This window comes from Heptranchias perlo, chromosome 36, assembly GCF_035084215.1.
Source record: "Heptranchias perlo isolate sHepPer1 chromosome 36, sHepPer1.hap1, whole genome shotgun sequence".
NCBI classification, from domain to species: Eukaryota; Metazoa; Chordata; class Chondrichthyes; order Hexanchiformes; family Hexanchidae; genus Heptranchias; species Heptranchias perlo.
The window spans coordinates 17,833,171-17,905,259 of record NC_090360.1 but is presented as its reverse complement, the minus strand read 5'-3'; the positions used below and the strand labels follow the sequence as shown (position 1 = coordinate 17,905,259).

Genomic DNA, 72,089 nt, shown 5'->3' with positions numbered 1-72,089 from the left:
CATCTGACCAGTCCATTGATATCTTCCTGCAGTCTACAGCTTTCTTCCTCACTATCAACCACACAGCCTATCTTTGTGTCATCTGCAAATTTCTTAATCATGCCCCTTACGTTTAAGTCCAAATCGTTAATGTATACCACAAAAAGCAAAGGACCTAGTACTGAGCCCTGCGGCACTCCACTGGAAACAGCCTTCCAGTCGCAAAAACACCCATCGACCATTACCCTTTACTTCCTGCCACTGAGCCAATTTTGGATCCAATTTGCCACTTTCCCTTGGATCCATGGGCCTTTACTTTTTTGACCAATCTGCCGTGTGGGACCTTGTCAAAAGCCTTGGTAAAATCCATCTAGACTACATCAATTGCGCTACCCTCATCGATCCTCCATGTCACCACCTCGAAAAATTCAATCAAGTTAGTCAGACACAACCTCCCCTTAACAAATGCATGCTGACAGTCCTTGATTAGTCCATGCCTTTCTAAGTGACAGTTCATCCTGTCCCTCAGAATTGATTCCAATAATTTGCCCACCACCGAGGTTAGGCTGACTGGCCTATAATTACTTGGTCTATCCTTTGCTCCCTTTTAAACAGTACAATGTTAGCAGTCCTCCAATCCTCCGGCACTACGCCTGTATCCAGTGAAGTTTGGAAAATGATTGTTAAAGCCTCTGCTATTTCCTCCTTGGCTTCTTATAACAGCCTGGGATACATTTCATCGGGCCCTGGTGATTTATCCACTTTCAAAGATGCTAATCCCCTTAATACTTCCTCTCTTACTATGTTTATCCCATCCAATATTTCACACTCCTCCTCCTTAACTTCAACCCCTGCATCATCCCTCTCCTTTGTGAAGACAGATGCAAAGTATTCATTTAGAACCATACCCACATCTTCCACCTCCACACGTAGTTTACCTTTTTGGTCTCTAATAGGCCCTACTATTTCCTTAGTTATCCTCTTGCTCTTAATGTATTTATCAAACATCTTTGGGTTTTCTTTGATTTTATCTGCTAATATTTTTTCATGCCCTCTCTTTGCTTTCCTAATTTCCTTTTTAACTTTACCCCTGCACTTTGTATACTCTTCTAAGCTTTCTGTAGCATTGCGTTCCTGGTGTCTATCATAGGCTTAGGCTTATCATAGGAAAGCAAATGGTATGTTAGCTTTATTGGAAGGGGGTTGGAGTACAAGAGTAAGGAAGTCTTGCTGCAATTGTACAGGGCTTTGGCGAGACCACACCTAGACTACTGTGTATAGTTTTGGTCTCCTTACCTAAGGAAGGATATACTTGCCTTAGAGAGGGTGCAACTAGATTGATTCCTGGGATGAGAGGGTTGTCCTATGAGGAGAGATTGAGTAGAATGGGCCTATACTCTCTGGAGTTTAGAAGAATGAGAGATGATCTCGTTGAAACATGTAGAATTCTTAGAGGGCTTGACAGGGTAGATGCAGAGAGGCTGTTTCCCCTAAATGAAGAGTCCAGAACTAGGATAAGGGGTCGGCCACTTAGGACAGAGATGAGGAAAAATTTATTCACTCAGAGGGCTGTGAATCTTTGGAATTGTCTACCCCAGTGGGCTGTGGATGCTCGGTCATTGAGTATACTCAAAACTGAGATCGATAGATTTTTGGACACTAAGGGAATCAAGGGATATGGGGATAGGGTGGGAAAGTGGAGTTGAGGTCGAAGATCAGCCATTATCTTATTGAACGGCGGAGCAGGCTCAAGGGACCGTACAGCCTACTCCTGCTCCTATTTCTTATGGTTCTTATGTTCACCCTCTCCTCATAACTCAGATGCTTTAAGTTCGGTATCAGTTTGCTTGTCCTTCTCATCACTGCCTCCAGTGCCCGGATATGCTTGCTGTAGAACGCCAACCAGAATTGTAGCCAATACTCCAGGTGTGGCTGTCCCAGCCCCTTGTATGGTGGCTAAGGCAAACGTAGGTCCCTTAGAGGATGAGACCGGGAAATTAATGGTGGGAAACATGGAGATGGCAAAAATGCTGAACAAATATTTTGTTTCAGTCTTTACGGTAGAGGACACTAAGAATATCCCAACACTGGACAAACAGGGGCTCTAGGGGGGGGAGGAGCTAAATAGGATTAAAATCACTAAGGAATTGGTACTCAGTAAATTAATGGGACTCAAGGCGGATAAATCCCCTGGACCTGATGGCTTACATCCTAGGGTCTTGAGGGAAGTGGCAGTAGGGATTGTGGACGCTTTGGTAATAATTTTCCAAAATTCTCTGCACTCGGCAAAGGTCCCGGCAGATTGGAAAACTGCTAATGTAACACCCTTATTTAAAAAGGGTAGTAGGCAGAAGGCTGGAAATTATAGACCAGTTAGCCTAACATCTGTGGTGGGTAAAATTTTGGAGTCTCTTATTAAGGAGACAGTAGCGGAACATTTGGATAAACATAATTTAATAGGACAAAGTCAGCATGGCTTTACGAAGGGGAAGTCATGTCTGACAAATTTGCTTGAGTTCTTTGAGGACATAACGTACAGGGTGGATAAAGGGGAACCAGTGGACGTAGTGTATTTGGACTTCCAGAAGGCATTCGACAAGGTGCCACATAAAAGATTATTGCTCAAGATAAAGAATCACTGGATTGGGGGTAATATTCTGGCATGGGTGGAGGATTGGTTATCCAACAGGAAGCAGAGAGTTGGGATAAATGGTTCATTCTCGGACTGGCAACCAGTAGCCAGTGGTGTTCTGCAGGGGTCGGTGCTGGGTCCCCAACTCTTTACAATCTATATTAATGATTTGGAGGAGGGGACTGAGTGTAACATATCAAAGTTTGCAGATGATACAAAGATGGAAGGGAAAGTAGAGAGTGAGGAGGACATAAAAAACCTACAAGGGGATATAGACAGGCTGGGTGAGTGGGCGGAGATTTGGCAGATGCAATACAATATTGGAAAATGTGAGGTTATGCACTTTGGCAGGAAAAATCAGAGAGCAAGTTATTATCTTAATGGCGAGAAACTGGAAAGTACTGCAGTACAAAGGGATCTGGGGGTCCTAGTGCAAGAAAATCAAAAAGTTAGTATGCAGGTGCAGCAGGTGATCAAGAAAGGCAACGGAATGTTGGTGTTTATTGCTAGGGGGTTAGAATATAAAAACAGGGCGGTATTGCTGCAGTTATATAAGGTATTGGTGAGACCGCACCTGGAATACTGCATACAGTTTTGGTCTCCATACTTAAGAAAAGACATACTTGCTCTCGAGGCAGTATAAAGAAGGTTCACTCAGTTAATCCCGGGGATGAGGGGGCGGACATATGAGGAGAGGTTGAGTAGATTGGGACTCTACTCATTGGAGTTCAGAAGAATGAGAGGCGATCTTATTGAAACATAAGATTGTGAAGGGGCTTGATCGGGTGGATGCGGTAAGGATGTTCCCAAGGATGGGTGAAACTAGAACTAGGGGGCATAATCTTAGAATAAGGGGCTGCTCTTTCAAAACTGAGATGAGGAGAAACTTCTTCGCTCAGAGGGTGGTAGGTCTGTGGAATTTGCTGCCCCAGGAAGCTGTGGAAGCTACATCATTAAATAAATTTAAAACAGAAATAGACAGTTTTCTAGAAGTAAAGGGAATTAGGGGTTACGGGGAGCGGGCAGGAAATTGGACATGAATTTAGATTTGAGGTTAGGATCAGATCAGCCATGATCTTATTGAATGGCGGAGCAGGCTCGAGGGGCCGATTGGCCTACTCCTGCTCCGAATTCTTATGTTCTTATGTTCTCATTGTCACTGCCTGGAATTTGTGGTCTATCCCTCTGGCTGTGCATCCCAAGATCTGGTTAGTTTCTTCGCCATTGCTGCACACTTTGTGAATATAAAATACCCCCCACACCAGATCCCTCTCCTGAATTGACTCCACAGAAACTTTTGTCTATATTAATAAAGGTTTTACGTCTGTAAGTAATATGTATGGCACTTGCACATTGTTACCTGAAAACTAGCAATTACATGTCTCTAATATTCCTTTGTTATTCTTTGACGGGAATGTTCTAGAGTGATGACTCTTGTATAGGTATCAACCCTGGTTTGGATCTTCATGAATATCCTCTGCCCAGGGCTGAAGAGTTGCTCACCAATCTCAGTGGCGGCCAACAATTTTCTCAATTAGATCTTTCCCAGGCTTACTTGCGATTGGAGCTTGCTGAAGGAAGTCGGAATTTGACAATGATAAACAAACACACCGAGGGCTTTATCGTTACAAGAAGGCTGAAGTTCGGTATTGCATCTGCACCAGCCATGTTTTAAAAAACCGTGGAGACAATTTTAGCCGGTCTCCAAGGAACTCAATGTATCTTGGATGATCTCCTATTTATTGGAAGATCAGAGGAAGAACATTTGTGAAATCTCAAAGCAGTTTTCAAGCGTTTATATCAATATGATCCCCGACCAAGAAAGTCCAATTGGTCGTTGGCTCAAGACTCCGTGGAGTCTTTTCCTTCCATCATTAACAAGTTTGGTCCTCAATCATCAAAGAAGAAGATTGAAGCAATGACTGCTGCACCTGCTCCAACGAGCGTGGAAGAGTTGCAGTCATTTCTGGGTCTAGTCAATTATTACTGTGACTTGGTTCCAAACATGTTGATGGTCACATACCCGTTGAGTAAACTCCTTCATAAGAACATAAAGTGGGAGCGGTCGAAAGACCGTAAGAGTAGTTTTGAATGGCTGAAGACTTTAATAACAAGTGCACCTTTATTGGGATATTATGACCTTAATTTGCCATCCGCCCAGGTAATTTCCTCTGGGCTTCCCATTTATACACTTCCAGCCTTCCCAGTCCTAAGGGCTCTGATGTGGAAATGCATCTAAAAGGCCTATCTGAAGACATTGCTGTCTTTTAAGGCTGTTTTTCCAGCTGATTTGTGAATTTTCTTCCTTTTTTCCCGCTTGACAGCATTTAGCTGCTCAGGAGGGTTTGTGCCAAGTGTTTCGACACTCCTGTTTTCTGGAATACCCCCATTATTGGCACAATGGGTTGTCCTACGGAGATGCCCCTTATGAAGGAAGAAGAGGAGGAGCAACGGAGGGATACCAGCCAGGTCAGGCTGCACAGAGGCACACTGCACCCACCCAGTGGTACCCTCACACACCCACATGAGGGCACAGGAACCTACCGGAATCTCCTGTAGCTCTACCCGCAGAGACTCAGAGTCAATGGGAGAGGAAGGGACAGAGCTGTGTGTCACCTGCTGCAAGGGCAACAGCAGCTAACAATGTACCGCAGGCTGGCACTGCCAGCGGTTATAACGATAGTAGCTCTGTCCTCAGGTTTTCTGCAACCCCCTCCTTCCAAGCATGCTGGAATGCTGTCCTGGGGGGAGAGTAAATAGAGGCACTCTCCGGGTTTTCGACTCATGCTGCACCACTTTCACTTCGCCAGCTACCAAATTGGGGTTCAAGAGCTGTGCCAGCCCATCACCTCCACATTTACTGTGCCAGCTGCTGAGTTTTGGCAGCTAATTTTGTCCCCAAAAAGTGAAGGCTGAGAACTACATTACAATTGTTTGGAAAGGCTAGCAACATTTTTGTCTTCATATGTAGTCAACCACCTTTAATTGGCCGCATCCCTTTAATTTTAACCCTCAAGAACGTCTTACAGGTGATTTTCCCAAACTCCCAACACGAGACCCAGTATGGGCCAGGGACTCGCACCACGTTATGCAAATGAGGTGGATCCCGCCAAACCAAGTGGGGTCTGCACACTAGCAATTGGGGGCAATGCCCGCCTAAGCCCAATCAGAGGCCTGACCACAAATTCTGCCCCAATGCTTCAGTGTAAAGCCAGCGGGGCCCTGTTAAGCTGGTTGTAAACTGAAATTCTACCTGTTTTAGAAAGACCTCTGATTTACTGCTCGCTGAGACACTCTAGAGGCATAGAGCGGGTACTGCACTGGGATTCTTTGGGTGGCCTGTCTTCAGTTACAGACGAGCCCTGGCCTAAGATGTTTTATATCTGAATTATGATCATGCTTCCCTTAAGACTTCTTTAAATCGGTGCAAAGCTCCAAAGCTAACTGCACAATCTGCATCTTATCAATGCAGGTGTCTCACAATCTCCTGCATGTGTGTGTCTGTGAGGTTGGTTTATATCAGACAGGAGGAGATTTGTCTCAGTGTCTGTGAGGTTGGTTTATATCAATTAGTGTTAATTAATATAAATCACATGGATACACTTAACAGTGTGGACTGTGTAATTCTACAGGCCTGACAGATTCACTACCACTGTGAATGAAAGTGAGAGAAATCAGCAGCGCCTGCAGATCCAAGCTGGAAAGACAAGAAAAGGAGGATAAGAAAGAGGAGAGAAGAACATAGTGGCCCAGATTTTGCTGTAGCAGAGCATCTAATGGCATTTGCCGCTAGTTAAACGTGCCTCTGCACCCTTCAACTCAAAACATTTTTGCCCACTAAGTTGCTGAGAGTGCGAGCAGATAACGTCACAGCGAGAGAAACCGGGCATCGGGGACCTGAGTCAACAGGGCAAGCAACTGTGAGGGATTGTGAATTTTAACAGCGCAAGGACTGAGAAGGGAGTGTAAATTAGAGTGGGTGAATTCAATGTCGAATCAGGTACAGGAAGAGAAATAAAGAAAGGGAAAGAAAGATTGGATGAAGAGAGAGAGAAAAGAAAAAGAGACAGGCGAGTTTAGTTCATATTTACCGCGCAGATACAGCAACTTCACGCCTTTCAGTGCATTTCAGTGGTGAGGCAGGCAGCGAGATGCCGTTTTCTTGAAGCTAACGGTGGAGCGGGGCAACTCGGACAGCAGCTTTTGGAAATTGTCATTTGACCGCGCATCTGCTCCTCGCCTGAAGTTGCTGCACCATTTACGCATGAATAACGGGGAGCGCCATTAGCCTGACCATTACCTTGACAGCAAAATCTGACCTATTACATAGAATTACACAGAATTTTACAGCACAGAAACAGGCCATTCGGCCCAACTGATCTACGCCGGTGTTTATGCTCCGCACGAGCCTCCTCCCTCTCTACTTCATCTCATCCTATCAGCATATCCTTCCCTTCCTTTCATCCTCATGTATTTGTCTAGCTTCCCCTTAAATGCATCGATGTTGTTCACCTCAACTTCTCCTTGTGATAGTGAGTTCCACATTCTAACCATTCTCTGGGTAAAGAAATTTTTCCTGAATTCTCGATTGAATTTATTAGTGACTATCTTTTATTTATGACCCCTATTATTTTTAACTCACGAAAGCCTAAATCTGCCAAGTAAATTATATAAAAGGGAGGAAGAGCCTTTCCCAAGGCACCGAACTGGCCACCAAAATGGTGATGCATGTCAGTTATATACTGTGCATCCAATGGTTTTGTAGATTCCCTTTCGCAGATAATGACTCCTTTCTGTGACACGGAGGTTGCAGCAGGGATTTTTTTTAATCAGAAGGAGTCACCCTGTAGGTTGCTCCTAGAGGCCTAGGAGTGGATTACCTGCCTTCACCACTAAGGCGTGACCTCTGAGACACAGAATAATCTAGAGAGAAGGAGCTGGGTGAAAATTGTTTCTGAAACGGATTATCTGGTCATTATCTCATTGCTCCTTGTGGGAGCTTGCTGTCGCATTTTTTTTCGTTGATGGGATGTGGGCGTCGCTGGCGAGGCCAGCATTTATTGCCCATCCCTAATTGCCCTTGAGAAAGTGGTGGTGAGCCGCCTTCTTGAACCGCTGCAGTCCGTGTGGTGAAGGTTCTCCCACAGTGCTGTTAGGAAGGGAGTTCCAGGATTTTGACCCAGTGACGATGAAGGAACGGCGATATATTTCCAAGTCGGGATGGTGTGTGACTTGGAGGGGAACGTGCAGGTGGTGTTGTTCCCATGTGCCTGCTGCTCTTGTCCTTCTAGGTGGTAGAGGTCGCGGGTTTGGGAGGTGCTGTCAAAGAAGCCTTGGCGAGTTGCTGCAGTGCATCCTGTGGATGGTACACACTGCAGCCACAGTGCGTCGGTGAAGGGAGTGAATGTTTAGGGTGGTGGATGGGGTGCCAATCAATCCAGCTGCTTTGTCCTGGACGGTGTCAAGCATCTTGAGTGTTGTTGGAGCTGCACTCATCCAGGCAAGTGAGAGTATTCCATCACACTCCTGACTTGTGCCTTGTAGATGGTGGAAAGGCTTTGGGGAGTCAGGAGGTGAGTCACTCGCCACAGAATACCCAGCCTCTGACCTGCTCTTGTAGCCACAGTATTTATATGGCTGGTCCAGTTAAGTTTCTGGTCAATGGTGACCCCCAAGGGGGATTCAGCGATGGTAATACCGTTGAATGTCAAGGGGAGGTGGTTAGACTCTCTCTTGTTGGAGATGATCATTGCCTGGCACTTGTCTGGCGGGAACATTACTTGCCACTTATGAGCCCAAGCCTGGATGTTGTCCAGGTCTTGCTGCATGCGGGCACGGACTGCTTCATTATCTGAGGGGTTGCGAATGTTACAACAGTGACTACACTTCAAAAAGTACTTCATTGGCTGTAAAGCGCTTTGACACATCCTGAGGTCCTAGAAGGCGCTATTTAAGTGCAAGTCTTTCTTACATTAAAACTCTTTAAGCAGGCAACCCACCTGAAATTAATGCTAGCAAGCAATCTGCTTTCTTAAAGTGCACTCATTAAGCAATAAAAACACAGGAATCAAATCTAGAACCGCTTACCTTTGTCAACGGCCTGGCTAAACGCTACATAATTTATTTCTCCAGTCGCTGGGTCCTCAAATTTCTTGCACAGTAGCCGGAAGTCCATTGGCAGCACACTTAGCCCCAGGTAATCCATTGTCCTCTCAAACTGTGACTTAGTCAGGAGTCGTCTGTACGCAACGTTCTGTTGAATTGAATAGATCCATAATTTAATTGTCGAGGCCCTAGAAATGATACTTCAGGGCTCTGTCGGATGTGGATGTGAGCTGGAGGACTGGAGAGTGGCCAGTGTAGTGCCCATTGTTAAAAAGGGAGAAAGAGCTAATCTGGGTAATTACAGACCAGTTGGCTCAACGTCTGAAGTAGGGAATGTTTGGTTAAGGATGAAAGTATCATGTATCTAGATAAAGAGGAAATAGTTAGAAGTAGCCAGCACGGATTTCAAAAGGGAAGTCTGTGGCAGTCAAATGTGAAGGAATGGGGAATAGTCAAATTGACACAAGTCATTAGAAGCTAGTTCTCAGGTGCAAAAGTGACCACACATGCTAATGGAATGCTAGGTTTCATCACAAGAAGTACATGTTGTAAAAACGAGTTACACCGAGTGCAGGTCAAATCTCATTTGGAATATTCTAGACTTTCTGCCCATTGACTATGAATCATTGGAAATCGAACCCAAAGTCGTAAAATAAAAGCAGAAAATGCTGGAAATACTCAGCGAGTCAGGCAGCATCTGTGAAGAAAGAAACAGAGATAACGTTTCAGGTCGATGACCTTTCGTCAGAACTGGAAAAAGTTAAAGATTTGACCATTTTTGAGCACGTACAGAGCCAGGCAAAGAGTCGGGGGTGGGGGAGGGATGCTGTGTACAGTTTTGCGTGTCCCACCTTAGGACGGATATACTGGCCATGGAGAAAGTTCAGTGGTGATTCACCAGGATGATGCCTGGGATGAAGGGACATAGCAATGATGAGAAGCTGGGTAAACTTTTGTTCTATTTCCTGGAGGTTAAGGGTGATCTGATTGTGGTATTTAAGATAATGAAGGGTTCGATACTGTATTTGGGGAGAACTCTTCCCTTTAGGATGGGGAATCTGGAACAAGAGGCTACAATCTCAGCCCGTCTCTATGGAAATTCATAGCTTTGACAGCTCTGAAAGCCTTTCTGAGCCAAGCAGTATGCCCTCACCTCATCATAGTCTTTGAAGAATGGGTTTACCAATAGCTGTCTCTTCTCCACTTGCTCAGAAAGCTCTCTGAGCACAATCTCCAGACGTTTCTCTTCTGCATCCGTTAGCTTTGCCCCAAGCTGTGGGACAAAAATAAAAACAATACAGTGTGAGTGATCCTGTGAGAGATATCTCCTTGATGTTCATTTTTTGGCTAACGCACAACTTCCAGTGAATATAAATCCAGTTGACTGGCAGCACTGATCGCTTTCAAAAGACGGGCCGCACTTAGTTCTAACATGATGCCTATCTGAATGTGTTCTAGAGACAAGGCTGCAGAAAGGACCGTTCCCTAACTAGATGTGGTGTTTTCATTTTTTAAATAGAAACTACCCTCCATATACCACAGACCACAAGACCAGGGGATAAATTTTAACCCCACGAACGGATGGGTGGGAAGGTAAAAAGTAAAACCCGACCCCAACCCGCCCATTTCCGGTTTTAGCAGAGGCGGGTCAAGGGGCGGGCGACCAACCCGCTCTCAGGAGGCCGATCGGTCAGTGAAATCTTTTAGGGAGACTCCGGGCCTCCATTTTGACAGGTATTTTTATTTTTAACTCCTGGGGGCCAGGATTCCCGGGACTTCTGCTTCACGCCACGTAAGAGGAGGCGAGAAGGCCCGTTTCAACTGGTGAGTGTCTTTATTGCACTGCTTGTGGGCCAGGAGGAGCAGGAGTGTTTCCTTCAGGCCCAACTAGCTTACCTGCCGCGATCCCACACACACGATCAGCCAACCATGCCCCCACGATCTCCGACCCCCCCCCATGATCTCCGAAACCCCTGATGTCCAACCCCACCTCCGATGACCGACCCCCCGGTGACCCCAGACCCCCCTCTGATGACTCAACCCCAATGACCCCCAACCCCTCTCCAATGACCGACCCCCCCCACGATGACCGACCCCCCAATGATCCCTGAACCCCGATGACCGACTCCCTGATGATCCCTGACCCCTGACCCTCCGCCCCCACCCCGTGTCCAAGACAGAGGCTGAGAGGTTGTTTCCCCTGGCTGGAGAGTCTAGAACTAGAGGGCATACTTGCAGGATAAAAGGTCGGCCATTTAAGACTGAGATGAGGAGGAATTTCTTCAATCAGAGGGTTGTGAACCTTTGGAATTCTCTACCCCTGAGGGCTGTGGATGCTCAGTTATTGAGTATGCTCAAGGCTGAGATCAATAGATTTTTGGACTCTAGGGGAATCAAGGAATATGGGGATCGGGCGGGAAAGTGGAGTTGAGGTTGAAGATCAGCCATGATCTTATTGAATGGCGGAGCAGGCTCGAGGGGCCGTATGGCCAACTCCTGCTCCTATTTCTTATGTTCTTATGAATATTTCTACACTGTGAAACCGTTTTGTTTGCAAAACACTCGGAGTTGCAATGGGCACTCCGCATGGTGCAGTCCCAGCGAAGGGATTCCAATTTTCTCCACCCCTCTCCTGAAGCCCCTTACTCGGGCTGGTGGATGGTGCCTGCAGCCCGCTGATGCCCTGCCTATGATCCATGTGTTAGCCTGGACAGTGAGTGTCAACGGGCTATCCGATGGCGGGGGGCATCACAATTCTATCCCCTTCCGACCTCCACACACGCACGCAATTCCCAGCAGGGGTCAATGGACAGCAATCAGGAGCAGGGATCGTGGCCGGATTTTTTTCCCTCCATAGTGCAGGGGTACTGAGGCCAAATGTAGCCACATTTTCTCATGACTACGCAATTGAAGGGGTTTGATTAACAATTTTTTTCATTTAGTGGGGGCGTGGGATCGGTGAAATAATGATGTCATCAACGAGAGAACAGCCCTGCGATCCCAGTTAACAAACTTGGTGAAATATCTTGTGTAACATATTGCCAAGATGATAATTCCCCTTTAACAATGACTATTAAAGGCAGGGCATCTTTATCCACTTCAAAGCGGATTAAAGGACATTCTCATGGGGGAGACAACAGTTCCAATGATGCAATGTAGCATTAGATCCTAGTCACTTAGCTTCACAGTGTAACAGTGCGGTGTACCACCTGCTTCTGACAGTAACTGTGCCACCTCTACGTTAGGCTCTTGAGACCCGAGAATGTGTCCCTGACGTTTGAAAGCTCACCTTGAACAGAGTTCCTCTTGGTGGCCTGCACACCTCCGCTGTTGGATTTTTTTCCAAGTGAGGGATGTTAAATGCTGAGAAAAGAAATGTTTTGTGATAGCACCTTGGCAGTGCCTGCAGTTCCACACACAAAATAAAAACATTCAGGTATATTTAACTCAAACGGAGATTACAAAGGCCTTGTTCGATTACTTATTGTGTTCTAAATAAATTACACCTCCAACAGGAACTGGCCCTCGAACCTGCTGTAAAACAACCACTAAAGTGCTCCTCCCATACAAGAACAGCTTGACAAAGTGGGAAGGTGAACAGCATGCAGAAAAGGGAAGAATATTGGGTGGGGGGTGGATTTTTGGAGAATTTTAAAGGTAAGGAGGGGGACAAAGAGGTTTTGGGAGAGAATTCTGGAAGGCAGAGATTGTAGCGATCGAATGATTGGTTTGTGTTTGTGAAGCACAGGGAGCAAGAAGCAAATATGTGCAGTAAACGAACAACATTTCACCTCCAAGCAACAGCATCTACATCCTGAGTGTTTCTGTTTGTGCCTTTACCTTAAACAGTTTCCCAATTGGAAGAGAACATTATATCTGATTTAGATCACGGGAACTTTGTGCTGTGTGGATAGAGGTTTTCCTATTTTCATTCCTCGATAACTAACTACTGGAATGTCTTGTCAAAATTTCACACATCTATCTATCTAATAAAAACTGGTGTACACACTAATCTCATTCGGGCACTCTGGTCATGTAAATTTTCCAATTCAGTGATACTTTCTATCAATCTGATTGGCTAAAAGGCACAATGTTGCCATTCTCCTCGTCTCTTTCTAGCCATCACATTGGCTGCAGCTAATCACGTGACTGTACGGGTTGTCTTATGATTGATTGGTTTCCATCGCTCTTCCCCTGAGGCCCGATTGAGAGAATCCCTGGCGCAAATCAATAGGGGCGTTATCATTTTATTTCCCTCTTCTGGAACTATGGACATTTAGAGCGTAAACTCGATGGTAATGGAGAAGGCCCCTCACCATGTTCCATCACATCACAGAAATCACGATAGCGAACTTTGCCATCTGGTGCGCCAAAGCATTTGAGAAGCGTCTGAATGTCTTGCTCTGTTAAGATGCCTTCCTTTCCACAAGTCAAGTTCAGGCCTCGAATAAACTGTGAAAAAAATATTAGTGATAAATCACACAATTACCATTCTGTGATAACGGCTCCGCACTCTGCTCCATTAACTGATCTGCTTTCAATTACATGCATAGTTGCCATAGCTGCTAAATGCTACCAGTATTAATTTTCATCCTATTTACCCATCAGATTCTCCATTTAAACACAAAAGCAGGGTCCACATATACCTTAGAATTAGAGCTAGGCCGATCAGAAGTGATGTCAGGAAGCACTTCTTCACACAAAGGGAGAGTGGAAATCTGGAACTCTCTCCCCCAAGAAGCTGTTGAGGCTGGGGGTCAATTAAAAATTTCAAAACTAAGATTGATAGATTTTTATTAGATAAGGGTATTAAGAGATACGGAACTAAGGGAGGTAAATGGAGTTAAGATACAGATCAGCCATGACCTAACTGAATGGCAGAACAGGCTCGAGGGGCTGAATGGCCTACTCCTGTTCCTATATTCTAATTGTGTTCTATTTTGGGCCTACTTTAAGTATGTATCCTTACCTAGAAAGCTGGCAAAAGCTGGTGGCCAGCTTCAAATTAACTGACAACTCTACACACTATCTGCTTTTTATGCAGACACCCAGCATTTAGGGCCCCAGTTCATGCTGTCTGCACTTATGGCCCAGAATCAGTAAACAGCACAAACTCCTCCCCCGCCCAATCCCACTATCTCTGGTTTTGACAGTGAGCCCCTTCAGACCCGGTAGCCATCGACCTGCCTCCGTTAGCCCCTGGAGGCACTCCTGATCCGGAGAAAATTAGCCTCTTTGCCTCCAGAGATATGGCCAGAAAAGTGTTCTGGCTTTTGACTATCCACCCTTGGCTGGGAACAAGTGGGAGTGAGGGGACAGCAGATGGAGGGTTAAGGGTGAGGAGAGGGAGAGTGAAGGTGGAGTAAACGGGAGGATACGGAGGTTAGGTGGATAGTTCAAAGTGGAAGCAATAGGGGTAGCAAGTGAATAGGGGTAGTAATCGGAATGAGGAGTGGTATGAAGAGGAGAGAGTCTTGCGAGGGCAATGGGGTAAGGGACACAATGGGAGTGTGGGGGTAGGGGAAGCATTGGGAGGAGGAAAATGCAGCTCTTTTCCCTGCCACACCATGCCACCCACCTCGTACCGGAAAGGAAAGGAAAGGAGAGAAAGCGATCGACAGGGAAGCAGAAGAGGAGAGAAAGAGCGAAACAGCAAGGCAAAGACGAGAGAGAAGGTAAGGGAGAGAACACATTCTCCGACTGGCGGTGAGCAATGCCACTCGTATCTGTCCATTCCCTACGACCATCACATCAGCCTCACTGATACTGCGGCCCTCTGCATGGGGAAGCTTTACGTTCTACGCACTGGCTGCTGGTTCGCTCCACTTTTCAGTAGCTTGACTTGGTTGCACAAAGTGCTTTGCTCACCTGACTTTCTGTGATAAGCCCACTCCGCAGTCTATCGTAATCCTTGAAGAATTCTGGAGTTCGAATCCCCTTGATGAAAACGATTCTTCGGATTTTGTCGAACACCTCTAGAATCTCAGGTGATCTGGGTAACTGCAAATATTTTCCAAATCCAAATCAGTTTGTGTCTTCAGTCGCTGCCATTGTTAATATATATATTTTTTAATTTGCTTTTTTGGGTGCTATTTTAGGGTCAGAAGTGAGGAATGCCTGTGGTCTAAAGGGAACATTTTCTATTTTAACACCCAGTGCCAGCATCGAGTAATCACAGGTCAGTTATTACATAGTTTAGCTACAGAGTCAAGGCTCCTTCTACACTGTCCCATCAAGAAGCACCAGATAAGGTCTACACTGTCCCATCAAGAAGCACCAGATAAGGTCTACACTGTCCCATCAAGAAGCACCAGATAAGGTCTACACTATCCCATCAAGAAGCACCAGATAAGGTCTACACTGTCCCATCAAGAAGCACCAGATAAGGTCTACACTGTCCCATCAAGAAGCACCAGATAAGGTCTACACTGTCCCATCAAGAAGTACCAGATAAGGTCTACACTGTCCCATCAAGAAGCACCAGATAAGGTCTACACTGTCCCATCAAGAAGTACCAGATAAGGTCTACACTGTCCCATCAAGTGCTCCCAGATCAGGCAGAGAACATGTTAGATGCAGGTCAAAGCCCACTCTACATGTCCCACAGTGCACTCCTGGGGTCCGATGTGGCACTGGTTAGGTGCAGTGTGAAGATCCCTCTACGCGCTCCATCAAGATGTCCCAGATTGGGTATAATCCTGGTTAAATGTGGTGTATAGCTCCCATCAAGCAGTTCCAAACTGGGTAAAATACAGAGTAAAGCTCCCTCTGTACTGAGCTATGAAGCAGACCCAGGACAATGATAACACTTGCTGGATGCAGAGTAAATAATGGGATATGAAAAGCAACTTGGACCTTGGTGAATACTGCACCTGGAACTCGTCCTCCCTTATCCTCCTTGCCATTGTGTTTGTTTAATCATGCACTCCTGTCGGAAAATATACAAAAAGAACCTACACATTTCTAATCCAGAAAAGGAACAATATGCATCGATCCTGCCAGACTCCACGATGGAATAAATCAAACCCGCGACTGACAGAGCCCTGGGTGTGTAGTAATTAATGACCATTCTGGGAGCTCTCAGAAGGCAGCCAGTCACGTCTCATGAGAGTTTGAAAGCAGCCGATAGGACAGAGTGGAATTGGTAAACCTGATTTGCACTAAATAATTGAGAAATGGGGTATGGAGAGTTCACAAAGGGAATGGTATAGCTCAAGGTTCTCCCAAATAGTTTGCCCACATTAACTACAGAGATTGCAACACTTTAAATCAGTACGACAGATCCCTTTCACGGCAGCCATCTTTGAGACACTCCATTATGCACCTTGGCGCATCGCACTAATCAATGGATGCGACTGGTTCTAGTAAACAACTCTTCAAATCAAAGCTTTGGTAACAGAGTTGGCTGCCAGTAGGAAACAGGGAGCTGGAAACCTGTAGGATATGTCAGCAGTTTTAACCCTCCCCATGTGTTAGGCTTTGTCGTGGCATGTACCATTTGTTAGCTGAGATGGATGGCACAACTAACCAACTGTGAGCCCTCTGTCAACACTGGCCTGTAGGCTAGAGTTGCCAACCCTCCAGGATTGTCCTGGAGCCTCTAGAAATTAAAGATTAATCTCTAGGACACTGATGCAAGCAACTTGGGAGAAAAATCATAGGGGCATTTAAAAAAAAAACATCTTCTTTAAACACTTATGTTTATTAGTTCAGAAAATATTGGAGATGGGGGTAAAAAGACTGTTTGACTGACAGTCATGATTCATCCAAAGTCTATTCGCTGTCCAATTGGTGTGGGAAGATGGTACATCGCGAGGATGGATATATCGGCCAACCAACGGAGGGAGTGTAGGGGCGGGGCAGTTGGAGGCAGGAGGTCATATGATGAAAACTCCAAGAATACGTCCAATCAGATTTGGCAGCCCTGCATGAGGTTGGCTCAGGATCACTCCCTCCACTAAGTTTGACACTTTTAATGGCTGCTTTGTATTTTGCTCTGACAGAACATGCAAGATTGGGGATTTTCCACCTTGGGGGTTACAGGCACCAATCCTTATCCTTCCATTCTGGGGCATATACCAACAGGCTACGCCACTGCTCTCTACCGATTGTTAGGCTTCCCTTTATTGTGGTTAAACTGATCCCCCTTTCCCACCACAGCTAATCAAGGAACATTAAAATCACTGGTTATATACCATAACTCTGATAAAACTTTAACAATGCTTCTGCTTTTACCAACTCTTTCTTAGAAATGACAATTTTTATCACACGGAAAACTACAGGTCCCAATCCCATGTCCTCTTTCCCTGGATCTCTGGTACTGGGCCCGTTGCTGAGGTGAACATCTGACACAACCAATCATCACCCTGTCCCTGTGACAATCACCAAACACATTGAGGACAAACTATTTCACCTTTGTAAAAAACTAAACAAAAATGGGAAACACCTGAAAAAAATCTGGACTTTTATATAAACAAAAAATGGCTGAAACAAAGACCGATCCAAAACCAAACACCAGAAACCAAAACATCAAAAACCAGAAACCAAACACCTAAAAACAAACACCAAAAACCAAACACCAAAAACCAGAAACCAAACACCAAAAACCAAACACCAAAAACCAAACACCAAACCCAAAGAAACACCAAACCCAAACGAGCAATGAAACGAAACACCGAAACCCAACACCGAAACCCTCTGCAGTTTTACACCACATACCTCGGGCGGCCAGTAGCCGTAGGGAATTTCTGGTCTAGTAGGGTGCTCTGTGCTCATGGCCTTGATCCTGGTGAGAATGTCATTATAAAAGTTAAGGTAGTTGGAGAAGCCAGGCTTCCCTGGGACTGCATAGTGAGAGGCAATTACTGTCACCATCTCGTCTGACAGACCGACAGGACGTACTATGGCGCGGTGAAACTGCAGGAGAGATGGAAGAGATATCTCAGGTGATATACCAATAGCAAGATTACCTTACAGCAATTACACAAAATCAATGCTGGTGTCATTTCTGCCACTGTGTGCATGACTTGTCTATGTAACAGTGACTGTGCACCAAAAGTAATTCATAGGATGTTCTGAGCATACGATAATCAGATACATAAATGCAAGTTCTTTCTTTCATAATCTATAGGATAAAAAGGAACAAGTTATCTTTGTCCGCGTGACAGCTCTTATAGATGCCTGCTACATCAAACATAGAATTACATAGAATTTTACAGTACAGAAACAGGCCATTCGGCCCAACAGGTCTATGTCGGTGTTTATGCTCCACATGAGCTTCCTCCCCATCTTACTCCGTCTCACCCTATCAACATACCCTTCTTTTTCTTTCTCCTTCGTGTACTTATCCAGCTTCCCCTTAAATGCATCTATGTTAATCGTCTCAACCACTCCCTGTGGCAGCGAGTTCCACATTCTAACTATTCTCTGGGTAAAGAAGTTTCTCCTGATTTCCTTGATGGGTTTATTAGTGATTATCTTATATTCATGGCCCTTAGTTTTGGACTCCCCATAAGTGGAAACACCTTCTCTAGGTCTACCCTATCAAACCCCTTCATAATTTTAAAGACCTCTATTACGTCAATTCTTTATTAATATAAATTCTCCTGCCAAACAGGAATAGTTTCACTAACATCAGCAAACAGAGGAAAATAAACCCTAGATTGAATAAAGCTTTGTTACTCAACACACTCTCGGATGGATTAAAGGGTAGAAGATTGTCAGCAATGCACAGCTATTATCACCGGCCCTCTCCTATACACATCAACAATTACTTCAGACCTACAAGAAGTCTCTACCTGCCTCCCGCATAGCCAAATTGCACTTACTATGTGAATACAGCAACTCCTTCTGACAGTGGGCCACGGAAACTACAATTATAGCCTACTGATTTCATTATGCTGTGATCTGCACACACAGCATGAGATGCAGACCTGTGAAAACTTTCAGCAAAATAAGAGCATTTTAACTTATTGTACAGAAGAAGCAATACTTTTATTACAGTTTAAATCATTTTGAATTAGGCTCTGGGTGGTTTAGTCAGTGCACAACACTGTCCTCTCACCTCTGGGACCCTGAGTTCAAATTTGGCCGATGCATATTTGTCTTATTTTTATTTGTTCTTGAGATATGGGTGATACTGGCAACTATTTATTGCCCATCCCAAGTTGCCCTGAGGGCATTGAGTCAATCACAGAATGTGGGACTGCAGTCACGTGGGCCAGAACAGGTAAGATGGGCAGGTTCCCTTCCCTAAAGGATATTAGTGAGCCAATCCAGCAGCTTTTATGGTCATTTTCTGGTGCCAACCCATAAATTACCAGATTTATCCAATTCAACTTCAGAATTTTCCAAGATAGGATTGGAACTAATGGGTTGCTAGTTCCCATACCATAACCTCTTGGATACCACCAAGGACAAAAGGATTTTCTCCGCTCCAAGTTGGGCATTTGCCATGGGGTATTGGCCAGGTGCACCAACTACTTGTTAGGGCAAGACGTTTTGGACCAAATTGATTTCTCCTCCTTTTTATTCGTTGAAGTATCAAGAACAGAGAACCTGGCCCAGCGACCTTATTTGAACTTCTTGTTCCATGTCTTGGGGAAAGGCGATAGCTGCCAATTCTTTGTGCAGGAAGGCTAATATTTTTCTTCTTGATGGCATTATCCGAATCATGGCTTTTCAGACGGGGCCCTTGCTATAATTGGAAGTCAATATCTATTGGTCCCTGTGGTGCCAGTTTTCCTCACTCTCACTCTCCTGCTAGGCCATGGCTTCTGGATTCTGCTGTTTTTCCTCCATCCTGAGGCATATTTGAAGAGAAAAGTTACGTAGTGGGCAGCAGACAAATGCCTAACATGCTAGAGGATTATACTGTAAGGCCCCTGATCAGTCCAAACATCTGATGCTCTGTTTCAGGATCTCAGTTATATGTTTGGTGATAATCCTTGGACTGGCATTAGCCCCACTGTACCCACATTCTGCATCTGTCGATGGGTAGTACAAAGACGCCATTATCTACGGGCCCAATGGCTATCCAAACTTTCCCTGTAGTCAACCTTCCAATCTTCCTTCCCCTTCAAGTAATATGGGCTTAATTTGGCCTTAAAATGTACAAATTCGCTGGGAAACTAGCATTTATCTGAGTGATTGCATATTGGTGACTATGAGCGCCAAAACAACGGGTGCCTCACGGCCTTTCTGACATCCAAGATGGTGTCTTGGATGCGCACGCATGTTTCCTGCGTGACATGTGCCAGACGCCATCTTGGTATAGGAGTTAGCGCAGGCGCAGATAAGAAACGTGGAATCATGTAAAGTAGGGAGAAAATGGCTTCAATCAGTGTGATAGACACTATTTTGGGACTTAACCCTCAACTCAACGCACAGTCTTAACCCCAGTCATCTGAACATGTCTTAGAGTGCCTGGAGGACCTCCCCCCACCGGCGCTATTTAAAGGGACCATGCAGGATTTACAGGTTAGTGGCTGGATTATTGCCTCTGGCTGCCGAGACATTTGTAAACATTTTTGGAGGTCTCCAAGACTTCAATACTAGGATGCGGGGATATAGCCTAACATTTAGAACCAGGACGTGCAGGAGTGAAGTTAGGAAATGCTTCTACACGCAAAGGGTGGGAGATGTTTGGAACACTCTTCTACAGACGGCAGTTGATGCTACCTCACTTGTGAATGTTAAATCTGAGATTGATAGATCTCTGTGAACCAAGCGTATTAAGGCATATGGGGCTAAGGTGGGTATATGGAGTTAGGTCACAGGTCCACCATGATCTCACTGAATGGTGGAACAGGCTCAAGGGGCTAAATGCCACTGCCACTTGCTGCCTCTTGATATGCGCCACCTTCTCCTGCAAGAAAGCGAGGCGTGTGCCTGGGTGATGTGCCTGTCATGGTTGAATAGCTGCCAGTGTGTGTGGCCTGTGAGTTGTGGGGGGGGCGGCTTGAAGCAGTGGTAATGTGTAAGGGCGGGAGGAAGCATCTGGTTGGAAGAGCTGAGTACTGATGGAAGGAGTTTGTTGGTATGTGGGTGATGGGGGTGTAGTGCATGGTGCAGTTGGTCGGAGACGCCACTCGACAGTTGACCTCACTCACCTTGACCACTCATGTCAAAGCATTGAACTTCTTCCTGCACTGCATCCATGTTCATGGTGCTGTGCGCCTGGCATTGACTTCGTCCCCCACTGCCTCCCACTGCCTTTTGAGTATACGTCTGGAGGGTCTCTTCCCAACACCCCCCCACCCCCAGTGCGGATATAGGATGTCCCTCCTTCTGACCACCTCTTGCACCCAAGGTCTCTAGTGCACCAGCAGAGAACCCTGGTGCACGCACTCTCGCAGGCCTGGTACCAACTCAGATCAGCAGATTGGTGAGATCTGGTGTGCAGATTGGAGGATGTGGGATTTAGCAATGCGCAACCTTTATTCAATGTTTTAACATAACTCATCAGTGTGTAAACATAGGGATGGGACCTGCATCTGTGTTTTACATGTGCGATGTCTGATCTCTGTTGAAACTCCATGCAGACAGCAGACTGTTATTTTCAGCACACAACAGGTACAAGCTACCTTTAAAAGATTTCGAAGAAACATTTTCCTTTTAAGAGATGGAGCTCCCTCTGGTGGTGGAAAGTGCTCGGCCTGGAAAGGTACACAGATTGCAGTAAGTGTTCCCTTGGGACCAAATTTGCGTCTTGCCTGCCCAGAGTCCGTCGGGCGCGGGGTGTTAGCACAACATCGCCCGGAACAGACCCTTAACCAATTTTTCCCCCTACACGTTTACCAAGTTAAAAACCCTTGTGATTCAGCAGGAACATTACATTGTGCACAGGACCCAATTGGCAACATGCTGCAGTCAATGGGCTTGGGCTCATAAGTGGCAAGTAACATTCGCGCCAGACAAGTGCCAGGCAATGACCGTCTCCAACAAGAGAGAGTCTAACCACCTCCCCTTGACATTCAACGGCATTACCATCGCCGAATCCCCCACCATCAACATCCTGGGGGTCACCATTGACCAGAAACTTAACTGGACCAGCCATATAAATACTGTGGCTACGAGAGCAGGTCAGAGGCTGGGTATTCTGCAGCAACTCACCTCCTGACTCCCCAAAGCCTTTCCACCATCTACAAGGCACAAGTCAGGAGTGTGATGGAATACTCTCCACTTGCTTGGATGAGTGCAGCTCCAACAACACTCAAGAAGCTCGACACCATCCAAGATAAAGCAGCCCGCTTGATTGGCACCCCATCCACCACCCTAAACATTCACTCCCTTCACCACCGGCGCACTGTGGCTGCAGTGTGTACCATCCACAGGATGCACTGCAGCAACTCTAGTGCATCAGCAGAGAACCTTGGTGCGTGCACTCTCGCAGGCCTGGTACCAACTCAGATCGGCAGATTGGTGAGATCTGGTGTGCAGATTTCGAAATAGTGCCACGGGATCTTTTACATCCACCTGAGAGGTTTAATGTCTCATCTGAAGGACGGCACCTCCGACAGTGCAGCACTCCCTCAGTACTGCACTGAAGTGTCAGCCTAGATTATGTGCTTAAGTCTTGGAGTGGGACACGAACCTACAACCTTCTGACCCAGAATCGAGAGGGCTACTACTGAGCCAAGGCTGACAACTGTGGAGCTGTTGGCAAAACAGAACAAGACATCTGTTTCCTCGGTGATGGATCTGGGGACAGAAAACCGGCTGACACTACATATGTCACCAATGCTCACCGGGATCAATATTACGGGATAGAAATTCAGGACTATGGTGATTTTAACCTCATTACCATTGCCATATTGAATCTAAATCAACAGACGGCAGAGTTTGATCGCCCATCCTGAGGCACTATTACTCTATAATTCCCAGGTACCGCTGCCTAGGCCGGTACACCTGGTGCATGGGATACTGGTGGCATCTCAGTGATTGCCTTCTGTGATATCTCTAGGCTGACACTTCAGTGCAGTACTGAGGGAGTGCTGCACTGTCAGGGATGCCGTCCTTCGCGTGAGACGGTAAACCGAGGCCCCGTCTGCCCTCTCATGTGGACGTAAAAGATCCTGTGGCACTATTTCGAAGAAGAGCCGGGAAGTTCGCCCCAGTGTCCTGGCCAATATTTATCCCTCAACCAACATCTCTAACAAGAGATTATCTGGTCATTATCACATCCCTGTTTGTGGGATCTTGCTGTGCGCAAATTGGCTGCCGCGTTTCCTACATTTATAACAGTAACTACAATTCAAAAGTATTTCATTGGCTGTAAAATGCTTTGGGACGTCCTGAGGTTGTAAAAAGCACTATATAAATGCAAGTTCTTTATTTCTTTTTCACCTCGCAGGCTGCCATCGTCTGTTCTCACCTGGTCCTCCTCAGCTAAATGTTCTGAAGCTGAGGACTGCACTATCAGAGTTAGTGACTGAAGCAGAGGCCGTGTAAATATTTAAGAATAGGTCAGATAGACGGTTGAAGGAAAAGGGAATAAGTTTACAGGAATGGGGGAACAGATGGGATTAGGACTCCTGTTCCCGTGGAGGAGAAACACCAACACAGAATGGTTGGCCCAACGAGCTGTTTCCGTTTTGTAATTTCCATGTAATTCCGTTGATGTAAAACCCATTCGGTCCTCAGCACAGTCAAAGTACGTCCTCATTTGTGTTGCTGATCTCCAGTGAGTAAACTACAGCAGTCCGTTACAATATAAATCAGCATTCTGAACACTCACTGAAATATTGTGCAAATATTGGATTTAAATACCAACAACACTCATGCACAACATACAATGTTTAACGCTGAGCAGCCACTTCAAGCGAGGAGTAATTTTGTTATGTACAATAGAGCTGAACAAAATGCGACACTCATGAAATTACTCACCCATAAAAGTACACTTGGTTCAGGAAATAAGCGTAACTCCCAAAGTAACTTCCATCAAACAGTTGCAAAGTAACAAAACCAACGCTCCAAAAAGAAAATCAGGCCTAGAACTGATGGAGTGAATTCATTGTGTGTGTCTCTCTCTCTCTGGTTGTCTGTCTCTCTCTCTCTCTCTCTGTCTCTTTGTATGGATATCATACCAATGAGACTGGGCAGTCTCAACCCTGTTTCCAATGGGTGTGGCTTCCAGAACCCAGTTTAATTTCCCAACTCGACAGAATTTATCAACAAAAATTCAAACGCGTAATTAGATTACACTAAAAATCTAAACTCTATAATAATGACACTTTAGCAATATGACAAAATGGCATGGAATCACTATGCATTTTAATTGTGCTGGCATAGTGCCACAGTGGCATTGAATTGCTGTGCATAATTGGCACTGAATCACTGCACAGTTTATAGGTTGGCATGGTACCCAAGTGGCACAAATTTGCTACATATAATTATCTTGCTCTGTGTAACGATGTATGTTCGCACAGAATTAATGTAAATAAACATATATGTTGGCATGACAACCAAGTGACACAGAGCCACTGCTGTTAACAGAAGACTGCGGGGTCGGATTGTCGACATGCTAAAAACATGAGGGAGTTTTCAAAACATGCACGGGATCTTGGGGGTGTTGTGTGAACACTTATAACCAACATCCTATTGTGTGCGAGATTGTTTACACCAAGATTTCACCTTCATAAGGATCCAATTTCCGTTTGCCCTCTCCAGAGCAGACCACCCACCTTTGATATCTGCCGTTTTTCCTGCCAAAGAACCAATGTGATGGACTAAAAGGCCAATCATCGATGATGTTAGAATGTCAGGCCCACCTCCATTAAACCTTCTCATTCTACCTCAGTGACCACCTCATCCCGATTGATCTCACTTTTACCATTATTAGTAACCGGGCATTTTGTGATATTGGAACTCCTGACAGATCATCAATCGAACCTGGGATCTTTGGCCAAGCCAACAGCTACTCATACAGCTGCTTCCCCTTGTCATCTGGAAATCTGTCTACAATGAGCTTCCCTATTCCTCTCACCACACCATTGGACATTACCTTTTTGCATACCTTGAAATCTTGTACATCGTTTATGGTTGTCTCACTGGTGGAGAGGCATGTAAAATACAATGGCTCAATAGTGAGAAATGTAATATTACAGAATGCTAAAATTACAATGCATTTAAACCTGGGAAAAGGAAATAATAACCTGACTGAAGGGACTGCTTACTGCTCTTAATGATCCAATTAACAATTGTTTAGTTACCTGAAGTTGAGATAGAGTAGGTAATGGAGGAAGCTAAGGAATTGCTATTGCTCATTGCTATCTTCAGTTAATTAGCTCTTTTACTTCTGAACATAATGACTTCCTCCACATCATGAAGATAGACCTTAAAACAAAGGTTAGTCAATGCGGGTATTGCACTGGTCTAAGAGGTAGGTTTTAAGAAGCATCTTAAAAGGAGAAGGAAGAGTTGGAGAGATAGAGAGGTTTGGGGAGGAAATTCCAGAGCTTAGGACCTAGATGGCTGAATGCACGGCCACCAATGGTGGGGTGAAGGAAGTGGGGAATGCAAAAGAGCCCAGAGTTGGAGTAATGCAGAGTTCTCGGAGGGTTGTAGGGCTGAAGGAGGTTACAGAGATGGAGGAGCGAGGCGTTGGAGGGATGAGAATTTTAAAATCGAGGCATTGGTGGACCAGGAGCCAATGTAGGTCAGCGAGCACAGGGGTGATGGGTGAATGGGACTTGGTATGAGTTAAGATACGGGCAGCAGAGTTTTGGATGAGCTTAGGTTTATGGAGGGTGGAAGATGGGAGGCCAGCCAGGAGGCACAATGTGCCTGTATATTCGACTGCAGCCAGTATAATTGCTCTCCAGTACATCTGTGTAATCTCCACCTATAACATATGGCATTATGGATACAATAGTGTGTAGTGCCATCAGTGCTAGCGCAGTCTGTGCCTTCACACAAATGAGCTTAATGTAACTATAAGCGTGGTAAACTATCCCTCCTCATCCTTCTCGACCTGTCTGCAGCCTTTGACATGGTTGACCACACCATCCTCCTCCAATGCCTCTCCTCCTTTGTCTAGCTGGGTGGGACTGCGCTCATCTGGTTCCATTCTTATCTGTCCAGTTGCAGCTAGAGAATCACCTGCAATGGCTTCTCTTCCCACTCCCGCACCATTATCTCTGGAGTACCCCAGGGATCTATCCTTGGCCCCCTCCTATTTCTCATCTACATGCTGCCCCTCGGTGATATCATCCGAAAACACAACGTCAGATTCCACATGTACGCTGACTCTGCTGCCCGTATCCTAACTTGCACCAAGTCCCGTTCTTCCATCACCCCTGTGCTTGCTGATCTACATCAGCTCCCAGACCGGGAACACCTCGAATTTAAAATTCTTATCCTTGTTTTCAAATCCCTCCATGGCCTCACCCCTCCTTATCTCTGTAACCTCCTCCAGCCTTACAACCCACCGGGATCACTGCGCTCCTCCAGTTCTTGCCTCTTGCGCGTCCCCGATTTTAATCGCTCCTCCATTGGTGGCCGTGCCGTCAGCTGCCTGGGCCTTAAGCTCTGGAATTCCCTCCCTAAACCTCTCCACCTCTCTCTCCTCTTTTAAGACGCTCCTTAAAACCTACCTCTTTGACCAAGATTTTGGTCACCTGTCCTAATATCTCCTTATGTGGCTCTGTGTCAAATTTTGTTTGAAAATACTCCTGTGAAGCACCTTGGGATGTTTTACTATGTTAAAGGCACTATATAAATGAAAGTAGTTGTTGTTGTTTAATGCAGGATTAGACGATTTGTACAATTGTGTGGTGCTCTGCGCGTCTCTCAATAAGTACTTGGAATGCCAGGGTCACAATGCCAGGAACCAGCAGCTAAAGAAGGACTGCTGGGTGCCAATTATATGCCGGTCATTATTCCAGGGAGGATTGTCAGACATCTGGCCAGGGGTGTGGGGGGCAGGGGTTCCAGGGTGGAGTGGGGGGGGGTGGGGCGAAGAGGGCTCTGGAAACCATTCTCACCCCTTCAGCACCAGTTACAAATAGGCGCTGCCCAGCTGAAGCTCTGTTGGGAAGCTCCAGTCACAGGATGGGGCAGCTGCCACATTTAAAATGAAACTTTGCGGGTTCTAATGAACACAGGGCTTGTGTACAGACTCCCAGCCCCTTTTCACTCTCTGCTAGCACTGAGGCAGACTGGCCATCTTAGGCACATTACAGGCCTTAGCAATTTGTGCCTAATCATTCACGGAGCGAGCACCAGAAATGTTGTCTGTGCTAATCTTTGATGTAAGATACAGCCTGTTGTAATATCTCTATCCTGTACTGTGCTGCCTGTGATAATCTCTCTATAACACACAGTGTTGTCCGTGATAGACTCCCTATAACACACTGTGTTACCTGTGATAATCTCTCTATAACACGCTGTGTTGTCTGTGATAATCTCTCTATAACACACTGTGTTACCTGTGATAATCTCTCTATAACACGCTGTGTTGTCTGTGATAATCTCTCTATAACACACTGTGTTGCCTGTGATAATCTCTCTACAACACACTGTGTTGTCTGTGATAATCTCTCTATAACACGCTGTGTTGTCTGTGATAATCTCTCTATAACACACTGTGTTACCTGTGATAATCTCTCTATAACACGCTGTGTTGTCTGTGATAATCTCTCTATAACACGCTGTGTTGTCTGTAATAATCTCTCTATAACACGCTGTGTTGTCTGTGATAATCTCTCTATAACACACTGTGTTACCTGTGATAATCTCTCTATAACACACTGTGTTGTCTGTGATAATCTCTCTATAACACACTGTGTTACCTGTGATAATCTCTCTATAACACACTGTGTTACCTGTGATAATCTCTCTATAACACGCTGTGTTGTCTGTGATAATCTCTCTATAACACACTGTGTTGCCTGTGATAATCTCTCTACAACACACTGTGTTGTCTGTGATAATCTCTCTATAACACACTGTGTTGTCTGTGATAATCTCTCTATAACACACTGTGTTGCCTGTGATAATCTCTCTATAACACACTGTGTTACCTGTGATAATCTCTCTATAACATACTGTGTTACCTGTGATAATCTCTCTATAACACACTGTGTTACCTGTGATAATCTCTCTATAACACACTGTGTTGCCTGTGATAATCTCTCCATAACACACTGTGTTACCTGTGATAATCTCTCTATAACACACTGTGTTGCCTGTGATAATCTCTCTATAACACACTGTGTTACCTGTGATAATCTCTCTATAACATACTGTGTTACCTGTGATAATCTCTCTATAACACACTGTGTTGCCTGTGATAATCTCTCTATAACATACTGTGTTACCTGTGATAATCTCTCTATAACATACTGTGTTACCTGTGATAATCTCTCTATAACACACTGTGTTGCCTGTGATAATCTCTCTATAACATACTGTGTTACCTGTGATAATCTCTCTATAACACACTGTGTTACCTGTGATAATCTCTCTATAACATACTGTGTTACCTGTGATAATCTCTCTACAACACACTGTGTTACCTGTGATAATCTCTCTATAACACACTGTGTTGTCTGTGATAATCTCCCTATAACATACTGTGTTACCTGTGATAATCTCTCCATAACACACTGTGTTACCTGTGATAATCTCTCTATAACACACTGTGTTGCCTGTGATAATCTCTCTATAACATGCTGTGTTGTCTGTGATAATCTCTCTATAACACGCTGTGTTACCTGTGATAATCTCTCTATAACACGCTGTGTTGCCTGTGATAATCTCCCTATAACACACTGTGTTGCCTGTGATAATCTCTCTATAACACGCTGTGTTGTCTGTGATAATCTCTCCATAACACGCTGTGTTACCTGTGATAATCTCTCTATAACACGCTGTGTTGTCTGTGATAATCTCTCTATAACACGCTGTGTTGCCTGTGATAATCTCCCTATAACATACTGTGTTACCTGTGATAATCTCTCTATAACACACTGTGTTGTCTGTGATAATCTCTCTATAACATACTGTGTTGTCTGTGATAATCTCTCTATAACACACTGTGTTGTCTGTGATAATCTCTCTATAACACACTGTGTTACCTGTGATAATCTCTCTAAAACATTCTGTGTTGCCTATGATAATCTCTCTATAACACGCTGTGTTGCCTTTATGATTCTGTTCCAGGACCTTTGGCTGTTCCTGTTTTATAGAAGAATTGTCATCCAACTACTGTTCTGCTTCTTCATCCTACAATATAAGACTCCCACTTTCTTCAGGACACTGTCATGGTGGACATCTGTGGAAGACACCAGGCTCAACAGACTTGCAGCACACTAAGTCCTCTTCTGCACAACAATGGTCGATGTATTACAGGAAACGAAAACCGAGGTGGAATGAATTAGGCCCAGCAAGCTATGTCAAGGTGCTGATGACCTACCTTGACTGCCCCAGTATCACTCTTCTGGTTTATTTTGTCACTGGGGCCTCTTGATTAATTTACAGCTTTGCAACTGACTCCAGTTCAACTGCTGACCTATAAATAATATTGTCTTTAAACTAATATTTGACAGAAATAAAGTTCTGACTTGCATAAATATCTGTCCTTTTATCTTACCTGAGCGTCTGTAACCATCCCAGTGTTTAGCTGATCTAAGTCATGAAATGGTTGCAACAATTCAGTCCCACGGTATTTATAATAGATACAGAGCTGTTTCATGAGGGTTTCGAAGCACTTTGTAACATCTGGGTCAGTTTCAGGGTTGATCACTCCAAGGCTGTGAAGACATAACCCAGTCACACACTAGTCTCAAAAAATACATTTTATATAAATATTGTTTTAGGTTCAACAAGTTGAAATCTATCAATGTAAAATGAAACATTTTAATATTTTTTTTGCACTCATGGTCAATATCGAGCTCTCCGAGTTATGGGCTGTGATATTGGCAATTGGGTTGAATTTCCTCCAAACTCCCTTTCATTTGGGAGGAGACTTTGGTCCCATTCACATGAGCTGCATTAAGACACAAAACCCATCTGCGAAAAAACAGTGTTTCCAATGATTACAGAATCTAGCCTCTATCAGTTCTGTGTTATTAGCGATAGAGGCATATCATAAACATTGGATGAGTGATTACTGTAATAATGACTGATTCTACTCACTATTCTGGAGCTTCCACTATCTGAAGACTTGGGTCTTTCCTCACATCATTGGGATTGAAACCTATTGATAAAAATATATAGAATTAATGCAGAAATAGTCTCATTTACTTCATACACCCATAATTTAACACCTTAAATGCAAGATTTATTTCTGATCATAGATAATTGGACCACAATATCTAGCTACAGTACAGTAAAAACTTCCTTCTGCATGCATTTTCTGTCAACTTTTCCTATTATAAATTCCCATGACCACATTTACAATGGAAACGGCCTCTGTAAACTTGTAATTACACCCGCCTGCCAGTGGTGACACTGTACTGCCTCCATTTTGTTCTAACCAAACCTACTTCCCTACTTCGAAAGTTGCCGTCAATTTATACTTAACTATAAATAATAATATCAAATCGAAGTATGAAATAAAAATAAGGGCAAAATGTCTGAGTTTAAATTGGAGATTGAATTATGTCTGTGTTCCCTGCTCCAAATATCCCCCCACAACCCTCTAACCTCACTTCACCTGAAGACTGTACTTGGTTTTCACTCTCTATGTGCAACACTTCGGGAGATTGACTAGCATAGTGTAGCTTGTTGAAATTGAGGATTATGCACACTATTTTTCACAATTGTTCACCTATCTGTTCTCTCCCTAAGGCACCGGCCTGTGCTGTGGTACCGTTCCACATCCTCTGTTACCTCACCCAAATGGTCAGGCTTTATGCAGAAACAGTAAGCCATGGCAGACTATTCGACTATAAGGGGAGTCATCAAAGCTAAGCCTGTTCCTTTCCAGCAGGGGTGCCTGGATAGTATTTAGGAACAGGATTTTCCTTTCTTTCCCAGGGCACTGAAACCACTGCTCCACCCACTGCACCTCAGCACAAACGAGAAAAGGAACCTTCAGGTCTTCAGAGATTAGTGCTGCCTTTATCCATGAGGCCACGAGAAAGTCCCTTCCTTCATTTAATTCCCTTTTTGCATTTTATTTGGGGTTTTCCCAAAGGAGATTGGGGAGATTTGATGCATTACTAAAGAAGCAGATTCAATAGTAACTTTCAAAGGGGAATTGGATATATACTTGAAGGGGAAAAATTTGCAGGGCTACGGAGATAGAGTAGGGGTGTGGGACTAATTGGATAGCTCTTACAAAGAGCCGGCACTGGCTTGATGGGCCGAATGGCCTCCTTCTGTGCTTTATGATTCTATGGAACTTTGAGCAAACGCAGCCACTGGTGGAAATGGATACTGAATGGGACACTTCCAATAGGACAAAATGAGTACATCAATTGACAGGCCACAAAATGAAAGAAAATCACCTGAGAAAACAAGGTTTGCTTGTTGTATAAGAGACTTTATACAGCTAATTTTCCTCTCCCCACCCCCTGCCCCCAACATGAACGCTAGCCAAGCACAGCGCACTTTACTTGACCCACCTCCGACATTCCCCCAGGCTTCTTTCTTAAACAGCAGCTGTCGGACCCTTCGAATGGACATCCAATCATCCCCAAAACTACAGCTGTCAGGTCATCTGAACAGGGATCCGCTGGCTACCAGTCTGATTGATACAACCGCTTCTTGCCCTTTTTATGAATCATTTACAATGAGGAGGATAGGGTGGTGTTGTGGGTTACACGATGGCCTTTCACCTCTTGGGACCTAGATGCAAATGCAGTCCAAAGTAATGAGATAAAAGCCTCCTCTATCTGCTGGTCCTAAGGGCCTATTTGAAATGAGTTTGGGCAGTCTCCAACCCAGTTTCTGTTAGGTATGGGACGTAGTATAAAAACGCCCCTAATTTGGCACTAATTGGCAGCGTGAGAGAGATGGCAGAATGGCTGGTATGGGAAATTTTATAAATGTCGTACTGGTGCAGCAGGTGGGTGCTATTCTGGGCCTCGGGCTGAGGGGAATTACTGGGGGAAAGTAGAGGAGCCTGTGCACTATACCTGGCCTGTAAGTACTTGATATTTAGACAGGGGTCGGAATTTTCCACTTCAGCGTTCCTAGCTCAGGTGGAGGTGCATGCTGGGACATTCCGCACTCCCAGGGCGTGATTTTCTGACCATTAAAGGTGTCAGCCGTGGCTCAGTTGATAGCACTCTCACCTCTGTGTCAGAAGGTTGTGGGTTCAAGTCCCACATCAGAGCACAAAATCTAGACTAACACTCCAGTGCGGTACTGAGGGAGTGCTGCACTGTCGGAGGTGCTGGCTTTCAGATGACATGTTAAACTGAGACCCCCATCTACCCTCTTATGTGGATGTAAACAATCCTGTGGCACTATTTCAAAGAACAGCAGGGGAGTTCTCCCCCATTTCCTGGCCAATATGTATCCCTCAACCAACATCACTAAAACAGATTATCATCTCATTGCTGTTAGTGGGACCTTGCTATGCATTTGGCTGCCGCCTTTCCTACATTACAACAGTGACTACACTTCAAAACTTATTCATTGGCTGTAAAGCACTTTGGGACGTCCTGAGGCCATAAAAGGTGCTATTTAAATGCAAGTTCTTTCTTTTAAGATTAACGGTCAGAAAATCACTAGCAGCGGGCGCAAAATTTCCCAACGTGCGGTCGGACTCGGCTAGGCGCACTCAGAGTGGAAAATCCCACACTGGATGTTTGAAATGCAAAGTGTTTACATTCCCCAACACTAACATCAATGGGCACAAAATTCAGAAAAAAGTTCTTAAAAGAACCGTTTACAATTGGTATCGGCTCCTGTGCCCAAGGACTCTTGTTTATAATACAATATTCTTCAGGAAGTTCAGCCTATGTCTATCACATCTTAGGGAAATCTCCACCACCCGCCCCCAGCCCCGAGCATTCACCTACGTTTATTAATGACATCGATGAAGTGCCTGTAGTTGATGGTGCCATTGCACTTTAAGTCATACTTATTAAGCAGGGCATTGCTCTCCGCAAGATTTAGACGAATCCCCACAGTTTGGTCCAAGCATCGTAGGAACTGAGATCCTGTAAGACAGATAAGGGGTAAAATAAATGTCATGAGTGGTCAGCACAGAACAAATGAACTGGACATGGACTGTCATATGGAGGGGTCTTCTGCATGGTGTCACGTGACTTAGTGGGTAATGCACTGTGTAGTGTGATTCTAGGCTGTGCAGACCAGAAGGTCTCAAGATTCATCCTTGCCCATGCTGGGCTAGCTGCTTTCAGCTGGGGCAGCAATTGGTGCCACAACTTGCTGCAGCAACAGTCATCGCCTTCAAGAGAGAAAAGATGGAGAAAGTTTATTTCCCGAAATGAAATCGATGCAGATGTGCTGAGAGAGCGAGCCTGATTTGTACCCACATGTGGATTGGGTGTCAGCACCAGCCAACAGGTACGATACACTTGGCGATTAATGAGATACACATATAACAAACTGTTCCCCATCCCCCTCTCCCCCCCTCACCACACCAGAAAGGAGCAGGGTGCAGGGTGAACACGAGTCCTAAAAAAAGTCTCATCACATCTGCCCTTTGCATAAAATTAAACACCCGTACATTGATATGTGAAAACCAGATGGGAAAAACGGGCATGGCTTACCCGTATTCACATTCAAATAGATTGAAATATTTTGTATGTGTGAATAAGTCTGAAGACGAGAACAAAATACATTTAGGAGCAAAAATAATGCATAATTTTATATTGCCTTGGAAGCTCCCACTGAAAGCTGGATGGTTACAGTGGCGTCTTAGGCGATGTTCTGTTATGTACAATCTTCCCTGTCTGAGGAAGAGCGACTGAGTGAGAGTGAGAGCTGGGGAAGCAAGGTGAAGGAAGAAGCGTTTTTATGTGTCATTGAATGAGTGGAATCATGAGGAGAAAAAACCTTCAATGATGGTTTGTGGATCGTATTTGTAATTTTGCTTTACTTTATTTCTCTCTGTAATTGTCTCTCTCGTTGAGTTAAGATTCTTTTCCTCCCTTAGCATGTGTTTGAAAGAGGGAGTGAGTAAGGAGTTGCCTAGCATTGAGGAATCTGAGAAAGGAAGAGGCAGAATAGGAGAAAGGCAGGCGAGTAAGAAATGAGGAAGGGCTGTGTTGTGGGACATGCGGCATTGCATGCATCCAACTGATTCTCAGAGCCACCAAAGACCAACCTGACCCTGCCGTTGGATTTACCATTCAGCCCAAGTAAGCAATGATAATCAAATAGCTGGACATTGACAGTACTGTACTGATACTATATTCCTACACGTGGTGATGGTATTTTACTGACAATTTTCCAGCTCAGCTTTTTCAGCAGAAGTTTTTCAGACTTACTTGTGATGTAACCAATATTGAATTTGTCGTAATCTCCAAAATATTCAGAGATTCGGATCCTTTTAGCTAAAACCACGTTCCTAATGTTGTTCTCAATCGCCTTGACATTTGTTGCAGCCATTTCACTGAAGAAACAAAACACATTGATTAGAAAGATAGAAGAAAGAACTGAGATTTATTTAGCCCTTTATCACATCCTCAGGATGCCCCAAAATGCTTCACAGCCAACGGAATACTTTTGAACTACAGTCACTGTTATAATAATAAACATTTGTTCATTTGGGTTGAGGGTTGGGAAGTACGAGGCGAGAAAGCCCTAGGAGTCCTCAACATTGACTCTGGACCCCATGAAGTTTCAGGTCAAACATGGGCGAGGAAACCTCCTGCTGAGTACCACCCTCCATCCTCCCTCAGCTGTCCACTAATGTCCTTTAGGAAAGGACACCCACCTTATCCGGTCTGGCCTAAATGTGACTGCACTCCCACACCAACGTGGTTGACTCTTAACATCCCTCTGAAGTGGCCTAGCAAGCTACACTGACCGCTACAAAAAAGAATAAGAAGAATAAAACCGGACGGACCATTCGGTTGTGAACTAGACATCAAATCAGGACACGACGAATGCACACCCAGCCCAGTCGACCCCGCAAAGTCCTCCTCACTAATATCTGGGGACTGGTGCCAAAGTTGGGAGAGCTGTCCCACAGACTAGTCAAGCAACAACCTAACATGGTCATACTCACAGAATGATATCTATCAGCCAACGTCCTAGACTCCTCCATCACCATCCTTGGGTAAGTCCTGTCTCATTGGCAGGACAGACCCACCAGAGGTGAGGGAACAGTGGGATACAGTCGGGTGGGAGCGATCCTGGGAGTCCTCAACATTGATCCCGGGACCCATTAAATCTCAAGGCTTCATGTCAAACATGAGCAAGGAAACCTCCTGCTGATTACCACTTACCGCCCTCCCTCAGCTGATGAATCATTCGTGAGTGATTTGGTAGCACCACCACTGACCGAGCTGGCTGGGCTCTGAAGGACATAGTTGCCAGACAGGGCTTGCGGCAGGTGGTGAGAGAACCAGCATGAGGGAATAACCTACTTGACCTCATCCTCACCAATCTAACTGTCGCATATGCATCTGTCCATGATAGTGTTGTTAAAGTAACCACTGCACAGTCCTTGTGGAGACCAAGATCCATCTTCACGCTGAGGACACTCTCCATCGTGTTGTGTGCACTACCACCATGCTACATCAGATAGATTAAGAACAGATCTAGCAGCTCAAAATTGGGCATCCATGAGTCGCTGTGGGCCATCAGCAGCAGCAGAATTGTATTCCACCACAATCTGTAACCTCATGGCCCGGTATATCCCTCGCTCCTCCATCACCACCAAGCCAGGTGACCAACCCTGGTTCATCGAGGGTTAGTGTAGAAGAGCATGCGAGGAGCAGCACGAGGCATACCTGAAAATAAGTTGCCAAATTGATGAAGCTACAACACAGGACTACATGCAATGACATTGGGACCAGTTCTGGAGAAGGTGGGACCAGTACAAGCGGGGCGGGTTACACCCGAGCAGGAGCGGGACTGATGTCCTCACAGGGGTGTTTGCTAGTGCTGTTGGGGAAGGATTAAACTAGAATGTCAGGGGGTTGGGAACCTGAGCAGGGAGACAGAGGAGGGGGAAACAAGGATAGAAACAAAAGACAGAAAGGGAAGAAGCAATAGTGGAAGGCAGAGAAAACAAGGGCAAAAAACAAATAGGGCCATAGTGCAAAATAAAACTAAGATGACTAGCAATCTTAAAAAGACAAGTCTAAAGGCATTGTATATTAATGCGCAGAGCATTCGCAATAAGGTAGATGAATTAACAGCACAGATAGATATTAATGGTAATGATATAGTTGCGATTACGGAGACATGGCTGCAGGGTGACAAAGGATGGGAACTGAACATCCAGGGGTATTCAATATTTAGGAAGGACAGGCAAAAAGGGAAAGGAGGTGGGGTAGCGTTGTTAGTAAAGGAGGAAATCAATGCAATAGTGAGGAAGGATATTGGCTCGGAAAATCACAATGTGGAATCTGTATGGGTGGAGCTAAGAAACACCAAGGGGCAGAAAATGTTGGTGGGGGTTGTCTATATGCCCCCAAACAGTAGTGGAGATGTTGGGGAGGGCATTGAACAGGAAATTAGAGACGCATGCAAGAAGGGTACAACTATAATCATGGGTGACATTAATCTACATAAAGATTGGTCAAACCAATTTAGCAATAATACTGTGGGGGAGGAATTCCTGGAGTGTGTATGTGATGGTTTTCTAGACCAATACGTTGAGGAACCAACTGGAGAACAGGTGATCCTGGACTGGGTATTGTGCAATGAGAAAGGATTAATTAACAATCTTGTTGTGCGGGGTCCCTTAGGGAAGAGCGGCCATAACATAATAGAATTCCTCATTAAGATGGAGAGTAAAGTAGTTGAATCCAAAACTAGCGTCCTGAATCTAATTAATGGAAATTACGAAAGTATGAGGTGTGAGTTGGCTAGGATAGATTGAGGAACTTTACTAAAAGGGATGACGGTGGATAGGCAATGGCTAATATTTAAAGAACGTGTGCAGGAATTACAACAATTATTCATTCCTGTCTGACGCAAAAATAAAACAGGAAAGGTGGCTCAACCATGGCTTACAAAAGAAATTAGGGATAGTATTAGATCCAAAGAGGAGACATATAAAATTGCCAGAAGAAGCGGCAAGCCTGAGGATTGGGAGCAGTTCAGAATTCAGCAAAGGAGGACAAAGAGATTGATTAAGAGGGGAAAAATAGAGTATGAGAGTAAACTAGCAGGGAACATAAAAACTGAATGTAAAAGCTTCTATAAATATGTCAAGAGAAAAAGATTAGTGAAGACAAATGTAGGTCCCTTACAGTCAGAAATGGGGGAAACTATAATGGGGAACAAAGAAATGGCAGAACAATTAAACACATACTTTGGTTCTGTCTTCACAAAGGAGGACACAAATAACCTCCCAGAAATGTTAGGGAACCAAGGGTCTAGTGAGAGGGAGGAACTTAATGGGGCTAAAGGCTGGCAAATCCCCAGGGCCTGATAATCTACATCCCAGAGTACTAAAGGAAGTGGCCCTGGTAATAGTGGATGCATTGGTGATCATCTTCCAAAATTCTATAGACTCTGGAACAGTTCCTGCAGATTGGAGGGTGGCAAATGTAACCCCACTATTTAAAAAAGGAGGGAGAAAAAATAGGGAATTACAGACCAGTTAGCCTAACATCAATAGTGGGGAAAATGCTAAAGTCTATTATAAAAGATGTGATAACAGAACACTTGGAGGACATTAACGGGATTGGACAAAGTCAGCATGGGTTTATGAAAGGGAAATCATGCTTAACAAATCTACTGGAGTTTTTTTGAGGATGTAACTAGTAGAATAGATAGGGGAGAACCAGTGGATGTGGTGTACTTGGATTTTCAGAAGGCTTTTGATAAGGTTCCACACAAGAGGTTAGCGTGCAAAATTAAAGCACATGGGATTGGGGGGAATATACTGGCATGGATTGAGAATTGGTTGACAGACAGGAAACAGAGAGTAGGAATAAACGGGTCTTTTTCCGGGTACCGCAGGGATCAGTGCTTGGGCCCCAGCTATTCACAATACATATCTATGATTTGGATGAGGGAACTAAATGTAACATTTCCAAGTTTGCAGACGACACAAAGCTGGGTGGAATGTGAGCTGTGAGGAGGATGCAAAGAAGCTCCAATGTGATTTAGACAAGTTGGGTGAGTGGGCAAGAACATGGCAGATGCAGTACAACGTGGATAAATGTGAGGTTATCCACTATGGTTGAAAAAACAGAAAGGCAGATTATCATCTGAATGGTGATAGATTGGGAAAAGGGTAGGGGCAACGAGACCTGGGTGTCCTTGTACACCAGTCGCTGGAAGCGAGCATTCAGGTGCAGCAAGCAGTTAGGAAGGCAAATGGTATGTTGGCCTTCATTGCAAGAGGATTTGAGTACAGGAGCAGGGATGTCTTACTGCAGTTATACAGGGCCATGGTGAGACCACATCTGGAGTATTGTGTGCAGTTTTGGTCTCCTTATCTGAGGAAGGATATCCTTGCCATGGAGGGAGTGCAACGAAGGTTTACCAGACTGATTCCTGGGATGGCAGGACTGACGTATGAGGAGAGATTGGGTCAACTAGGCCTATATTCACCAGAGTTTATAAAAATGAGAAGTGACCTCTTCGAAACATATAAAATTCTAACAGGACTAGATAGACTAGATGCAGGGAGGATGTTCCCGATGGCTGGGGAGTCCAGAACCAGGGGTCACAGTCTCAGGATACGGGGTATGCCATTTAGAACCGAAATGAGGAGACATTTCTTCACTCAGAGGGTGGTGAACCTGTGGAATTCTCTACCACAGAAGGCAGTGGAGCCAAGTCATTAAATGTATTCAAGAAGGAGATAGATATATTTCTTAATGCTAAAGGGATATGGGGAAAAAGCAGGAACAGGGTACTGAGTTAGAAGATCAGACATGATCGTCGAAGGGCCAAATGGCCTACTCTTGCTCCTATTTTCTACACTTCTATGTTTCTAAACAGCGGAAGCGGCATGCTATAGACAGAGCTAAGCGATCCCACAACCAACGGGTCAGATCAAAGCCCTGCAGTCCTGCCACATCCAGTCGCGAATGGTAGTGGACAATTAAGCAACTAACGGGAGGAAGAGGTTCCATGAAGATCCCCATCTTTAATGTTGGCGGAGCCCAGCACGTGAATGCAAAAGACAACGCTGAAGTGTTCAAAAACATCTTCAGCCAGAAGGGCAGAGTGGATGATCCTTTTTGGCCCTTTCCCGAGGTCCCCAACATCACAGAAGTCAGTCTCCAGCAAATTCGATTCACTCCACATGACATCAAGAAACGATTGCGTGCACTCGATACAGCAAAGGCTACGGGCCCCGACAACATCCTCACTGTAGTGCACAAAGGAAGATAGTTGTGGTTGTTGGAGGCCAATCATCTCAGCCCCAGGATATCACTGCAGGAGTTCCTCAGGGCACCATCCTAGGCCCAACTATCTTCAGCTACTTCATCAATGACCTTCCCTCCATCATAAGGTCAGAAGTGGAACTGTTCGCTGATTATTGCACAGCGTTCAGCTCCATTCGTAATTCCTGAGGTAATGAAGCAGTCCATTCCCACATGCAGCAAGAATGGACAACATCCAAGCTTGGACTGATAAGAGGCACATAACATTGACTCCAGACTAGTGCCAGGCATTGATCATCTCCAACAAGAGTCTAACCTTCTCCCCTTGACATTCACTGGCATCACCATTGCTGAATCCTCCACCATAAACATCCTGGGAATCACCATTGAAAAGAAACTTAACTGGACCAGCCACATAAATACTGTGGCTGCAAGAGCAGGTCAGAGGCTGGGTATTCTGCGGCGAGTGACTCACCTCCTGATTCCCCAAAGCCTCTCCACCATTTACAAGGCATAAGTCAGTAGTGTGATGGAATACTCTCCACTTGCCTGGGTGGGTGCAGCTCCAACAACAGTCAACATGCTCGACACCATCCAGGAAAAAGCAGCCCGCTTGATCTGCAGCCCATACAGCACCTTAAACATCCACTCCATCCACCACCGGCGCAGCGTGGCTGCAGTGTGGATTATCTACAGGATGCACTGCAGCAACTCGCCAAGGCTTCTTCAACAGCAACCCCCAAATCCACAACCTCTTCCACCTAGAGGGACAAGGGCAGCAGGCACATGGGAACAACACCACCTCCAAGTTCTCCTTGAACTCGCCCACCATCCTGACTTGGAAATATATCGCTGTTCCTTCATCGTCGCTGGGTCAAAATCCTGGAACTCCCTAACAGCACTGTGGGAGCAACTTCACCTCACGGACTGCAGTGGTTCAAGAAGAAATCCCACCACCACCTTCTCAAGGGCAATTAGGGAGGGCAATAAATGCCGGCCTAGCCAGCAACACCCACATCCCAAGAATTAATTTTTAAAAAAAGAATCCAGTCCTTACCAGCTTCCTGAAAGGTACTGTGGGCCATCAGCAGCAGCAGAATTGGTCTGATTTGCATTTGTGGGCAGAGTCCAACATTTGAAGCCTTTATTTCCTTCTTTTTATTTGAGACATAGCAAATAACAAGAATGCAGCGTACTGTTTGGCTAACTCGCAGAGTAAAGTAAGCGATGACCCAGGAATATCACAGCGTTCAAAAAAAAAATTGGCAAACGTTTTTGAAGCTGAAGAATGAATTGAGAGTCATTGAGAAGGGAAACACTGAGGTCCCATCTGCTCGATCTCCTTGGCACAGTCAGGGTTAGAATTACTGGAATACGATCCGAGCCCAATCGAACCACCTTATCAAGCCTTGACTTCAGACTTCACTAATTCAGGTGTAAAAAAAAGTAATACAATCCTTCAATATGATTGTGGAAAAGGTGTAATTCAAAACTGTTAGATATCAGCTTTGCCTCACACCCGCCAATGCCAGGTCCTCACACCCGCCAATGCCAGGTCCTCACACCCGCCAATGCCAGATCCTCACACCCGCCAATGCCAGGTCCTCACACCCGCCAATGCCAGGTCCTCACACCCGCCAATGCCAGATCCTCACACCCGCCAATGCCAGGTCCTCACACCCGCCAATGCCAGATCCTCACACCCGCCAATGCCAGGTCCTCACACCCGCCAATGCCAGGTCCTCACACCCGCCAATGCCAGATCCTCACACCCGCCAATGCCAGGTCCTCACACCCACCAATGCCAGATCCTCACACCCGCCAATGCCAGGTCCTCACACCCGCCAATGCCAGGTCCTCACACCCACCAATGCCAGATCACAAGGTCAAAAGCACATGAGAGAGAGCCTAAACTGCCAGACAGCTTATCTACCCAATGTTTAAGGACACAATTGAAATCCTCACTTAGCATTGTTGTTGGACACATCTAGGGGATGTGGGCAGAACAAGAATAAAGGTTAAAGATAAAAATGGGAGAGTGAGCTGTTAATACCAGAAAAGGAATACACTTGTCCAAAAATGAAAGACCCTCCCTTAGGAACAGGAGGAGGCCACTCAGCTCCTCGAGCCTGCTCCACCATTCAATTAGATTGTGGCTGATCTAACTCCATTGATCCGCCTTGGTTTCAAAACCTTTAATTCCCTTACCTAACAAAAATTTATCCATCTCAGTTTTGACATTTTCAATTGATCCCGAGTCTCAACAGTTTTTTGAGGGACGAGAGTTCCAGATTTCCACTGCCCTTTGTGTGAAGAAGTGCTTCCTGACATCACCCCTGAACAGTCTAGCTCTAATTTTAAGGTTATGCCCCCTTATTCTGGACTCCCCTACCAGAGGAAATCGTTTCTCTCCATCTACCCTATCAAATCTTTTAATCATCTTAAACACCTCAATTAGATCACCAGCAAGGTGGATTCTTGATTTAGGAGGGTGACAGCTTGTTGGGACGGGAATGATAGACTTAGCGAGTTCAACTCTTGGAGGAAGCTATCTTACCCCCCTCCCCCCAACAGGGAAAGGCAAGCATTCCCCATTGTTTGGCTAAGAATTGAGTCACTGAACATTCAGAGAGATATTATTAGCCGATCATAGGACACCCTAGAAAATAAGTTAATAATTCAAAGAGGCAAGCTGCCATTCACCCTGCACTGGGTCCAAAAAGCATATCACACTTAGCCATAGAAATATCACCATAATCACAGGCATGAATAACATGTGAAAGGATTCTGCCCACAGATATAATTGATCACACATCATTAAAAGTGGACCAGATATTCTGATTAAGAGCTCAGTGGTTTGGACAGCGACACTGTGATCCCCTAAAAGATTTCAAAAAACCTAAAGACAAACACAAAAACCATAATATCATTTGGACGCGACATTGCTGTGATACCCGGGTGGGGCCAAGTCCAAACTCTGATAGGAGGTTTATTGAGGGCAGGCTTGGGAGGTGGGGTCACAGTTTGAGTTCACATGTTGAAAACCTTAGTAAGATTAATTAATTAATGCCTCTACATCATAAGACATGGGCATAAATGGAAAGAATGAAGTTCCATTTTAAAAATCAGATGTTTTGGCGCCTGCTTTTCAATTTAGAAATTGCCAAACACTTGAAAACTCCTCTCTAAAACCAGAATGTTGGCCATTGGACATGTGACCTTTCTGGGCTCCTTTCTCCCTCCCAGCGGTGACATGACTTATTTCATCATTTAAAAAACTAATGTTAATGACAAATTTGAAAACCTCATTTCCTTTTTTATCCATAGCTGTAATTGTTTAATTGCTCAGATTAGTCTCCTGCCAAATCAATCACTGGTGCAGCAAATCCCCAATATGGGCATGCCTGCTTGTTCGCTGTTTAATTGAGCCTTTTAGTAAAGCACAATTCATTGATTAAAACAATTATGATTAAAGTATAGAGATCTTGCACTTTGCATGCTCTATCTTTACGCAGATACTATTGTGTCTTTGTAATTAAACGCAGTTGCAAGAAATCTTTGCTAAAAGTGAAAAGTCAACCTAGAGTATTCCAGGATTGCGGCTCCCTGTCTGAGGCTGAGGAACCCGTGTCCACATACTGGCATCTGGCTCCTGATCCAGATCGCACTCTGCCTTCGGTCTAGCTTTGATCCTCTCTCCTAGTGTGTCTCCTGATCTCTCCTTATCTCTCTCAGTCTCTAGGTTCAGAATCGGCAGAGTTGGAAGGGCTCAAACTGTCAGTCTTTCCATCTCTCTCTGAGTATCTTTTTCAGTCCATCATTCCCTCTCTGTCTCCAGGTCCTGATCTGGCTGTTTCTGTCAATAAGTTTGTCTGTTTCACTCTCGGTCTCTCTTCTCTCCCATTCTGCTTCTTTGCCTCTCAATGTTTGACTACACATATGTCTTTCTTTCTTTCTTTCACTCTGTCTCTGCCACACAGTCTCTCTTAGTCTGTGTGTGTCTGTTTCTATGTGTCAGGGGCCTGGATCTTAACTTGGAGCCAGGAAGAGAGTTGAGGATGGGAAACCCAGAAGTAAGGATTTCCCGCAGGCCCCACTGAATTTAATGTTTCAAATGGTTTCCCGCCTGATAGCCAGCTTGATTGACAGGCTGGCTGCCTGTCGGGCAGGAAAGTAACCAGGGAGCGGATGGAAGGTAAGTTGGGGAGAGAGCAGGATCTTTGGGGGTTCGATCAATTGCCCTGTTTTTTTCTCTCTATTCGCACTGAATCTCTTTTTATTCCCTCATATCTCTCTATTCCCACTATATTGCTCTCTCTAATTTCCCTGTATCACTCTCCCTATCTGTCCAACTTCTCTCTCTTTTCCTCTGTATCTCTCTTTCTCTATTTCCCCTGTATCTCTCTATAACCCCTGTATCACTCTCTCTATTCCCCCTGTATCTCTCTACTTCACTGTACCACTCTGACACTGTACCTCTATTTCCCCCCTGTATCTCTTTCGCACTCTCTATTTCCCCTATATCTATGACCCCTGTATCACTCTTTCTATTCCCTTTGTATCTCTTTTGCTCTCTCTCTCCATTCCCCCTGTACCTCTCTCTGACACTGTACCTCTCTATTTCTACTGTATCACTCTCTCTATTCCGCTTGCGCCTCTTTCGCGCTCTCTATTTCCCCTATATCTCTCTGACCCCCTGTATCACTCTTTCTGTTCCCCTTGTATCTCTTTCGCTCTCTGTACCTCTCTATTTCTCCTGTATCTAGGTCTCTTTCGGGGTTTCTGTTCGCGCGGTAACAAAATGTTACAATCATTACCAGGCAACCGCGTTTTGCACGGAGGCGGTACGTCTGTGCATCGGACACTGTGAAACCTGGGACTTCCCAGAGAGAGAGAGAGTGGGCGGAGAGAGAGAAGAGAAGAGAGCAGGGTCAGAATGAGAGAGAGTGTGACGGGAGATAGTGAAGAGAGGAGATAGAGGAAGGATCGGTAAAGAGGGAGGATTCATATAAATACCGAAACCTAAAGACTAGTACACTCAAACACACTCATAAATACCGAAACCTAAAGGCTGGTACACTCAAACACACTCATAAATACTGATTTTATGTTAAGAATGCTGCATTTCACTTAGATTTAAACCAATTTACAGAATTGATGGATTTTTAATCAAACATTAATTTGAGTCAATTTATGTGAGGTTAGTCACTTTGAATCAAACAATCAGGTTGTCAGGGGAAAACGACACTTGTCAATTGGCTGTAAATGGGCTCGACAGAATTAAAACAACTGACTGTTTTTTGCTGGAACTATAAATGAGTGCAGTAATGCTGCTAATTTACCAAGACAACTTTATTACTAAAACTTACATTTGTTTCTGCTTTACCACTGGTCTGCCACAGTGACATAAGCAAGATTGTTTGGGAGGGGTGAGGGGTGTGTTAGAATATGAACTTGCCAGACCAAATAAAACTACTTCAAAGGGTCCATTTTTAAAATAGGAATTTCACAATAAGTTTCAAATAGAAACATTATTACTTCCATTAATCTAACAATGTAAATGAAAAGAAAAAACAGTCTTGTCGGACAAAAACTCTAAAGCATGAAGTCCAAGATCCGGTTACGTATCTCTGGTCTATCAATAACTTCCCTACAATTCACTGCAATATTCTGGTCAACATTTAGAAGCGCAGTCCAACGAATCGGCTTTCACTGATCTTCTCTGAAAGAATATCAGTTGTCTCTGTGTTTCTATCAAGTGATCTAGGGCCCGTTCGTTCGAAGGGAGGGGGTAGTCCGATTGAAAACAATCCTAGAAATTCCGGGGGGTGTTTCAATACCCCTCCACCCCCGCACTCCTCTCTCCGCCAACGCCTCTGGTCTGTCAGTGCAGGAGACTATCTTCCTACATTTGGTGTCCAGAAAGTCTGAACGGACTGGGGATCTTTTCTTTAGAAAAGAGAAGGCTGAGGGGTGACCTGATAGAGGTCTTTAAGATTATGAAAGAGTTTAATAGGGTAAAAGTAGAGATGTTTCCACTTGTGGGGGAGTCCAAAACTAGGGGCCATAAATATAAGATAGTCACTAAAAATCCAATAGGGAATTCAAAAGAAACTTCTTTACTCAGAGAGTGGTTAGAATGTAGAACAGGGAGTAGTTGAGGCAAATAGCATAGATGCATTGAAGGGGAAGTTAGATAAGTACATGAGGGAGAAAGGAATAGAAGGATATGTTGATCGTTAGATGAAGTAGGGTGGGAGGAGACTCATGTGGAGCATAGACCAGTTGGGCCAAATGGCCTGTTTCTGTGCTGTAAATTCTATGTAATTCTATGTAATCCAATGTCAGTTCAATAGAAGAATAATGCCTATTGTATAGCTAAAAATGAATCAAATAATAAATATTAGTCCTAAGTCTACAAACACTCAGTTTAACAACTGATACAATGCAGAGCATAAACCAAATCCTCAAGATATTTTTCAATTAGCACAGCCTTCAACACCTTTGAAACTTACACACACACACACAATAATGCTTTAAATGTCACTGTTTCTTAAATGGTTCAATTGATTTTCAATTGATTGTTTCACTCCTGCATAATAAATGCCAAGTAAGCAAACCCGTATGTTAAAGTATTGTGTGATTCAACACAAATCAATTTGCTCATCAGACCAACCAACACAGACCCAATTTCAATTCAGCCTTCACACTACAAAGGGCGTTGTGATCCTTCATGGCGGATTTTCAGCACAGGAAAATCTTGATTTTATTTATCAGTCTTTCGGATCTGAATAGAGATACTGGATCCTGATAAATAACCTTGTGTCCTAAAAGGGAGCCTGGCCCAGTGCAGAATAAGATCATGTGCCTGGTTTTTTTTATTGCTTTAAAGCTATGTACACATACGAGGCAATTTAATACCAACACAGCCTTTTGAGCATCATTATAATCTGAGGAGATCTATTTAGTTTACCTGCAATTACTTTCAGTATATTGTGTCAGCTGGGCACCCTTGCCTCTGAATCTGATGATAGTTTTGTTTGAAACCCACAATCATACATGAACACACAGTCATTGAAACACTTATCGTCATAAACACTGATACACTCACAACATGCTTATACCCTCACTCGCACCGACACTGTCACACTCACACAAACCCTGATACACGTACATGCACATTCACTTAAACACTGACACGTGCACTTTCACCTACACACTGATACACGCAAACTGACATAAACACTGATACATGCACACTCACATACACACGACATGTAAGCTCATGCTTGCACCCATACTGTCAGACTCACATAAACCCTGATACATGTACATTCACACTCACATAAAAGACTGATATACACACACACTCGCATACATACTTACACTCACATTGATACACTTGTGCTCACAATAGCACTGATACATACGAACATACATACGAATTAAGAGCAGGAGTAGGCCATTTATTCTTCTAGGAGTAGGATAGATCCACACTCATGCATTAAACATTGATATACACACGCACCAATACTGATAAATGAACATTCACATATTCATACATGTATGAAACATTGATACATACACTCACACTCACATAAACACCGATACACTCACCATTTATAGAATCACTCGTCCATTTCATGAAGAGAGCTCACTGACCAAGTCAATACAGTCACCCAACTCCCTTGTAGTTGGCTGCAAATGAGGAAGAAGTGCGCTGGATCAGGAGAAAGGAGAAGTTACGCCTGCTCCTGACGCTTCTTGTGGGGCCCATCAAAGTACAACACCCAATGGTTGGTATTTTATGGTTTATTGACATTTCTAATGAACCATTTGGATTTTTTTTATTGTGATAGAACATGTGAGTCTGGATCCCTGGGGGGACCAACTGGCAGAGTTAGTTTGCAGCTTTGGCAAGTACTGAGCAAAGATCTCTACATTGGTTTTCAATGCATGAGTTGAATGGTGCCAGTGAACTGGGTAGTTTGCAGTTTCAGCTATAGTCGCGCAGACCTCCATTATACCACCTGGGTGAGAGGGTTGTCCTATAAGGAAAGATTGAGTAGAATGGGCCTACACTCTCTGGAGTTTAGAAGAATAAGAGGTGATCTCAATGAAACATATAAGATTCTAAGAGGGCTTGACAGGGTAGATGCTGAGGGAATGTTTCCCCTGGCTGGAGAGTCTAGAACTAGGGGACATAGTCTCAGGATAAGGGATCAGACATTTAGGACTGAGATGAGGAGGAATTTCTTCACTCAGAGGGTCGTGAATATATGGAAATCTCTACCCCAGCGGGCTGTGGATGCTCAGACATTGAGCATATTCAAGATTGAGATCGATAGGTTTTTGGACTCTAAGGGAATCAAGGGATATGGGGATCGGGCGGGAAAGTGGAGTTGAGGCCGAAGATCAGCCATGATTTTATTGAATGGCGGAGCAGGCTCAAGAGGCCGCGTGGTCTACTCCCGCTCCTGTTTCTTGTGTTTCTTATGTTTCTTACCCCAGATTGTGTGGGACTTTCCATTTGAAAACAAGGATTGTCCCACTTGCCCAGCAAGGCTACAGTTCAGATGAAGGGTCCACACCCAAAACGTTAACTCTGTTTCTCTCTCCACAGATGCTGCCTGACCTGCGGAGTGTTTCCAACACGTTCTGTTTTGGTCTCAGATTACCAGCATCTGCAGAATTTAGCTTTTTCAATTTCTGAGCCATTGGCTCCCGACCTCCCTTTGCGTGTTGTCATTGACCCCCTCCCTGATGCTCCTTAGTAAAACCGGTCCCTCTCCAGGGAGATTACGTGGCTGCATGGGTGGGGTGGTGGGGAGGGTGGAGAGAAGAATTGTTTAGTCATGATGCTCATGGTGTGCGGCATGCTTGATGGATCAACTGGTCTTGTCCTGCCCGTCAATTTTGTATGTTTGTATGTCCCTCCTGCTCTTGCTGTCATAGTGAGAGAAATTCAGGGAACCCTGTTGAGAAGTGAGGCCATTCTTTTCGTCTCCACATTCTGAAACTCAGTTGTTCCCTACACACTGGTACTGGGGTGATTGGTAGCATCAAGCCTCAATAGCCTGGCCTCTGCCTTGATATTACATGAGGCGATTAATCTGCAGGGCGAGACCACTTATTGAACTTTGTCCTTTTCACTGATATTGAGGCACTGGAATTGATGCTTTGCAGATTGTGTTATAGATTTAGAGCCTGGGAGAAGGTTACAATGTCCAGCATCAGAACTAAACACTTTGTGGCTAATATTGTATTTGTGCCATGGACTTTGACCGTTTTTTATCCTGGTTGAATAGTTTAATGCAGTCCCTGGACTCTCATAAAGAAATTGCAGACTACCATGTTGTGGCCTATTGAAGTCACTGAAGTCACCAATCGTAACAGTCAGTAATGAATGACTCACTCCTAGCCGGTCAACAAATTTTAAATCAATTTTTCTTCCAGATTAAAGTTGGAATCTTAACTTGTGCAGAATTAGCAGCACGACCCAAGACAGAAAGAACTTGCATTCATATAGCGCCTTTCACAACCTCAGGACGTCCCAAAGCGCTTTACAGTACTTTTGAAGTGTAGTCACTGTTGTAATGTAGGAAACACGGCCACCAATTTGCGCACAGCAAGATCCCATAAGCAGCAGAGAATAACCAGATCATCTTTTTATTTGGTGGTGTTGATTGAGAGATAAATATTGGCCAGGACACCAGGGAGAACTCCCCTGCTCTTTTTCAAACTAGTGCCATTACGTCCACCTGAGAGGAACAGACAGGGCCTCGGTTTAATATCTCATCCCAAAGACACCCCCGACCGTGCAGCACCCCCTCGGTGCTGCACTGGGGTGTCAGCCTAGATTTTGTGCACAAGTCCCTGGAGTGGGACTTAACCCACCTTCTGACTCTGAGGTGGGAGCCCAACTGAGCCACAGCTGACACATCTGGATGCCTCACACATCAGCATGCTACACCACCAGATCACCTATCTTAGTGCAACAAAAATCATATTGCTATAAGATAATGTGATTTCTTCAATTAACACTTGTTATTTGGGAACATATTCTTATGAAAATGTTGATTCCCCCCCCCCCCTCCTCCAGTTTTCTCTGGGTTGAGCTTCTCAACTTTGGGATGTGCTGGGGATGTGATAGGCGATATGAAAACGCAAATTCTGTCCTCTTCATGCAGTTGGCAGATTTTTTTTCTTTGTGGTTTTTAATGAGGTTGGGGGTGAGTCACAAAATCATCTCATTGTGTATTAATAAACTAACGGGGGGGGGAGGGTGGATGGAGGAGGCTGTCAAAGATTCATGAAGACAAGGACCCCTTTAAAGGTCACACTACTGCGGTGCTTTAGTGCACGGCCACAAATGAAGATCTGTTCTGTGTGTGTTTTTTCCTCCCCCTTACGGAAAGAGGCTATCCAGTAGGTGGTGCTGCCTGGAGTTAGCTTCACTGGTGGGCGAGGAGCAGAAGGGTGCTGACGGGTGCAAGACGGAAATTCCGAGAGACGAATTTTTAGGCTTTTTTTTTGTAAGCCATTAAAACATTTCTTTTTTTTTGCATTTGTAAAGAAATTTTGCTTTGAAGAGAAAGGAAGATGTCCGCGAGTTGTCAGCAGAGTGAATGCCGTGTAATCCCCACCAGAACAGTGCTCCTGAACGATGCAACGCAGCTACCTCACAACTATTGCACTACGCCGGGGGGCACGCTCTTCTCCACCACTCCTGGAGGTAAGTGGAGGGGCTCGAATGCAGATTCCTGATCAATAATGCAATCTCCCCCGGCTCTTGCATGCAATTTTATGCAATAAATATATCCCTGAAATGCAGAGCGGCCTGGTGCTTTGCAAGGTACGGATGTTGTTCTTTAACTCCCGTTTTTTTTTTAGAAGGCTTTAACCTGGTTGCGATTGGAAAAATAAATAAACCTCAGTGCAATATTCGCAATAAAATTCGGCCCTGTCAAGTTAACTAAAGCCTCCGCTCCCATTGCGCCGAATTGCTCGGCTGCATTTGCAAAAAAAAAACAAGGCTGCAGGCCGTTTCGCAAGAAGCTTAACCTCGTGCTGCCGAGCGGGGTTAACTTTTTAATATGTTATGTATTTTTGGCAAAATAAAGCAAAATTCGAAGTGTACCAGCGCCGAGTCGAAATTAATGCAGTCGTGCGAGAATGTTGCATATAATTTATTGCATTCGTTTTAAAAAAAAATGTATGCACGAAGCAGCACTTTAAATGGGTCTGGATTCAGTCCGGGGTAAATTTCCTCTTCCTGTGCACGGTGCAGAATTAAAATGCTTTTAATTCGTGTTTTTTTTTTTGCAATGCAAAAGGCAACTAATTAAAAAGGTAATGCTGAGTTTTTTTTTCTCTCGGAGGGGGAGAGATTGAGTGTTCAGACATTATTTTTTCTCTCTCTCTCAGGGTTGGAGTTCATGTTTTAGACCCGTGATCGCGTCGCGCGTAAACAGTGTCAGCAGCGCCCGCCCACCCAAAGGCAGATGTGTCCATTTAAAAGGATGGGAGGCTTTCTTGCTTGGTGATTGATTATTCCATGTCGTTGCTGTACGTTTTGCCTGGCTGGAGAGGGGCCTGTTTTTGATGGAGCAATAAGGATGACATTGAGTTGCCCCTAATGTCTCCCAACAAACAAGAATCAGCACAACTGCCCCTCTTTAGGGCACCATTTAAAACCAGAAAAAAATAGATGGTCCAATCAGACTAAAAGAAGCTCAATATAAGCCAAGAAAAAATGCAAAGGGAACCTTCCCAACTAAACCATAATGGTCCAGAATTTGCTGGAGTGGGGCATCTCACTGTTTGCCCCGTTAGACTTTTTCCCCTCACCCGACAGCTCGAAAAAAAAAAATTTTGCCCCTGGACGTGTGAGCTGGTAATGGGGCATCGGGGACCTTGGTGAACGGCAGGACCAACAGTCTTATCTCCTTAGCCAACGAAGTTTAAGGATTGAGGAAAAATCAGGAGCGATGGAGACAGAAAGATAAATAGGGAAAGTAAGATTGGATTAAGAGAGAGGGAAAGAGACAGAAAGGAAAAGAAAGAAAAAATATTTAAATTTTTTTTTGAAAAAGTCTCTAAGAACAATTTACTACCTGCAGGACTGAGACTCCACAGTTTAATTGTTCCCTTTCTGGGCCGGAGAGGTTGAGTGGCATTGCAGGAACATAAATCTCGTTGTTTAAAAGGTCCTTACGTTGTTAAGTACTAGCCCTAGCTTTCTTCGGTGAGTTTAATTGGCAATTAATGTGCAAATGCAGCAATTTCCTGAACCATTGCTGGAATCTTGGGTATATCTGCAGTTCAATCCACAATGGCCTTGTATCCCCACTGCACTTTCAATATAACTGCATGTTCTAGGCCAATATTCAGCGACGTTTTGAGTTGTTAGTTTTTTAGGTTGAATGTAGGGGGATCCAAGTCCTGAAAGCAGGAGAGTTAGTTTCCAGTAGGGGTCTGTAGACATATTTTCTGCTCTGCCCCCTCCCCCCCCCCCCCCTCCAATAAAATTTTGATTTTTTTTTTGAATGCTTGATTTGGTGTATCGTCTGTCATTTTGGAGCCTACAGTAATCTCCCTTTCAAGTCTAAAAGCATTACAGATATTTTAAATGTGAAAATCAAGTGGTTGTTGAGACTTAATGGGGGTTTCAGTTCCTTTCATTGGGAATCTGGCCCAGGTACATCATGTTAATTTGTGAACTGAAAGTTGATGCACTGGACACCTACAATAATCCCAACCAAGTGTGCAGTGTATATTCATAAGACTAAAGTGGCTCACTATCACAGCCATACCTGTCCAGAGAAAGGCAGGGATTACCTGAATTGAGAGTGTGCTGATTTAACTATTTTAAGTAAACTATTTTCTCTTGCAATAGTTTCAGCTGGTGGCTGCCTTCAGAACAAAACTGGAGAACTGATGAAAGGTCCCACCCAAGCACTAACCTGTCTTTTCCTTTTTTAGGTGCTGATCAACTTGCTGTACATTTTGAACATTTTCTGGTTTTAAATCCTTAAAATACCTGAAGTTAGAGATTTGTGTTGGTGATAATAGAGCATGAATGTTTAATTGTTTGTATGACTTTTTTTTCCCCCCCAAAAGGCTGTGGGTACTGGGGGTCAGTTGAAATTTTCAAGACTGAGATTGATAGATTTTTCTTGGGTAAGGGTATCAAGGGATATGGAGTTGAGGTGTAGATTACCCATGACCTAATTGAATGGCGGAACAGCCTCGAGGGGCTGAATGGCCTATTCCTGTTCCTCTACGATATTCCTCCATCCATTTTTTTCCATGAAAACTTCAACAAAAAATAAACTGGGTAATGTCTCCATTCCAGTGTATGTTCTTTTGACTCCCTGTCAAAAAGTTAATTTTCTTGTATTGGAAACCAAAATAATTATAAACGCAATCATTTTTATAAAACAAAAACAAGTGCGTGAAAATATGATGTGCAAGTACAGTCATCAGGAGCTGACTTGTTTCTAACCTGGATTTTGCAATCTATTAAACTTTTACTAACGTTACTCTTATTTCCCAGTGGATGATGTGGAGCCTCAGGCTCTCCATGGTCACTGCAAAGTAGTGAAGAGGCCACCACATAAACTGAAGACAGCTATCAAAGTCATAGAACATAACCGAGCATAGTGACTCTCACACAGAGCAACAGTCTGCATCACACATCGCAACAATATACTGCAGTAAAATCCATAATATTGGGAATCTGTAATCTTTTTTAATTAAGTAAAAGTCTTCACAACGCCAATCCCACTCCCAATTTTATTTCCAAACTCTGGCAATTCTGCAAGTGCCCTGACACAAGTGGTGAAGAGAAGCCAGTTAATGTATTCACACCAGAGACTATCCTCCTCGAGCAAAAATAATCTGCAACCAGTCTTGAAGAAAATAAGATAATAGCTGGTCGTGCCCCAGAAAATGCCTATAAAGAAAATGAAAAGCTTTTAAAAGCTGTATTTACTTATTTTTATATCACCTGATCCCCTGTGGCATTATTTGTAATAAGTTGGGTGATATGCAGTTATATAAGGATAGGAGTTTTTTTTAAACCATGTAATTCATGCCATCCATAACGTTACTGTGGCCTTGATGGAAACTTGGCTGAGGGGTGATGACACCTTGCTCTTTACTGAAGCTACTGCACCTAGCTATACCTTCCACCACTTACCCTTCCAAAACCACCACGGTGGCAGTGTAGCCCTTATTGCCAAATCTCACCTTGGTCTGTCCCCCTACTCCTCTGGCACCTTCTCCTCCTTTTGAGCACCTCACCTTTTTGCACTCTTCTCGCCTCTCCCTTAAAATCCTCCGCCGCCCACCCGAGCCCCACGCCAAGTTTCTCACCGAGATATCCTCACTGCATTCCTCCTTCAGCCTCTGCACAGAGCGACTTCTCATCCTCGGTGATTTCAACCTCCGTCTCAACTCACCTTGCCATCTCTCCTTAACCTCTCCCTCCATATAAACTCTCCTGCTTATATTCACAGCCTCGACCTTGCCTTCTCACCTGGCCTCTCTATTCCCATTGTCTCAATCACGGACGAGGCCAAATCCGATCACTTCCTTGTATTACTCACATCCATCTTCCAACCCCACTTCCTTCTGCATCTATCCCTGAAAGAAACTCTTTTCCCCCAAGTCACTTAAAATGGCGCTTTCAAACTCCTGACTGTCAAGTCTTTGGGCCTCCATTTGCCACAATACATCTGCAGCTATCGATCTGCTCACTCACCTCCCGCATTGATGCCCGTGTCCCCAGAAAAACCCCTTACACTCTCACCCTGGTACAGCTCCCACCTTCACTCCCTTCTGCCCCGCCTCAGCCCATCTGCTGCTGAAACCCTCATCCATGCTCTTGTTATCTCCAGACTCGACTATTCCAGTGCTCTCCTGGCTGACCTCCCATCTTCCACCCTCCATAAATTCGAGCCCTTCCTAAACTCTGCTGCCCATATCCTAACTCGCACCAAGTCCCGTTCACCCATCACCCCTGTGCTCACTGACCTACATTGGCTCCCTATCCAACTCCTCCATTTTAAAATGTTCATCGTTGTGTTCATATCCCTTTGTGACCTCGCCCCTCCCCATCTCGGTAACCTCCTCCAGCCCTACAATCCCCCAAGAACTTTGCGTTCCTCCAACTCTGGCCTCTTGAACATCCCCGATTTCCTTTGCCCCTCTATTGACGGCCGTGCCTTCAGCTGTCTAGGCCCTAAGCTCTGGAATTCTCATCCTAAACCTCTCCACCTCCGTCTCTTTCTTTTTAAGATGCTGCATAAAACCTACCTCCACCCATCCTAATGTCTCCTTCTTTGGTTTGGTGTCAATCTTTGACGGAGAACGCTACTGTGAAGCGCCTTGGGACGTTTTACTACATTAAAGGCGCTATATAAATGCAAGTTGTTGTAATTCACAATTTACTATTCTATAATAAAGCTGTGTCCCTTTAAAGCAACCTGGTTTAATTATTAAGTAAATCCAAGCATAGTTCGCTCAGAGTTTAATTGCTTGGTTAGCATTGCAAATTGTAAGATCCTCATTTTAATTTTTTCTACTTCTAGTTTGAGAGAAAGCAGCTTCTGATTCTGATAGGCTCACATCCTGTCGTCCAGCTAGTTTGGTCCTGACAGAACCAGATTGGCTGTAGCCTAACATCCTTCAGTTCTGCCCTGCAACCAATCTGGTTCTGGCAGGCTCCACTCTTGCCCTCCAAATGATCTGATCGCTTGATACTGGCAACCTTCAATCCAGCTAAAACTATGTTTTTCTTTCTTGTACACCGCTGACTGTCAGCATTCTAAGCTCACTGTTGGCATCTATATTTGTGCCAGGGCTGCGTGCTGGTACCCACTAGTTATACAAGGACCATAGATAGTCCACAGCAGGTGGAGTAAGTCTGTGTAGTGCGGGTAAAGATGTAGATAAAGCCATTCATCCAACTCCTGTGTCAGTATTTGGCTGGGGGCAGGTTATGTTTTAGAGGCAATTATGTGCTGCTGGAACATCTGCAGGGAAGCCAGAGACTACACATCTTTCAGACGTATTCAGAAACCCTGTGATAGGAAGGCCTCAACTACGAGTCAGAAAAATCAGCAGGATTATTATTGACTAAATCCACTCGTGCCTTCTGTAGCTGAGGGACTGGTCTAGTTTCATAAGCCGTTCATTTATCTGGACCAGTCTTTCAGCACTGCCGTTGTGGAGTATTCATTGTGCCCTTTGCCACCAGTTGGAAATGTAACAAGCTTTGGTTGCCAGCAATTGATATGAAGTTGAGATGAATAGCAGGTGATGGGACTCCTGTTCCATCCTCGTCCACTAATGGTCGACTGGTCACGTGGATCCATTCCAACGTGAAGCAGATCTACATGTCATCTAAAAATAGGAAAGCGTTTGGGTTACACCATCGCTCCCTGATCTGTTGGGAGTTGTGAACATGTGAAGCTTTCTCAGGCCTCCGAGCACTCCAGGAGAAACAGGTGGCCCATCTGTTAAAGACCCTGGATTGTGGAAGAGCAGAAGCTGTGGGAGTTTGTTTTTAGAACACTGACTGTGCCCAGTATCGATAAAGGGAAATGCGTCACATTGAGCCAGGGACTCTCGGATTGCCACGAGAATGGCAGAGAGGAGGGATAAAAGGGGACTGCAGATTGAGAGCGAGCTGCATAGCCAGAAACTGGAGTTGGTCCACTTGAAGGAGAAGGAAATGCTGGTTTTTATGGGACGAGAGGGCCTGTGGGCTTTGTTTTATCCTGTCTCATAGAATGATGTAGCGCAGAAGGAGGCCGTTCGGCCCATCGTGCCTGTGCCGGCTCTCTGAAAAAGGTATCCAATTCATCCCCCTCCCCTGCTCTTTCCCCATAGCCCTGCAGATTTTCCCCCTTCAAGAATTTATCCAATTTCCTTTTGAAAGTTAATATTGAATCTGCTTCCACCACCCTTTGAGGCAGTGCTTTACAGATTATAACAACTCGCTGCGTAAAAAAAAATTTCCCCTCTGGTGCTTTTGCCCAATTACCTTAAATCTGTGTCCTCTGGTTACCGACCCTCCTGCCAGTGGAAAAAGTTTCTCCCTATCTACTCTTATCAAAACCCCTCATAATTTTCAATACCTCTATTAAATCTCCCTATAACCTTCTCTGCTCTAAGGAGAACAATCCCAGCTTCTCCAGTCTGTCCACATAATCCTCAGCCCTTGTGCCATTCTATTAAATCTATTTAAATTAAGACCTTGAACACGGGTACAGGAGTAGGCCATCCAGCCCCTCGAGCCCGTTCCGCCATTCAATGAGATCATGGCTGATCTGTATCCTAACTCAATTTACCCGCATTGGCTCCATAATCCCTTAATACCCTTCACTAGCAATAATTTATCAATCTCAGATTTAAAATTAATAATTGAGTTAACATTTACTGCTTTTTGTGGGAGCGAGTTCCACACTTCTACCATCCTTTGCGTGAAGACGTGTTTCCTAACTTCTCTCCTGAATGGCCTGGCTCTGATTTTAAGGTTCTGTCCCCTTGTGCTAGACTCCCCCACCAGCGGGAAAAGTATCAAGCATATCAATTCCTTTCAGAATCCTCAATCAATCACCCCGTAACCTTCTATATTTCAGGGAATACAAGCCTAGTTTATGTAATCTCTCCTCATAATTTAACCCTTGGAGCCCTGGTAACGTTCTGGTGAAGCTGTACTCCACTCCTTGCAAGGCCAATATATCCTTTCTAAGATGCGGTGCCCAGAACTGTACACAGTACTCCAGATGTGGTCTAGTCAGGGGTTTGTATCTGTCTATCCTTCCCAAGGTGTGAATGAATGAGGTATCATCATAGTAAGTACAGCACAGAAGGAAGCCTTTCGGCCCATTGTGCTTGTGCTGGCTCTTTGAAAGAGCTGTCCAATTAGTCCCATTCCCTGCTCTTTCCTCACAGCCCTGCACATTTTTTCCCTTCGAGTATTTAGTCAATGCCCTTTTGAAAGTTATTATTGAATCTGCTTCCATCACCCTTTTCAGGCAGTGCGTTCTAGATCATTACAACGCGCTGTGTTAAAAAAAAAGTTTCTTCATGTTGCCTCTGGCTCTTTTGCCTCTCACCTTAAATCTGTGTCCTCTGGTTACCGACCCTTCTGCCACTGGAAACAGTTTCTCCTTATTTACTCTGTTAAAACTGTTCATGATTTTGAACACCTCTATCAAATCTCCCTTCTCTGTTCTAAGGAAAACAACCCGAGCTTCCCCAGTCTCCCCACATAACTGAAGTCCCTCATCCCTGGTACCATTCTAGTAAATCTCTTCTGCACCCTCTCTCTAAGGCCTTGACATCCTTCCTAAAGTGTGGAGCCCAGAATTAAACACAAAACTATAGCTGAGGCCTAACCAGTGTTTCATAAAGGTTTAGAATAACTTCCTTGCTTTTGTACTCTATGCCTCTATTATTAAAGCCCAGGATCCCATAAGCCTTTTTAACAGCCTTCTCAACTTGTCCTGCCACCTTCAAAGATTTGTGTATGTGCACCCCCACGTCTCTCTGCTCCTGCATCCCCTTTAAAATTGTACCATTTAGTTATATTGCCTCTCCTCATTCTTCCTACCAAAATGTATCACTTTACTCTTCTCCACGTTAAATTTCATCTGCCATGTGTCTGCCCATTTCACCAGTCTGTCTATGTCCTCCTGAAGTTTGTTACTATCCTCCACGTTGTTTACTACATTTCCGAGTTTCATGTCATCTGCAGACTTTGAAATTATACCCTCTACACCCAAGTCCAGGTCATTAATATATATCAAAAAGAGCAGTGGTCCTAATACTGACCCCTTGGGATCATCACTGTATACTTCCCTCCGGTCTGAAAAACAACCCTTCACCACTAATCTCTGATTTCTGTCCCCTAGCCAATTTTGTATCCAGGCTGCCACTTTCCCTTTAATCCTATGGGGTTTAATTTTGCTAACAAGTCTATTATGTGGTAATTTAACTAATGCCTTTTGGAAGTCCATATACACAACATCTACCACACTACCATCATTAACCCTCTCCATTACTTCATCAAAGAACTCAATCAAGTTGGTCAAACACTATTTTCCTTTAACAGATCCGTGCTGACTTTCATTTATTAGCCTTTACTTTTCCAAGTGCGAATTAATTTTGTCCCAGATTATTCTGTAAAAGTTTCCCCACCATCAACGTTAGGCTGACTGGCCTGTAATTGCCGGGTTTATCATTCTCCCCTTTTTTGGACAGGGGTGTAACATTTGCAATTCTCCAGTCCTCTGGCACCATCTCCTTATCTAAGGAAGATTGTGGCCAGAGCTTCCGCAATTTTCACCCTAATAGGTCTGATGCGTTAGGCTTGTTAAAAGCCTTAACGCAGTCTCTCTTTACTGTAATTTTTGTGCGCTCTTTGAACAGCTGAGGAGTTGGAATGGCAGCTGAGAGGGACCTCTATTTGCAAGTCGAATTTGACGTGTCAAGTGACGTTTATTGAATTTGTTTTAGGCACCCGGATTATTTACGATCGGAAATTTCTTCTGGAGTGTCGCCATTCCCCAGTTGCAAAGACCCCACCTCGTTACCTCCCGCACATCCCGGGCGTTACTACTCCCGGAGTTGCCGACGATACCAAGGCAGAAGCAAACAATGCCGGCCACTGTGATGGTAACAACCGTGAGGGGAAATCAGCCACCGGTGAGATTAGAAAATGGTTAAACCACGGAGTGACTGAAGTTTTAAACATAAATGTTAAATTGGAAGTGATGCGTTATAACAAGGACCATTGTGGATTAGCAGCATATAACTGCAGTTACCATGGTTACTGGTCCAGTTAGTGTGATCATAACTATTGTATTTGTTATTAGATATATCTGCACCATACTCGTGCATGTGTGTGTGTGCTCTTGTTTTGTGCCTGTGTACACTCGCGTTCTCTTATGTTCTCCCTCTTTCATGCGCACTCTCTTGTTATTATGATCATTGTTTGGAGGGGCGAGGAGGGTTAACTGGCCTGTATTACTTAGAGAAGCTTGGTCTCCATTTTATGAAATTGGCCACTCTCCAATCCTCCAGCTCACACCCACACTCACTAGAACCGTGAAATATAATTGCTAGGTCTTTGGCGATTGCCTTCCTCATCTCCCTTAGGATGTATCCCGTTGGGCCCTTGTGCTTTGTCTTCCTTGAGCCTAACCAACTTGTCTAAAATTGTTCCCTTTTGTCCATCGTAATATCACTCCACTCGCTCTCACCCACTTCAGGATTCACCTCCTCTCCGATATCCTTCTCTTTAGTGAGGACAGATGTGAAGTATTTATTAAATACTTCCACCATTTTGTGATCCTCTACTAATGGACAGTTTCTCCTCTTGGGAGTCCCACCTCGCTTTTAACAACTCTTTTGACTGACCTGTAAAATACTTCACTGTTCTTTTTGATGTTTTTTTGAAATTATTTCCTCATGCTCCCTCTTGGCTTTCGTCATTCCCCTCTTAACTACTTCTTATTTTCTTCTTTAGTTGGCCCCATGGTGGCTACTGTTTTACATCTACGTCGCAGCCGATGCGACAAAGTGCAGTGAGTTGCTCTGTGGAACTGTGCTGTGCCCGGGGTGTGTGTCTGCTCACGAGCTTCTCTGAAGCTGAATATGCCACGGGTCTGGCTATTCTAAGCAGCAGAGTCTCTGCATTTCCCACCGAGGTGCTCACAGCTGCAAGTGATGCTACAGCAGTCTCTCTTCCCTCAAAGCAGACCCCCCTCCCCAAGGTCAGTCTCACCTTTGAACTGCTGAGGGGGACCAAATGGTGTAGACCTTTTCACAGGAAACTGTTTGCCCCTCACTTCTCTACATAATCTCGGCTGACACTCCAATGGAGTGCTGCACTGTCGGAGATGCCGTCTTTCCGATGAGAAGTTAAACCGAGGCCCCGACTCCCCTCTCAGGTGGATGTAGACGAACCCATGGCACTATTTCAAAGAAGAGCAGGGGAGTTCTCCCCGGTGTCCTGGCCAATATTTATTCTTCAACCAACATCAGTAAAACAGATTATCTGATCGTTATCTTATCGCTGTTTGTGGGACCTTGCTGTGTGTAAATTGGCTGCTGCGTTTCCTACATTACAAGTGAGGACCCTTCAAAAAAAGTGTTTCATTGGCTGTAAAGTGCTCTGGAATGTCCTGAGGTCGTGAAAGTCACGGTATACATACAATCTCTTCTTTTTACTACCTGTCCCCTTATCGTCAGTGCTCCATGACCCAGCCGCTTGTGAATACTCCACTAACTTGTCGCATTGGCCGGGATTTTCCGCTCCCAGACTGCGATTTCTCCCACTCGCTAAAACAAACGGGCAGGAAAATCGCAGGCTGGGGTGCAGAGTATCGGAAAATCCCAGCCGGAGTGTGTATCCGTGGCCAAACGGTGTTATTTTCAGCGATGCTTGAGGTCAGTGAAGAACGCATGTGGAATTTAAATAGACACCATGAGCGATGCTGTGTACATGGCTCAGTGAAGGGCGGCCTTGGGGGCTGTCAGTGTGCAGGCTGAGGAACAAAGAACATGTACAGGCCTGCTGCCAAGCAGCTTGGCCAAACAGTTCGACATTGTGCATTTTGTCCCTACTCGAGGGAATTTCCTGCAATTGATTGACACCTGTGGCCATCAGAGCTCTCCGATTGTACTCTCTTTTGGCCGGCAAACAGCACAGTGATGTGACACAGGTTTATTGAAATTGATCCTTGGTCTAGATAGAATCCTAAAGGCCTACATCCAACACTGTGGATTCTCTGGTTGATTATTATTGATGCCTTATTCCCAATGCTACCACAGCAGTCATCAGCTAACCAGGCACAGACTGGGGATTAACCCCTGACCTTCCTGGGCTGTTGGCTGAGACACAAAGTGGGATTTTGTGATTAACCCGTTTCCTTCTCTCTCTCTGGTAAAACACCAGGTTGTGGTTTGGGTACTTGCTTTTTAAATAACCCTCGGTTAATAAAAAAAGGAAGTCATTCTGTCACTTCACATCTCTCCACAGCCCTGCACCTGTCTGTCACTGCAACCTTCTCTAGCCATGCATCCCCTCTCACACCCTCTCGTACTCTCAACTCCCTTTGCCCCAGTATTAGTGGCCGCGCTTTCTGCCCTGCCCTCTGAAGCTCCCTCTGCCTGTCCACTTCTCAGTCTTCCTTAAAAAAACCTCCTCAAGAACCCACCTTTTGGATCCAGCCTTCAGTCACGTCCCCTAGAGCTTCTTCTCAAGGCTCAGCACCTGCTTGATGTACCTTGTAAAGCACCTTGGGACATCTTGTGTGTTAAAGGCATTATATCGATACTTATAGTTGTTGAAACTAAGCTGTCGTCCAAGCTCGTTATGTATTAGTGAGGGCAGTTTAGTAAAGTTTCCCTAGTTATGCTGTTTCCTGACAGCAGGACTGTGACTATTATGTGTTCGTATGTGCCCGTGCAGTCACATGCAAGCCTCGATCTTGGCTCGGCGGTAGTGCTCTCGCCTCTGAGTCAGAAAGTCGTGAGTTCAAGCCCCACTCCTGGACTTGGGCTCAAAATCTAGGCTGACACTTAGTACTGAGGGAGCACTGCACTGTCTCTCGGATGAGACGTTAAACCGAGGCCCTGTCTGCCCCTTGGGTGGATGTAAAAGATCCCATGGCACTATTTGAAGAAGAGCAGGGGAGTTCACTCGATGTCCTGGTCAATAGTGATCCCTCAATCAACACCTAAAACAGATTATCTGGACATTAATCTGTTTGATGTTTGTGGTGCCTTGTGTGCCCACATAAAAAGAGAGACTTTCATTTATATAGCGCCTTTCATGACCTCTGGCTGTAAAGTGCTTTGTGACATCCTATGAAGTACTTTCTTGAAGTGTAGTCACTGTTGTAATGTAGGAAACGTGGCAGCCAATTTGTGCACAGCAAGATCCCACAAAGAGCAATGAGAAAATGGCCAGAAAATGAGTTCTTTTTTAGCGATGTTGGTTGAGGGACAAATATTGGCCCAGGACACCGCCCACAGTGCGTGTCGGTGTAACCAGGTTGTGTGGTTGATTCCTGGCTTAAGCCTCGGTCTGCTTGGTGGTGCTTTTCTCCCTTTGACTCAACATGTGCCTTCTCTGATCCCACTTCAAAATAGTTTACACACCGAAATATTGACCGTTGACTCTCGGCTTCCTTTTTCCAGGGGAGGATGCTCAGTTCGAGATGGACATCTAAGCTCTCCACACGTTGACTGCAGACTCCACTTCTCGACGACTTCAATGACCCGGCTCGTGGTTCCAAACACACAGGCCTTCGCAGTGGTTCACAAGCTCTCCTGAAAAACCTGCCAAAAAAAAAAAAGTTACGCCAATAAGTTTTGCCTGTGGCCTGCGGTCAACCCTGCAACATTTACACTTCGTCCACACGACCTTAAATCATGTTTTTGCAGCGAAATAAGTTGGTCCTAATTTTCTACCGGATTCTTGGAAATAATGGGGAAAATCGCCTTTTTTGTGAGAGAGAGAGAAACTTGAAAGTTTTGTTAATGGACAAAAGAAAATTATTTTTTAAACTATTTGTACGCAAAGCAATCTTGAAGCAGTTCCCATAATGTAATACGGGATATATATATAGCAGCTGAGAATAATGTTTCATTTTAAATTGAGTTTGAAAGGGGTTTTGGTATGAAGCCATTATGTTGTACTCTTTTTTTTTTAAAAAAATTTTTGAGACGATGTGGAATTCTGTTAGTTTTGCGGAAACCCACGGTGAGCTCTTTACTTAACTCTTTTAATTATAATCCATTGAATTCCCAAGCCACCAGTTTTTTTTTAAAGCTAACGTTCACACCTTTTATTTTAAACCAGTGGGTTTTGTTGATGAAAGTGCCTGTTTCTTTGACCTTTTCTGCTGCCTTGATGCTTTTCCACGGCTCCATCTCCATATTCAAAATGTGCCACATATCCCAGTGCGCGTCACTCCTGTGGATAGGATACCAGGCAGGTCCTGGCAAGACGCAATTAAATAAGCGTCTTGCACCCGAGTGGGAAGAGCGTAGGTTTATGTAAGCTTGGTGAAGTCCATAATTAATAGCAGATCACACTGGGACCCGTGCGATATTGTGTTTATACAGTGGCCAACTAATTGTTAAATTTGAAAACCTTTTTTGTTAGCAGTGAAAATGAATGGGCCTATCTTGTATTTATTTAGTGGGCATAATAAGATACTGTAATTGGTTGCATTGGGTTGGTGCTATATACTGCCAGGCTGGGTCAGGTCCTGGAGTGTGTGGAGATTACAGTATTTGTCCTTTCCTGAAGCATTTCATGTAACATTTTCCACATTTAAGTGTTTGGGTTGGTGAGTTTTAGCGTTTTATTATTCTTAAATTTGACTGTCAGGGTAAATCACGGCCAGCGATGCGAAACCTGGTCGCATGGAGGAGCTTCCGATGGTCAGGTGTTCATAGTTGGAAGATGTCGGCACCACACTGCCATTGCCTGTATCGGGGCTGCCGGGATACAGTCATTGAGTTAAAACTAATTCTTGATTTTTAAAAAAACCAGGAGAAGCTGGAAATACACTGCAGATCCGCCTGCAGCGGGAAGCAAGAGGTGGGTTCATAATTGGGGTTGGGGGGATGGTGGCTTCTTTGGAACTCTGATCGTAGAATGTCACAGCACCGAAACAGGCCATTCAGCCCATCAAGTCTCCACCGATGTTTTCTCCCCAAGCGAGCTGTCTTATCCAATCCCTCTTTCCTCGCTCCCCATAATCTTTAATATCCCTTTTTTTTTGAAGGAACTAAATCTCTTTCTAAAAGAATTTATGAACTCTGCTTCAACAGTGGTTTGTGACAGAGAATTTCACATTCCAATCACTTTTTTTAAAGTTATATATAAAACAAATTCTCTAGCTTCCCCAGTTGAAGACTAGCCCCCTGGAACCTTGATCCGTCTTTCTCTTTTTGCAGGTACTGATCGACGAGCTGCTTGTTTCGAGCATTCTGTTCTTATTTGTAACTTCCAGCGGGTACAGTTTTTCTTTTGATGATGGGGTTTGCAGCACTGCATTGCTGATGTAAATTGCAGAATTTAACACTCGGAACAAATTAATAAAATCAGATGCTCGGGTAATTTGAGGCTGGTGGAAATCAACTCAAATGGCAAAAGGAACAAAATTGTGTGAGAAATTATGGATTTTTTTTTTGGTGGGACCGATCGAATTTTACTCCAATAACCAATATGAGGGACCCTGGCCACTGTCACACTCCTGAATGGTGTTTGCGCTACTTTATTGATTGAGGCCTGTTGCTTTCCAGCATCATTTTGTGCCTGTTTGGACTGTTTTCACCTCAAACACAAGTAGATGTCAACTGATTGTCACAATCACTCGGACAGAAACCAATCTCAAATTTTTGTTTGATTTTGAATTCTGATTTTTACTTCCCTCTCCTGCAAAACCCCCCCCCCAAAACCAAGGTAGGGGCACTGAGCCAACTTTAGTGCCCCTACTGCCTCCTTGGCTGAAATTGGCTAATGTGGCACAGATTGGGCATCGTACCTGGGACCTTCCTGCAAAGTGTAGCTTGTGACAGCCCAGATCAGGGCTGCCCCCTGTGCACAGATCATACTGGCCCTGCACCTCGAACTAAAGGCGGCCTTCTTGTACCCGAATAGAGTCGGGTTGGAAGAGCCTCCGTCAATTTGCGGCTTTATCCTCCTGATGAAGTCGTTGTTTGATTAAATGTGGGGTGGCATTCATTGGATAGCCCCACTACTTCCTGTACCACTACTGCCATGGGTTTATCTGTACTCACTAGTCCTCCCTGTATGACGGGGAGGACTGTTATATCTCTCTCCTCCCTCCCACCCACCCCCAGTGTTCACTCCATTTCCTCCCTGAAAGTGTTGATGTGCTTCTACAAGTGCTGACAGCCTTAGGATAGTGAGTACGTAGAATGGCCTTCAGCACAGAAACAGGCCATTCGGCCCAATAGGTCCATGCCTGCGTTTAAGATCCACATGAGCCTCCTCCTTCCCTACTTCATCTAACCCTATCAGCATATCCTTCTATTCCTTTCTCCCTCATGTGTTTATCTAGCTTCCCCTTCAATGCATCTATGCTATTCACCTCAACTACTCAGCAAGTCATGTGACTACAGACTGATGGCAGCCAATCCTAATTCCCCCCTACAAGCCATGTGGATTTTCTAATGTGGTCATGTGATTTAAGAGTAAGTCAATTTTCTTTCCACCTTTTGGGCTCAATAAAGCCAATTGTAGGTCCATATCCCTGCCCCCTCCCCCAGCATTGTCGGGTAGAGATTAACCAACTTGGCACAAACCTTGTGGGACTTCCCACTTCCTTTGAATTCTGCACCACTGTAACACTCAATGACCCATCAAGGCGGCTCTTAAAATTAATATGTTGTGTAATTGTATCTCCTCCTGGCGTGTCTCAGACCAGGATAGCTCCAAGCTCAATTGCTCACTGTGCGGAGTTAGCTGGCCTCAGCTAGAGTAGTAATTATGGGAGCCCGGTAACTAATATCGACATTCTTGGACTAGAGAGAAGGGGACAAAATAAAGTTTACACTCCTTGTTGCTATCCAGTGGTCCCTGGTGGTTGTGTGAGAGATGAGGATAGGATCAAGGTTGGCTGTGCAGCAGGTCGCGGTCTTAGGTTTGTACACTGAAAGTCCCTTGGGTAAATGATTGCTTCCACAATGGAACCATACTTCAATCATCAAGAGGAGTTCGAAAGGGGAAAAAAACGTGTACCAGCATCACGCGTATCCGACTGTGTACCATTGGCATGTAATGAGTACACAGTACATGGGCCAGGTGTGCACGTGGGTAGCAGCATGTGGGCTGTGTACATCATCATGCTGGGCTAGAGTCTTAAAATAAAAGTTAACACTTCCAGCTCAGTCACAGGAGGAATGTGCAGGTCGGTGCTGGTAAAGCCACTTCAGTAAGAATATGGGGAAGTGCCCGGGGGGTTAGCTCAGTCGCTGCTACAATCCCCGCTGTTGACTTCCTTTCACCCCCTGACGGATTCTAACTGCGTGAAGTCAGAGGTCACGGCTTTTGGCAGCGAGAAAAGTTGATTTCCTTAAGACTTTAGACGCGCATCACTTATGGAGGTTATCAGGAACTGAGTGTGTTTGCCTGACTCCCGTTTCCTACTGGAAGTAGAGCACGAACAGATAGATTCCCACCTACCCATCATTGTCACCAGGTTCAAAGAGTCATTGAAATAGTGTCCACTGTTTCAATGTGAAAAGGATGCCCAGTCCCACTCATTCTGATGGTGACACTTCCATTCTGAACCACTCTCCTCTCCTCATCAAATCACATCTGTTGGCAAGTTATCTGCAGTTGGGTGTTGCTCTGGGTATGTTGGTACTACCCGGATTTATCAACAATGGCAAAATATTCTTTGTATGGAACAGTGTTTCCAAAAACAATAAACTTTATCCTTTTATATTGTGTTCAGAACCTGAGTGCAGTTTGTTGTGATTTCAAAATAGTTTTTGGAGCTGTTCAAATTTAATGTGTTATTTAAAAGCACGGAGTTGGTTGAGCCAACAGATTGGAGACCAGAGGATCCTTGGCTTGAATTATGGCTGGCTTCAATCAGCATTTCATCCTTCCATGAAGTTTAAAAGGCATCACATCAGGATAAGAACAGGGAACATGGGAGACTGCAGAGGCTTGGGCAGGGCTTGATGCCAGTGTCACAGGCATGGTCTTCAAACATTCCTGGCTGTTGGCAATCAAAATAGACACTGGCAGCAGCTGGATAAGTTAAGTCTTGCTTTCTGTCTGTCTGTGTGTGTGTGTGTGTTGTGGTCTTCTACAAATCCTGATGGCTAGTTTTTAAAAACTACATATTCTGGATGAGAGACTACTCACTGGCAATGGACTTCTTTCCATCAGTGGGCAGATGCACCATAAAGGGGAATGCTGACCCACAGAGAACAGGAAGGTGCCAGGTTTGATCTCTGGCTTTGTGCTGTGGACAATGGAGGTTACAATGCTGGCAAGGGAGGGGGGAAATAACAACCAGAGTTATAGAGTTCCAGATTACCATCCAGTGATGGCTGCATATAGTGACACCACTATTCCTGGCCAGACTGGAGATGATTGAGTAAATCCCTGGTAATCACACCTGGAGACCACACTACTGTAAGTGACTGGGATTGATTTTATACAAATAATTTGTATTATGTAACTATCCTCCACTCACTGCATTTTTCTTGGAGAAATTACCCTACTTTTATCAGGAGACATTGCTGTAGTTTTTGGTCCTGAGTTCCATTTGCTGTAGTTTGTCGAGACTCTTTTCAAATAGACTCTAGACTGCTTGATGTAGTGCACTGTTTAAATAGACTCTGTTTGCTGAGTAAATAGACTTTGTTTGCTGTAAGAGAGACTGTTTGCTGTGAGTCCTGCTATAAGTCCTGCCCCACCTCCAACTCATTGGCTGACACAGTGGTGTCAATAGATATTCTGTCCAGTGACTCCCGCTGGATAATATGCATGAGGATGTCTGGACAGCGGGAGAAGGATTAATAAAATGAACCTGTTTTTACATTGTGATGCCTTCATGGTTAAATAATATCAGTGCTTAGTGCCCAGACTTTAAAGAAAACACACATTCTTGGACCAGTGAACTCAGTAGACCAGCATCTTCTGGAGTGAAAAGGGGAAGGTTGATGCTGATAAACTTTTTAAAGGGGGCAGTGCTGTCATATTGGGGAGTTTCCCCACAGATTTTTTAAAATTCCGTTTTACAACTTGGGGGATTTGATCTCAGACCCTCTGGATTGCTGGTCCACTACCATAACCACAATACTATTATAACCTAATATTGGCCAGGACACTGGGAAAACTCCCTTGCTCTTTTTTGATTAATGCCATGGGTTCTTTTACATCCACCTAAAAGGGTAGGTTTAACATCTCATCTGAAAGACAGCATCTCCAACAGTGCAGCACTCCCTCAGTACTGCACTGAAGTGTCAGCCTGGGTTATGTGCTCAAGTCTCTGGAGTGGGATTTGAACCCACAACCTTCTGACTCAGAGGCGAGAGTGCGACCACTGAGCCAACTCTAACACCTTATGGGGAGTTTATAGGCTAGATCTTTCCCAAGGACTGTAAATCAATGCCATCTTCATTGCTTATGGATGGTCAGCACGGCTCATTGGTAGCATTCTCGCCTTTGAGTTAGAAGACCATGGGTTCAAGCCCGCTCCAGGACTTGAGTATACAATGTAGACTGACATTTCAGTGCATTACTGAGGGAGTGTTGCATTATCGGAGGTGCCGTCTTTCCGATGTGGTGTTAGGCCAAGACTCTGCTTCTTCACATTAATGTAAAAGATCTCATGGCATTTTTAAAGAACAACAGGGCAGTTTTCCCGGAGTCCTGGCCAACATTTATCTTTCTATCAACACCCCCAGAACAGATTAACTCGACATTCATAAGGTAATGGATTCAAGTCCCACTCAGTCTTCAGCACATTGTCTAGGCTGACACTCCAAAGCAGCACTTAGGGAGTGCTGCACTGTCGAAGGTGCCGTCTTTTGGATGAGACGTTAAACTTGCCCTATCAGGTGGACATAAAAGATCCCTTGGCATTATTTGAACAAGAACAGGGGACTTCTCTTGATGTCCTGGCCAATATTTATCCCTCAACCAATATCACTAAAAACAGATTATCTGGTCATTTATTTCATTGCTGTTTGTGGGATCTTGCTGTGCGCAAATTGGCTGCCACATTTCCTATATTAGAACAGTGACTACACTTCAAAAGTACTTTGTTGGCTGTAAAGCGCTTTGGGGCGTCCCAAGATCCTGAAAGGCGCTATATAAATGCAAGTTTTTTTTCTTCTTTCATTTATTTCATTGCTGTTTTAAGACCAAGCTGTGATACCTTATTTGCCTATAAAAAAAAACTTGCATTTAAATGGTGGCTTTAACGTAATAAAACGTCCCAAGGTGCTTAACAGGAACGAATTCGGACACAAATCAACACTGAGCCAAAGAAGGAGGTATTAGGACAGGTGACCAAATGCTTGGTAAAGAGGCAGGTTTAAAGGAGCATCTTAAAGGAGGAGAAGAGAGGAGAAGTGATAGAGGGAATTCCAGAACTGATGGTCCTAAAAACAATACTGCTTACACTTTAAAAGTACTTCATTGGCTATGAAATGCTTTGGGAGATCTCGAGGATACGATAGGTGCTAAATAAATTCCAGTTTGTTTGTTTTTCGTTCTAAAGACTCTATATCTGCTGCAATATAAACTTTCCAATGTAGAATACACAAAAACAGGGAGAGGGAGGGAAACTGGCTACAATATTTTACTCACTCACTTTAAGAGTTATCATCATACACAGGGGAGATGGTTCAATACCCTTAATGCCATGTTCACTCGCATTTTCAACCTGTGATTGTTTTTTTCTGACACTGTCTTTCCCAAGTTATTGCTGTCTGGGACAGTCCAAAGCCAAGGCCTGGTTCTACCACAATATTAGGATTCTATCTGGTCAGATAATCTGGTCAGGTAATGTCTGAATACCCTGAGTAATTCAAATATGAATTTCAACCATCTGTCTTTCTCTCCGTATCTATCTCTCTTTCCCCCTTTCCCCCTCTCTTTTTCTCTTCGCCTTTCCCTCCCTCCACATCCCTTCCTTCCGTCAACCCGTCCCACATTCCTTCCCCTCCCTCCTGACATGACTCAAACTAAAAAAACTTGGAACGGGGCAGAAATGGTATTCTATGAGGTAAATTGCTGGGATTGCAATGCCACCACAATCAAGGAGATAAATGCTGTTTTAGCAGGTGTGAGAAATTGAAAATATCAACATTTACTGCCAATTCTGATGTGTAAATCAATGTCAAGACACTTTAAGCTTCTGAATCATCATTTTTTGGTGAGAGATTTGGGTGAATTTGTCCAACAGTTAGAAGTTCTACCAGTTACCTTAGCAACAGTGTGCGTAAGGAAGCCTTGTGATTTCATACTCTTATTATTGGAGATATGTATCTGTACTCTCCAGTTATTGTTGTGTCGTTACACTCCAGTTAGTGTGAATATTTAATGGTCATTCCATTTACTGTGGATATTTATAGGTACTCCCAGTTGTTAAATCTGTGTTCAAATTTTTTTTATTTTAGATGGGTGATGCCTCAACACATCTGCTACTGAAACCCTCATCCATGTCTTTGTTACTTATAGACTCGACTATTCCAATGCACTCCTGGCCGGCCTCCATCTTCAACCCTCAGTAAATTTCAGTTCATCCAAAGCTCTGCTGCCCGTATCCTAACTCGCACTAAGTCCCGTTCACTCATCATCCCTGTGCTCGCTGACCTACATTAGCTCCCGGTTCGGCAAAGCCTCAAATTTAAAATTCTCATCCTTGTGTTCAAATCCCTCCATGGCCTTACCCCTCCTTATCTCTGTAACCTCCTCCAGCCCCACAACCCTCCAAGATCTCTGCGCTCCTCCAATTCTGGCCTCTTGTGCATCCCCGATTCCCTTCGCCCCACTATTGGCGGCTGCGCCTTCAGCTGCCTAGGCTCCAAGCTCTGGAATATCCTTCCTAAACCTCTCCGCCTCTCTACTTCTCTCTCCTCCTTTAAGACACTCCTTCAAACCTACCTCTTTAAACAAGCTTTTGGTCACCTGCCATAATATCTCATGTGGCTCAGTGTCAAATTTTGTCTGATAATCGCTCCTGTGAAGCGCCTTGGGACGTTTTACTACAAAGGCGCTATAGAAATGCAAGTTGATAGAATTCCTCATAACATGATAGCATTCCTCATTAAGATGGAGAGAGAAGTAGTTGAATCCGAAACTAGGGTCCTGAATCTAAATAAAGGAAATTACGAAAGTATGAGGTGCAAGTTGGCTGTGATAGATTGGGGAACTTTACTAAAAGGGATGACGGTGGATAGGCAATGGCTAATATTTAAAGAACGTGTGCAGGAATTACAACAATTACTCATTCCTGTCTGGTGCAAAAATAAAACAGGAAAGGTGGCTCAACCGTAGCTTACAAAAGAAATTAGGGATAGTATTAGATCCAAAGAGGAGACATATAAAATTGCCAGAAAAAGCGGCAAGCCTGAGGATTGGGAGCAGTTCAGAATTCAGCAAAGGAGGACAAAGAGATTGATTCAGAGGGAAAATAGAGTATGAGAGTAAACTAGCAGGGAACATAAAAACTGACTGCAAAAGCTTCTATAAATATGTCAAGAGTAAAAGATTAGTGAACACAAATGTAGGTCTCTTACAGTCAGAAATGGGGAAAGTTATAATGGGGAACAAAGAAATGGCAGAACAATTAAACACATACTTTGGTTCTGTCTTCACAAAGGAGGACACAAATAACCTCCCAGAAATGTTAGGGAACCAAGGGTCTAGTGAGAGGGAGGAACTGAAGGAAACCAGTATTAGTAAAAAAAAATAGTGCTAGGGAAATTAATGGAACTAAAGGCTGACAAATTCCCAGGGCCTGATAATCTACATCCCAGAGTACTAAAGGAAGTGGCCCTGGAAATAGTGGATGCATTGGTGATCATCTTCCAAAATTCTATAGACTCTGGAACAGTTCCTGCAGATTGGAGGGTGGCAAATGTAACCCCACTATTTAAAAAAGGAGGGAGAGAAAACACAGGGAATTACAGACCAGTTAGCCTAACATCAGTAGTGGGGAAAATGCTAGAGTCTATTAAAAAAGATGTAATAACAGAACACTTGGAAGGCATTAACGGGACTGGACAAAGTCAGCATGGGTTTATGAAAGGGAAATCGTGCTTAACAAATCTACTGGAGTTTGTTGAGGAGGTAACTAGTAGAATAGATAGGGGAGAACCAGTGGATTGGTGTA

The 72,089-nt window shown here is 44.5% G+C and overlaps 2 protein-coding genes across 4 annotated transcripts in view; one reads left to right on the top strand and one right to left on the bottom strand.

Moving 5' to 3' along the window:
- Positions 1–23,746, bottom strand: part of LOC137304156 (uncharacterized) — a 48,182-nt gene extending 24,436 nt beyond the window's left edge. For all 3 annotated transcript variants that reach the window (XR_010958520.1, XR_010958521.1, XM_067972658.1), the window contains exons 1-7: positions 23,603–23,746; positions 17,435–17,632; positions 14,585–14,716; positions 13,033–13,168; positions 12,006–12,079; positions 9,870–9,989; positions 8,699–8,864 (exon numbers count right to left, since the gene is read on the bottom strand). Coding sequence is in view for 1 of the 3 variants with exons in the window: in XM_067972658.1 (XP_067828759.1) it covers positions 8,699–8,864; positions 9,870–9,989; positions 12,006–12,079; positions 13,033–13,168; positions 14,585–14,716; positions 17,435–17,590 (784 nt within the window). In the remaining 2 variants the exon portion in view is untranslated. The remainder of the gene's footprint in view (positions 1–8,698; positions 8,865–9,869; positions 9,990–12,005; positions 12,080–13,032; positions 13,169–14,584; positions 14,717–17,434; positions 17,633–23,602) is intronic.
- Positions 23,747–49,564: 25,818 nt separating this feature from the next.
- Positions 49,565–66,685, top strand: eif4ebp2 (eukaryotic translation initiation factor 4E binding protein 2). The gene is made up of 3 exons (XM_067972657.1): positions 49,565–49,897; positions 58,696–58,884; positions 62,386–66,685. The coding sequence occupies exons 1-3, from the start codon at positions 49,765–49,767 to the stop codon at positions 62,415–62,417; spliced, it is 354 nt and encodes a 117-aa protein (XP_067828758.1). The 5' UTR covers positions 49,565–49,764; the 3' UTR covers positions 62,418–66,685.
- The last annotated feature ends 5,404 nt before the right edge of the window (positions 66,686–72,089 follow it).

Coding starts and splice junctions, on each gene's coding strand:
- eif4ebp2 (XM_067972657.1), top strand. CDS start 49,765: ATGTCCGCGAGTTGTCAGCAGAGTGAATGCCGTGTAATCCCCACCAGA. Junction 49,898..58,695: donor CTTCTCCACCACTCCTGGAG/GTAAGTGGAGGG, acceptor AATTTGTTTTAG/GCACCCGGATTATTTACGAT. Junction 58,885..62,385: donor TGAGGGGAAATCAGCCACCG/GTGAGATTAGAA, acceptor TCCTTTTTCCAG/GGGAGGATGCTCAGTTCGAG.